This window comes from Diplotaxodon limnothrissa, linkage group LG7 (genome assembly GCF_057381915.1).
Source record: "Diplotaxodon limnothrissa isolate DT_005_m linkage group LG7, D_limnothrissa_male_GT1.1, whole genome shotgun sequence".
NCBI lineage: Eukaryota > Metazoa > Chordata > Actinopteri > Cichliformes > Cichlidae > Diplotaxodon > Diplotaxodon limnothrissa.
Genome location: NC_140602.1, coordinates 29,341,512 through 29,412,663, shown reverse-complemented (window position 1 = coordinate 29,412,663; position 71,152 = coordinate 29,341,512). Strand labels below are relative to the sequence as shown.

Genomic DNA, 71,152 nt, shown 5'->3' with positions numbered 1-71,152 from the left:
AATTTCAAAAGTTAAGCCCTTTCTCTGTTTCAGAGATTTTGAGAAAGCGATCCATGCCTTCATCTCATCTCACCTCGACTTCTGTAATAGTCTCTACTCTGGTGTCACCTCTTCATCAATTGGCTGACTGCAGCTAGTTCAAAACGCTGCAGCACGGCTCCTAACTGCTCCTTGCTCCTCATAGTTAGAGGATGAGTTGCTCCCCTGACCAAATGCGGTTGGGAAACTTGGGGTCTTCTTCATGAAGGCTGGGACGGAGTGGGGAATGGAGAGGAGGGCAGTTGTGGGATTGATTGTGTTGTTGTTGTAACTGATTATCTCTTGTTGTTTATCATTGATGCATCACGTATGTTAATGAGCTCTGAGTCTGGATCTAAAGAGCAGGACTGTAGGCACATGTGGATGAACTGAGCCTTCGAGAGAAGGGCTGAGGAGCTGCAGCGTCCTGGTGGAACTCCGAGATAGACTTGAGGGATTATATTTCTTATCTACACCCCTTCTTGTCAGGATTCCCAAGGAAGAAGATTGGGATGACAAGGCCTGGCAGAAGGATGTCTGTGATACTCTTGTTAGCCTGTTAACTGAAACCTGACTTTCTGAAAGAAAAAATATAGTCAGTGAATGATGAAGTCAGTGTAGTTACAATGATCTTTATATTTGTTGCATGTAGAGAAAAGGTCACTTGTAACTGAGTGTTTTTTGTTTGTTTGTTTGTTTGTTTTTTTCAGATTTGACTGATGATTCTGTTCGTGCAGTTTTCATGTCATGCTGAGCAATGCTTGGCTTTTTCTCCATTCATTCACACAGGAGCTTCAAAATAAAAGCCCAGAAGCTGCAGAGCAGTGAGACTTTCCTCTAGAAGGATTTATAGTTTGTAGACATGGAGTAGCAGTGTTTAAGGTTCAGCTCAGCATACAGGACACAACCAGACAATTGACTAAACAAACTGGACAAACCAATGATGTCCATTTCTGCCCCATGTACCTTTGTGGTTTAGAGTCTAAACAAGCAAGTAGAAAACTTAAGAAAACAATCACGCAAGACTCAGTGACACAAATCCCGCTCTTTGATGAGCCATCAAAGCAGAAATCCTCCGGTTGGTCTGAAAGGTTTGACTAAATTCATAGTGCCAACAAGACTGCACAGCATGGCAACGTTTTTAAATGAGTCTCTAAAGAAAGACCAACAAACAAATTCACCAAAAAAACAAAGTTCAAACCAACATTTAAACCAACGTCCAAACTGTGAGAGGCACTTGTGTCTCAGAGGTCAGTTTGATCGGCTGTCTGAGTAGAAAGCACTTCTTTGGGTTCTTTGGGTTAAGAGGGGTTTGAACACAACCCTTAGCCCCTGAGGAAGATGCTGCACTGTACCTCCCACATTCTGCCTGCCGATTAAACCTCGACCTGCCCGTCTCTTTCCTAACCTTGAGGCCAGCTCTGCCCTCTTGCTCTCAGGTTGTCACTGTTCGTTACACCGATATAGCTTGAAGTGCTCTTTTGTCTCGAGCAGCTTTCACATGTGTGAATGTGTCTGAAAACCAGGTCCTTCCTGAAAAAGAGAGCATTGCTCTCAGTAGCTGAGGCACTGGGGTGAGAAAGTTACTGCTGACCGTCATAGTCATCCCTTACCCAAACAGAACAAATGACGCTTCACAGACCCCCTTAGATCCATCATGAACATCCACCTCACTGAGGAAGAGACGGCCAGGCACACTGATAATTACCCAGAGGTCTCTCCCTCTGTGCTGAATGAAGAATTAGATTCCCTCTTTGTGCACGTTTGAAGGTGACTCAGCCATGCTGCCATGCAGGAAGCATGCTTTCAATTTGAAACCACCCGGGCTTATTTCATTGTTCCCTAAAAGTCAAAACACGAGTCGGCTTTGACAACGTGACAAAAGAAAATCCAAAGCAGAAGTGATCTTACAACACCAACGCAGAGTCCCCAGCAGACCTCAAATTTACCCTATTTTAAGGTTTCATCATCATTCATCAGTGAGCGTCACATCTATCAACATCTGTTCCCATCCATCAGCTGCATGACTGCAGAGCTGCACATGTAACCAAGCAACTGCAGGAGGGCTCTGTGCGTGACTGATCGTAAATGACAGAAGCCCAAACAAACATCAAAAAGCTGCCAGTCCACACAGAAGCTTGTCAGGCATCTTGAATGGAGCTGAGTTGAGCAGGGAGTGAAAACGCCACAGAGTGCAGTGTGGACCGGAATTGAGTTCTGGACCTGCTGCAGATGATCCGAAGGTCAAACTACAAATGTGAAAAGGACATCTGTCACTATGGGGACTTACCTGTACCCGTATGATCTCTACCTGCTGGAGGACAGTCTTAAAGCTCTGTGCTGTACTCTGTTCTGCACCTAAATGTAAAACTTACCTTTGAAATATCGATGTGCGATTGGGTCTAAGGGTGACGAATGATATTTGTACAGGTGAACAATGAGTCACCACTCCGGCTCTCCAAGCAGGTGCTCACAGGTAGCTGGATGACCTCAGGAGGTGTGTTTATCCCTGGAAGGATGTGCTGATATTTCTACGGCTGGGCGTAGACTCTGTAGTTCTGTTTCAGAGAAGAAGATGTCTTGCAAAGTTGCTCTCCTGTATTAATGGATCTGAGAGTTTTCACTGCCACCTCATGTCTGAGTTGCAGGGGAGAGTTGAATGCAGAGGTGCGTATGTACCCAAGCATCTGAAGGAGGGTTCGTCACACAGCAGATCTTAAACTACAAATACCTGCCGGTCCGCACAGAAACTGTCAGTAACTCAGAAGCAGAGATGCGATTAGACAGGAAGTCCAGAGACAGCAGTGCATTCTGGGAGCATCAGCAGTCATCAGATCAGACAATCTCAGGAATCTGAATCGGTCCAGAACCTGAAATTTCTTCTTCAGCTAGTCTGCTGATGATTTCCTCATGTGCTTGTGACATCAGCCACCCTCTCTGAGCTTCAGCTGCCAGACTTTCCTCCCAAAAACATTTTCATCCACGTCTGGATTCCTTTTCCCAGCAGTAACTGCTCAGAGCACAACCCCTCATTCTTTCTGTACTGTGGAGGAGGTGCGAAAACTTTTTGGTGTCATTGAACTAAACACACACACCCGCCCTCTCACATCATCTATAATTGACTGAGACAGGACTCTCTTCCAGACACTAAACCAAGGCACAATGTACATTTCAATTCCTTTAATTTTAAATATGTTTATATTGTCTATCCTGTAAAATAGTCAGATGTCTATTCATATTAATGTACAGAATTCACCTGCTTGCTGCTACTACTGCACATTCACCCAGTGTATATACTATATGTCTGTATATATATATATATATAATGTTCTTCCTCTACACACCCCCCCAATTTTTGCACATGTCGAGGAGCGTGTCAGGCTACATTTCACTGTGTGTTATACTTGTATAACTATGCATGTGACAAATAAAGAACCTTGAACCTAATATGTGAGTTTTTCTCCTTTCTTCACACATAATGTTGTTCAAGTGCACGATATCCAGCTGCTCTTTTTCAGTCTGTTTCATTGTTTCTTTTATAACAGTGTGTGTGTGTCTGTGTGTGTGTTTTACTAACTTGTTTGGAATAACTTTTTCCAGCTTTTGCATCCTTATAAACCTCCTGCTATAATCTTGTAAATTTATTATGAACCATGGCTCAAACCATCCAGAGTGACTGTTAAACTTGCGTGTATGACATCATTATAAAAGTCAGGCCTTTTTGAAACACTGCAGTGATAAAAAATGTATGAGCTTCCTTTGAAAGATAAATTCTCATTTCTTTGGCTACAACAAACCCCAAATGTGATCCAAGACAGGTTTCTGCTGACCTGGTTTAAGTCAGGTGAGTGTGAGTCACATTAAGTGTACAGAAATATGAGTAACTCTAAAGGCTACTCTCACTGTATCAGCGAGCAGCAGTCAGTTCGATGTCTCAGGTGGGCGTCCGTCTGCACTGCCAGGGTTAACGGGCTCTGTGTGCTTTAGTCACGATCTGAAACCCCTTCCATCATCCAAACTTCCCTCTGGATGCCAATGAGTGCAAAACCACAAATTCCATCATTTGTTTATTACTCCTGATCTTTCTAACATGGTCATCTGTCACACAAGGAGCTCTCCTTGTGTGACAGACTGCTGCATCCTCGATGCATAAAAGAGCGTTTCCACAGGTCCTTCCTGCCTGCAGCTGTCAGACTGTACAATCAAAACTGCTCCCAACAAACATAGATGTTTACATCAGCGCTGTAACTTGCACTATTTTATCAACCAATTCACACTATAACCAGGGTTTGCATCTTATCTGTATTTAATTTTATTTAACTTATTAACGGTACAGTACTCTGTTTTTGGCAACCATTGTCCTTGATGTCAATATGTAAAAATTGTGCATGTTTCTGTTCTGTCTTGTGTACTGTTTGTATATGTGTCTTTCTTGCTGCTGTTACACACGAATTTCCCCTTGTGGGACAATTAAAGGCTTCTTCTTCTTCTACTTCTTCTGAAACAATTTACAGGTCAGAGGGTTTTCCAGTTATCCCAAAGTAAAAAACAGTACCACTTTTTTTTATCACTCCTTTGTGTTATCAGCATGTACTCCCACTCTCTGAGTGGTTATTCAAGGGAAAGACTAGCATCTGCATTTACAAGAAGAAATAGCAAAATCAGCAGGCTGAGAGCCGAGGCAGCAAACAGGCACACGAGAAACCCACAAACAGACACACTAGGGTAACTGGCCTTATCCTGCTCATCAGTGTGAAGTAGAAGATGAGGTCAAAGGAGCGACAGACACACCGAACGGAGAGAGGACAGTGAAAGGATGTTTGAAAAAATTAAAGGTGAGGGAGGAAAGAAGAGGTTGATGGAGGGGGAGGAGAGGAAGGTGGAAATGGGAGTAGGTCCATATTAGTCATTCTGTCCATGTTAATTGGACTGCAATTATATGGCTTTTGGCCTTCTTAGTGCTTCTAAAGATAGAGCGGGGGGCCATCCATCACACTGTCTGTCTGGGCCTGCAGACGGCTGCTGTGATTGGCTGTGCAAAGAGAGTCTGAATAAACAGGCAGACATCAGCTCACTGGCACGTCCACAACTTCACAGAGACACAGAAACCTCCAACAACACCAACACCAAGGACTCAAAGGTTGAACCTGGACCTCGTGTAATTCTGACTGCATGACGGTTAAACAGAGGATGCTCCAGGGTCTGTTTGAGACCCCGGAGGGGGGGCCAGCGTGGCTGGGGAGGGTTAAACAGACCATAACAGAACACTGTTAACTTTATTTTATTCAGGCTTAAAATAACAGAAAAATACTGTTATTATTTTGATTTATTATGAGAGTTTATGTCACGGCCGAGGCCGCCTCAAAAGAGAAAGGACTCAAATGCTGGAAGCCGAACAGCACGTAAGTAGTTTTAGAGACAACGTTTATTTTGTCAATAAGTGTTCATAAACAGGAAACTGGAATGTGCGTTTAACAAGTGCAAAATGCCACAATTAAACCAAAGGGGTTTTAAGCAGCCTGGGCTAAGTAAGCAATCTGGTGTTGGTCAGTGGAAACAGGAGTTCCGGGGGTTGGGCTGGAGGGAGAGTCAAACTGGGTCCGGGGTTAGGGTCAGAGTCACTGTAAATAGAGTACAGACGTTCAGGTATGGTTCAGGAGGAATATGGGCAAACTGGTGGTCTGTAGTGGCGTGGAGGGGTGGGTGGTCTGGGTGAGTGGTCCGAAATTCCTGGCGTTGAAGCAGGGAGGCAGGCAGGTGAGTCGGGTGAACAGCCAGTGGGACTGTCAGGTGGTCCAGCGTCCGGATTGGAGCTCATCGGCGGAGATTTGTGTCTGGCAACTTGGTGCGTGGCTGTGAGAGAAACACACAATGAGACAAGGCAGTTTACAAAGCGTGTATGACCTCATAGTGGTGGCCTGCACTAACCAGGGTTAGCTGAGAATCTGGCGAAGAGAGGTTGAGTGCGCTGGCCTTATGAGTCCCCGGCTTAATTACCCACAGGTGTGAGCAATCAGCAGAACACTGAGGCCCCTCCCAGGGGTGGAGATGCCAACTCGGAGGGAGACAGGACACACCCGGACCATGACAGTTTATGTGAAACATGTTGCACATTTAATCTATAGTTCATGTCATAAAATGATATACCACCCATAAAAGGTCAAATACTGCAGTAAAAGCAGTACACAGGTATATAACTACACACATCTACTGTTCTACTGATGACATCAGCTGTACAGAAAACCATCAGATATTTAATAAATCTTTACTTTTAAAATGGTTTTCTAACTTAAGGAAGCTTTTTTTAAACAGCCAGAAGATGTTTTTGTAATTATTTCATACTGCTAATTACAGATCTCGTCGAGTATCAGATATGACTCCACATAAAATCACGTGTAATGATGTGACTGACTGAATACTGAATACTAGCTGTTGTGTGCCGGCAGCTTAAAAGGTGAAACATCTGTTCTTATAGATTTAGATCCAGTGTATTATATGTGGAAGCTGATGATCTTTAGTTTTCCTCCCACTGATTTTCCTATTTGATAAAAGTCATCACCTCCTCATCCAAAGAAAACTCCATGCACTCCCTCTGCTAACTCAGAGAGGCCACCCCGCACCACCACCCCAACACCACCGCATCACCACCACCCGCATTTCCATTTTTCTGAGTTTCTGCAGAACGGTTCCTGATTTAACTCCTACTGATATTTCTATATTAGAAAAAACTGAATAATGAAACAAAATATTTCTGAATGTCACTCTTATAAACTTTATTTTAAAACAGGTTTTTGTGAAATTATATTTAATGATATTCACTGAATTTTAATGATGCAAGCATTTAATTTTACAGGCATTTAACATTTATTGTTCAAAGTCATTAAATCTGTGAATATGTAAATAATAACTATTCATTTCTATTATTATCTTTCATTTAACCAGTTTTGGTCAATAATCCTACAAGTTACACAACCACTGTAAAATTACATCTTTGACATAATTTCAGATGTTATGTACTTACACAGGTATTAAAAAACTTCCATAGTTACACAACATATGTGTTAATTAACACACAGATCAGTGTGAATTTCACAATCCTTTTGCTATTTGTCACTTTCACTCAATGCATCAGATTTTAGAAATGCATTTTATTCCCTGTTACAGGTTTTTTATGTTCATTCACATTAGACGTGTTCATTTACATTTTCGATGTACGGTTATGCTAACAGTAATCAGTGTACCTAATATTTCTAACACCACTGCACATGTGATTGAAGCTGCGCCTCAGCTGACCCCGCTCTGTGGTTTTACTGCTTCATGGCCAAGTTGCTGTCATTCCCACTCACTTCCACTCTGTTTTAATTCCACTAACAGCTGACTGTAGAATATTTAGCAGAGGAAATTTCACGGCCGAACTTGTTGCACGGGTAACATCCTATCACAGTATCAATGCTGGAACTCACTGAGCTCCTGAGAGGGAGCCATGTTGGTAGAAGCAGTCTACCTGTGGCTGTGGAAGTGATTGGAACACCTGAGTTCAGCGAGTTGGATGAATGAGTGAATGCTTGTGGTAATGTATGGTGAGAAGTGTGAGGGTTGGCCGAGACCAAGTGGAGACGAGACCAAGACCGAGACCAAGTCAAGAGGAGACCAAGACCGAGACAAAAAAGTCTTTAAACTGCAGCCAGGTGCTGCTTCGTTTATGGGTGTCGGGCATATTTATGTGTTTTTGCGATGCACTCGCACAGCCCTCCTCACCGCTGTCTCACTCACTTACTGAGAGGACAGACACACGCTCCACTTGACTGTTGTGTCTCTCACCCTCTCTGTTTTCCACATAATGATATTATCCTATATCCTCGCATGTGATTGGCCACAATATGGAGGGATTGGAGCATGGTTGAGCCACTGTGTGAGAGCTGAGCAGCGAAAGGAAATTAAGTGAGGAGCCGGCTCTCGCTCAATGGGAGTCGACTCTTCTGATTCACTACAAAGCACTCTCTAAGCACGGCTCTTAGAGCTGATGCTTTTGAAATGACTGAAAGATTTATTAGGCTGTGTTTTGAGTTTTGTTCAAAAAAGAATGACTTCATATAGGAAAAAATATATATATGACATATGCAGGACACTTTAAACTATTTTTTTTAATTAAGCAGCAAGGCAGAACAAAGTTGGGCTGTATCAAGACACGAGGACTAAACTCCAATTCAACCAGACCCAGAACTGATCCGGAATTAAAACAGGACTACAGCAGTTCAAAATCAGGACTACTGAGGATTTAACCAAGACAGAACCAGAATCAGAACTAGATGATAGTAGCACTAAAAATCATCATATACCTGCACTACACTTATTGTTTAATTCTACCAAAGTCCACTATTTAGATTCAGAAAAGTTTACATAATTATTTAGCCTTGTTGTGCAAACAAGCCTGCAAAACTTAATAAATGTAGAATTTGAAAAGTAACAAATGGTATCTAAAAAGAATCAGAATCAGAATCAGAATACTTTATTGATCCCTGGGGGAAATTATTTTTTGTTACAGTGCTCCATTTTAAACCAACATTAAGACAAGACAGACAATACACTAACTAAGAATAGTACAATATATACATATATATACATACATACATAAGCCACTCATAAATAAATAGTTGGAAAAGAAACATGTGTAGTTGTAGCAGCAAACAGTGTGTTAAGTGGATGCGTTGTACAGGGAGATGGCCACAGGCAGGAATGATTTCCTGTGTCGTTCAGTGGTGCTTTTCGGTAATCTCAGTCTCTCACTGAACGTGCTCCTGTGACTGACCAGCATGTCATGGAGTGGGTGGGAGGTGTTATCCAACATTGTCTTTATCTTGGACAGCATCCGCCTCTCCGACACCACCTTGAGGGAGTCCAGCTCCATCCCCACAACATTGCTGGCCTTACGGATTAGTTTATTAAGTCTGTTGGCATCTGCGACCCTCAGCCTGCTCCCCCAGCATGCAACAGCATAGAGGAACACTAGGTACTGGATTCATGTTCTCATGAGTTTTGACTAACATGTGTGTCTCACCTGCTCTTGTTCCCTCTCTCTCCCTCTTTGTGCTGACAATCATCAAATATACAGTTGAAACCAGATATTTACTCTTCAGATAAAAACACTTTTTTTAATTGTAACATCAAATCAGACTAAATGTTTAATTTTGTTTTAGATTGATAAATATAAAAAACATATTTGTTAACTGTAAGAGTAAAGAGAGAAACTATCTGTATTTCTTAATTGCAAATGGCACCAAATTGTATTCAAAAGTGAGCCACACTTATGGAGCTCCACAATTCTTTTCCTGGTGTTTTGGTTGACATCTCTTGATGTTCCCATGTTACAGAAACAGGCTCTGTGTTTTGCCTTATATGCATCCACAGGTGTGCCACCAGTTTACTCACATGGACTCTACTAACGTATCAGAAGCTTCTTCAGCTCAGAATGGAATCGTCTGGAGTTTCTTATTAATTAACAATAAACTTAGTGTATATGTACTCCTAAATTTGATGAAAGTGATAAAAAATAAACAGCTCTGTCTCTCTTTATTCTGACATTTAACTAATTCAAAAGATATTTCAATATTTATTTATCTAAAACCAAACAAGTTTACTCTAAATTGATGTTTAACAGTAGAAAAATGTATTTTTCCATAAAGTCTATGTAAATATCTGGTTTAAACTGTGAATGCTGTGTATTGAAATTCCTCTTGTTTTGCATAGAAATATACTGAACAACATACAAAGCACAATATATAAAATACTACCAGAGTTTTTTCTTTGAGAGAAGCTCCTTATGTCCATTCCTGTATATCAGTGCATTACTGAAACCGATTTATTTAGCCGTGGAGGGTAACAACTGAAAATATGAAATAAACACACATGTAAGCTAAGACTCTAAAAAACAGCATTGTTGTTGTTCAGCTTTTCATTTCGCCATTTGTTGATTCACTCGAAGAACAAGTAATGTAATATGGGTCAAGTGATCAGTTTGACATCAATCTTTCGTGATACACCGTCATATTTACATTATTTGTACAGTACGAATGATTTGCTTTGGTACCTGCTCGAACTTCAGTTCTCCTCTGTCTGCCTGGCTGTGCTTCTCCTACAGTAAACTCACAGGCAGCAGCTTCTCCCCCCTCGTTCACATGTGTAAGTGCTGAGCTCAGTCACCTAGTGTCTGAGCTCGGATCATACCAAATTGAGGGGGAATTTACGACTGTGCGCTATGTGCTTCGAATAATATGTGTAGTTTTTGTTTTATACAGTTGTCAGTCAGGCATCTAACTATGAAACACTCCAAAAGACCCCGGGCTTCTGAAAAAACGACGCGGGCTTAAGCCCAGTAAGCCACCCCCCCACCCCGCTCCGCCGATGTTTGACTCCAAATCTCCCAACCACTATGTCGATCTGAGAAAGCAAGACCGAGACAGCGAGACCAAGACGTGACCAAAGTCCGTCGAGACCAAGATCACGTAAAAGTGGTCTCGAGACATCCAACTGTACTAACCAGCCACACATGCTCGCCATGGCAGCCCAGAAGGACCGACGGTCTGAGCCCAGCGTCTTCGTCTGTGCTGGTTAAACGCACAGCTAACAGAACAGCTGCTCTATAGACATGAACAAGGACCTGCTAACTCAGGTAAATTCATCTGTTTCATCTGTTCTCCTAACGGTCATCCATTCAGGGTCCAGGTGTCCCCCACCTCTCATCAGTGGACAGATCGCCAGAGGTGGGTTATCTATGGCTCGCCCCTGGTGCTGCACACAAACACATCCATCAAGCACATGTCCAATCACAGCAAAATGTCCACAGCAGGTCGCTCTGTCATGAGTGGATCATTTAAACAGACAAACTCATGCTTATGACTCTTTAAACTCTCACAGCTGATCACTGATCACTAACACCTGGATCCGCTTACTGTCTTTAATAATAGGGGACCTCCTGTCTCACACAGAGCCATCTGTACGACCTGAACACTGCAGCAGGATGCCCTCTCCACTGCTGCCACGTCACTAAGGTGGTCCAAGCAGGGCTTTGTGGGGTTTTCTTAAATATTACAGCGTGTGCAACACATCAATCAGCAACACCTTCCTACTCCACTCAAGCACTCAAAGCACTCCATACAGCATGTTTCAGGAAGTCATGACCAGAGATGGGCAGTAACGCGTTAAAACGTGTTACTGTAATCCGATTACTTTTTTCAAGTAACGAGTAAAGTAAGGGATTACTATTGCAAAAACGGTAATTAGATTACCGTTACTTTCCCGTAGGAACGCTGCGTTACTGCGTTACTAAAACCGTCATTTTTTTGCGAGAATGTCTCATGACAGTGACGTAAACGAGTGCGACGTTCGTGGCAACAGCTGTGTGCAGATCAACAATGGATCATATATCGAGTGCGGGAGAGAGTATGACCCTGCAGCGTTTAAAGCGTGGAAGTACTGACCTTACTTTGGGGCGATCGTGGCTCAAGAGTTAGGAGTTCGCCTTGTAATCGGAAGGTTGCCGGTTCGAGCCCCGGCTCGGACAGTCTCGGTCGTTGTGTCCTTGGGCAAGACACTTCACCTGTTGCCTACTGGTGGTGGTCAGAGGGCCCGGTGGCGCCAGTGTCCGGCAGCCTCGCCTCTGTCAGTGCGCCCCAGGGTGGCTGTGGTTACAATGTAGCTTGCCATCACCAGTGTGCGAATGTGTGTGTGAATGGGTGGATGACTGGATATGTAAAGCGCTTTGGGGTCCTTAGGGACTAGTAAAGCGCTATATAAATACAGGCCATTTACCATTTACTTTGAGTTTGATTCCATAAAAAGTGACAAAAACATTAGCGTCCATCGTGCGTGGGAAGGAAACTTATTTTTACAGCGAAAAGAAAAAACCCTAAACTTCCAAGCAAGCACCGAGTGCGCTACGACGTAATGGGAAATTCACAGAGAAACTCGCGGATTCTTCAACTGACCGCTGTGGCACACCTGCACCAGGGTAAACCTCCGCCTACCCCACTCCTGCTTTACAGGTGAAAATAGAGCAACAGGACCGCTAGTCTTTGATTTTATTTATGTTCTGCTGTGTTTTACTTGCATCTATTTGAAAGAGAGAGTGTAAACACAAAAAATATTTATGTGCTGGAATGTGCAGAAAATAGGTTTAAATGTTAAACAAATTTCTTCCAGTCAGAGAATGTTGCATATAATTAAATTTTTGCTTGATGCATAAAGTTAAAAGATTAAAACTAATAAAACAAGTTTTAAAAGGGGACCTTTCCATTTGATTACATTTTGTATGATGGATTATGCAGAAAAAGTAGAATTGGGCTGAAAGATCTATCACTTTATCACCTCTTCAGGTTGTAAATCGTGTTTTTAAAAAGTAACTAAGTAACTAAGTAATTAAGTAATTAATTGCTTTTGAAAATAAGTAATCAGTAAAGTAACGGGATTACTTTTTGGGGGAAGTAATCTGTAATTAGTTACTGATTACTTTTTTCAAGTAACTTGACCAACACTGGTCATGACTCCCTCACAGGAGGAAGTAACCTCACTGAAGCTCACCTGCTGATCCCGAAAAGCACAAAATCTTCATTGCGCTTTTACATTCTTGTGTTTTTAAATAGTCCCAAACTCTAACATACAGAATATTTCCTGGTTTTAAGAACTCGTGTGTGTGTGTGTGTGTGTGTGTGTGTGTGTGTGTGTGTGTGTGTGTGTGTGTGTGTGTGTGTCCAATGCATCCATCAGAGTATGAATGTGTGAATAGAAACAGCATAGAAAAAAGTGCTGGTGTGAATGAGGTGCTTTGAGTGTTCAGAGTAGAATAGTGTTAGAACCAGTCCATTTACTACTTACAGGCCCACACAGGCATGCACTGATTCATCCAAACATGTTGCGCTCTCTGGAAGCTGCTGTTTGCTGCAACTGACACAAACGCTCGCAGCGTGCAGACACACGCCGGCGTAGAGGTTCGTCTGAGTGCGCGCACAACTTCACTCTTACACCTGTTAGCCCTCTCAGAGTGAGCCGTGACCGGCTTTGACAGTGAGTGTTCTCCATTTATGTTTTATTCACAGTTTGGTCACCTGGAAAGCGACAGCCAGGAACAAACAAACACTTTAGGAGAGCTTTGCAGTAACCACAGGCTTCACGCCGCGCCGACTGACGTGTCATGCCGACCAAACATTCATCAGGGAAGTGCATCTATACACAACTGCTGCCACCATGCAGCATCAGTGACATGTGACAAAATGTGGCAACAATTAGGGCAACGGCTGTCTTATTAAAGGCAGAAACACAAAAGAGTTCAGGTCTTTAGTCTCAGGGGTTCGCCATCATTTATAAAGCGCCAAATCACAACAACAGTCAGTTTTATACTGTAAGATAAAGACCCTACAGTTATACAACAAAGAAAACCCCAACAATCACATGACCCCCTATGAGCAAGTGCTTTGGCAACTGTAGGAAGAAAAAACTGCCTTTTAAGAGGAAGAAACCATCTGCTGCAAACCATTTCACAAAAACAGAGGGAGCATGTTACAGCATTACATCATGTTACACACCTGGACTCACCTGAAACTTTCATCAGCCAGTCACATGATGACTGGTTGACTGGTGATGTCACAAAGCCCCTGTTTTATGTACAGCCCATGACCTAAACATGTCCTCCTCTCCCCACATGTTAATTGGCATTTCTTTATTTCCTTGGTTCCTTTACTTGTCTGCACTCTATTTGTTTCCTCTCCTCGTGTCCTTTTCTAGCTTCCTTATCTCTTCTTTTTTTCTCCCTCTGGTTTCCTTTTCTCGTTTGCTCTCTTTGTTTGCTCTGCTCCTTCCATGTAAAGGAGACATGCAGACAAATAAGTGACATGACAGAGGCTCTTTCCATCTTTTATATACAGTGTGTGTCTTCCTGAGGACATGATCATAAATGAATGGATAAATTAATTAATGAAATGTCAGAGCAGTTTTTACTGATGATTTTTCCTTCAACCTGAAATGCATGCTTTTAGTTTCTGTTTTCAATGAGCTGTGAAACTGCAGGCTGACCCCACAGTGCCCCCTGCTGGCACCGTGGGTGGGGTCTCTTCAGGCAGCATGAAGCCCGTGTGAGGTGATAGTGACTGGACGTGGTTATGGCAGCAGTGATGCAAGCGTGCGACTCCTCAGAGTGAGCTCTGATGGTTGGCGAGCGTTCGTGCAGCATGTGAGGCTCACAGACTGAGAAGTGGAGAAGTAACAGGGAGCTCGGCGCCTCCATCATCTCCACTCCCCTCTGGTGGTCCTCCTGTGAGCCTCCAGTAGAAAAGGGCTGTTTGTTGTGACAGCCTCTGAAATTCGTTTGTACTTCCTGTCACACTCTGCTGCCGCCTTCACCTCATCAATTTCTTGAAGCATCTGCACGTGACAGGAAGTCCAAGTGCACAAACAGCGGACCAGGTCCTTGGGGACGAGCTGTAAAAGAGACCTCGTTAGCAGAACAAACCTACAGGATGGAGGCGAGCGAGGAGCAGAGGGAGGCCGGCATCGCGTCCAGGACCCCTTGATGAATGACCCTCGCCTCATTTCTTCCTTTCCTATTCTTGCTTCCTATCCTCTCTAAACTTTCTCTCATCTCCTTCATTTACCTCTACTTTTCTTTCCTTTCCTTGTCTTCTTTCCTCTTCTAGTTTCTTTTTCTTTCCTTTACGTGTTTAACTCTTTACTCTTTTGTTCCTCTCCTCCTTTCCTATCTGTCACGGCTGCCGGCGTGAGCCGTGTGGTGTAGGAGGAAAAGGACCCAAAATGCAGGCAGTTGACTGGTGATGAGAATGAAGTTTTATTTGCAGAAGTGGAGCGACTGAACAGGTAGTGAGACAAGACGAATGACTGAAAAAACCTAGACTGGGAAAACTAAATAACAAACCTAAGCATGAAACGGGGAGCGGAGAATGCAGAGAGACGTCGTTACACCGAGAAACACAGACGATCCGACGATGAACAGAAGCCAACACACACTATAAATACACACTAGGTAATGAGGAGATGACATGCAGGGGTGGACACAGCTGACACTAATGGACATGATGAGAGGCAGACCTACAAAGTAAAACCGGAAACACCCAGACTGTTTTGCAACAAAAACACAGGGACCTGAACGGAGCACAGAGGGGAGACACAGGTAGGGATAATAAACACGACAACCAACCCAAAGAATTAATACAGAATCAGAATAAACACCAAACACAAGATGAACCCAAAAAGAAACACAAAACGCTGGGTCAACGACCCAGGATCACGACACTATCCTTGTATCTTTCTTCTCCTTATGTCCTAGCCTGGTTTCCTTTGCTTAAATCATTCCCACCTGTGGACATCTCTGTACACCTCCTCCATCTAAAGCACAGTACACAGTGCAACAGTTACACCATTTACACACCCACTGTGGAGAAAATAACAAAGTTTACTGAAATATATTTAATCTCTGAAATATTCTGTATATTTGTAATTGAGCTGTTTCTATATATTAGAATTGTTTCTTATATTTTGTAAACTTTGATATAATATTTTTTTTTTTCAGTTCAGTCTGTTACTGTTCTTATTGTCGAAGCGACTCCAACCACATAATTAATATAGTATTCTGATTCTGATGTTTTCCCCATCCTTGCGTCCTGTTCGCTCAGTTCCTCTCCTCCATTCCCCTCCTTGTTCCCTTGCCTCATCTCCTTTTGTTGATTTCTTTCTTCTCCTTGTCTGTGAAGGTTCTCAGTCAACCAGGTCATCGTAGTCAAAGGAGCTTGCAAAGAAAAGCGTCTGGACTTCTTTAAGTTACTTGAAAAAAAGTCCAGACGCTTTTCTTTGCAAGCTCCTTTGACTTTCTTCTCCTTGTTTCCCATCTTCAGATTCAGAGGAATGCTCAGTTATCAGCTGTGTACACGGCAGAAAGACTTTCACTTTCAATTTTGTTTAAAATCACATCGCTGCATACTGTCCACCTAACAATCAAAGAGGCCCCGCCTCTAAGGTCTCAAACTTTAGTCCAGTTTAAACAGGTGACTTATAAAAACATTGTCCCCCTAAAGGTGTTATAAAGGAGGACATCTACAAATTATCCATAAAGACCAAACAGTTTTTGTATCAGGCTGGAAACATTTTTATTTCTGATTTTAACATGGGAGTCTATGGGGACTGACTCATTGCTGCCTCTGCTGGACGTCAGAGGAACTGCCTCGTTGAAGGACACCCACCATCTCTGGCTGGGGATTTAGGTTTTTTTTTAAAGCCAGTTGATAATGGACATGTATAAATTGCTTCACAGCAGACCCTCTGGTATAATCTCAGTTTCTCTTTCTCTTCTTGTCCCCTCTTTCTTCCTCTGATAGTTTGCTTCCATTTCCTGTTTCCTGTCCTTGTTTTCTGTCCTTGCTCCCGGCCCTCAGCGGGTCTCCTTTATATTCCACACATCACCTGCTCACAGAGCTCTTTGACAGCTTCTGACAATCCTGCTCATAGAAATGCTGCACTTGGTCCCTTGTGGTTCACGCTAAGGCCAAGCATCACCCACATTCCCCTGCTGGATCTCTCTCTCACAGACACACAGGAAATGCAAAAATCCTACAGACCTGTGGGGAAAGACAGTGAGATCACTCCGTGAATAGAGAATAAGGAAATTTGAGCAGGATGGAGAATTTAGGCTTCATTTCGACCTTCCCACTGTTATTACAGACAGTGAAATATCTACAGACCCACAGCTCTACTTTTTCTGCCTCACTGATATTCTTTTAAACAGCTGAGCAGATGCACTGGCATATCTCAGGGTCCTTTCAAAAAACCCTTAATGTAAGCTTAGTAAATGCAGTGTTGCAGGTTAGTAAATGCAGTGAGTGTGTATGTTTTTCTGTTGCTGCATGCAGATAGGTGACAAATGACCAAACCATACAGAGTAACAGAGGAAGGAGAAAGTAAACTGGCACTGATGCACAAGCACCTGCGGTTCCTCTTACAACCACCAGGGGCTCCAGCATTGAGTCGGTCCCCGATAGAGTCACATGTTAAATGTCCAACTTTACAGCAGAAATAAACATAAAAAAATTTTTAAAAAACCTTTAGAGTTTTGTTCAGTTCCCTTAGTGCCTTCAGCATCTTCTATCCATTAGTTTTCATAAATGATGTTTTCACAGCATGCAGACGACATAAATTATTACTGTGTCTGTCACAGGACTTCAGAAATAATTCAGCTTCTGAGACCAGCAGTGGGAACAGTGGAGTGATACTGATGATAGCTGTCAGTTTGGATGTATGTGCAGCTGTAATCTATCAGTGAGGAAAAACAGAAACGCCTCACAGTGTGCCAGAACATCATCAGGACTGATTCAGGTGTCTCTGAAAGGATAGGCTGGCTGTGCTCTTTGCTTCATATTAAGGTTGAATCTGGAGGTTGGACCTGACACATATCAAAGGTCAGTGCTTCCTATATATGAAGACAACATGGCAGTACCAAACAAATGCAGTTTCATCCTCAGTTTTCCTCTGTGACCCAGAGCTGAATACTTATTAGAATAGACCCATGCTAGCCCAGCGAACATCTGGATGGGCTGGTGTTTTTTTGTCAACGTGTAGCCATCTCCAGAAATCAACACACTCGGCTAACAAGTGAAATCTTCCAGGTTTGATCCTGGGAGGAGACACACACGACTTAGGTTGGTTGCCCCTGTGACCACATTTTTGACACCAGGAACATGAAAAACACATTGTTGTACAGAACAAGTATTTTCATAGGAGTTACGGTCTTGGATTTAGTCAGCAGTTTTTAAACAGGTGCACTGAGGCAAATTGGCGCATTTGTCAAATCTGAGCAATTGGAGTCAGTTGATGACTTTTAGAATCATCTTTTGTGACAGGATGATTAGAACTGAAACTTTACATGTCTAGTGGATTCTCCCACATTTCAACTCATCTAGCCTAATTTCATGTCCCTATTTTTAATCTGTATAGTTTATCTCCCCACTATCACACAGTTAGTCTCAAAATAAAACTCAAAAAAAAAATCAAACAGTTAAAGATTAAAAACTATTTTACCTGCTCATTTGATGCCAGTTCCCCTCTTTCTCTTTATGCCACTTACTCACTGATACTGTAGCACACACACAAACACTCACACACACAGCAAATATTCAGATTTTTCATTTGAGATTCTTGAGTTTAGATATTTAAAATACTTAATTCCACTCTTCAAGTGATATAAAGAATATGAGCTTTCAATATCCATTCAGATTTTTTTGCTGATTCTAAATTTTCTTTTGTCATTAGTCAATTTTTTCTAATGTATATTTAAAGATGTTCAGCTACTATCCAACTTTGAAATTTCTTCTGCTGTGTGAACTTTAACTTTCAACAGTTCTTCACTTTGTCTTTCAGGTGAATGATTCGGCGTATTTAATATACACACCAGTGTACAAAATTAAACAATTATAAAAATTCAACTCAAACCATTCAGCTGTTAGCATTCACATTACATTTTCTTCAGGAAATGTATTCTCTAGTTTCATACAGGGAGTGCAGAATTATTAGGCAAGTTGTATTTTTGAGGAATAATGTTATTATTGAACAACAACCATGTTCTCAATGAACCCAAAAAACTCATTAATATCAAAGCTGAATGTTTTTGGAAGTAGTTTTTAGTTTGTTTTTAGTTTGAGCTATTTTAGGGGGATATCTGTGTGTGCAGGTGACTATTACTGTGCATAATTATTAGGCAACTTAACAAAAAAACAAATATATACCCATTTAAATTATTTATTTTTACCAGTGAAACCAATATAACATCTCCACATTCATAAATATACATTTCTGACATTCAAAAACAAAACAAAAACAAATCAGCGACCAATATAGCCACCTTTCTTTGCAAGGACACTCAAAAGCCTGCCATCCATGGATTCTGTCAGTGTTTTGATCTGTTCACCATCAACATTGCGTGCAGCAGCAACCACAGCCTCCCAGACACTGTTCAGAGAGGTGTACTGTTTTCCCTCCTTGTAAATCTCACATTTGATGATGGACCACAGGTTCTCAATGGGGTTCAGATCAGGTGAACAAGGTGGCCATGTCATTAGTTTTTCTTCTTTTATACCCTTTCTTGCCAGCCACGCTGTGGAGTACTTGGGCGCGTGTGATGGAGCATTGTCCTGCATGAAAATCATGTTTTTCTTGAAGGATGCAGACTTCTTCCTGTACCACTGCTTGAAGAAGGTGTCTTCCAGAAACTGGCAGTAGGACTGGGAGTTGAGCTTTACTCCATCCTCGACCTGAAAAGGCCCCACAAGCTCATCTTTGATGATACCAGCCCAAACCAGTACTCCACCTCCACCTTGCTGGCGTCTGAGTCGGACTGGAGCTCTCTGCCCTTTACCAATCCAGCCACGGGCCCATCCATCTGGCCCATCAAGACTCACTCTCATTTCATCAGTCCATAAAACCTTAGAAAAACCAGTCTTGAGATATTTCTTGGCCCAGTCTTGACGTTTCAGCTTGTGTGTCTTGTTCAGTGGTGGTCGTCTTTCAGCCTTTCTTACCTTGGCCATGTCTCTGAGTATTGCACACCTTGTGCTTTTGGGCACTCCAGTGATGTTGCAGCTCTGAAATATGGCCAAACTGGTGGCAAGTGGCATCTTGGCAGCTGCACGCTTGACTTTTCTCAGTTCATGGGCAGTTATTTGGCGCCTTGGTTTTTCCACACGCTTCTTGCGACCCTGTTGACTATTTTGAATGAAACGCTTGATTGTTCGATGATCACGCTTCAGAAGCTTTGCAATTTTGAGACCGTTGCATCCCTCTGCAAGATATCTCACTATTTTTGACTTTTCTGAGCCTGTCAAGTCCTTCTTTTGACCCATTTTGCCAAAGGAAAGGACGTTGCCTAATAATTATGCACACCTGATATAGGGTGTTGATGTCATTAGACCACACCCCTTCTCATTACAGAGATGCACATCACCTAATATGCTTAATTGGTAGTAGGCTTTCGAGCCTATACAGCTTGGAGTAGGACAACATGCATGAAGAGGATGATGTGGACAAAATACTCATTTGCCTAATAATTCTGCACTCCCTGTAGTGTAATCTTCACATGCTTTATCCAAAGCACATTATCTGTTGATTCCCTCGCTAATTATATTCACAGTATTCCCTCTGCGTCTTTAGGGATTCGCTAGCTTAGGTTAGCTTAGCTCATAGTTAACTCACTAGCAGCATGGCCTCTTCACCTGTCCCTCTTGCACTTTCCTGCTCATTGTGACAGGTGTTAAGTTAACCCTCTGCCTCCTTTAGCAGCAATGGTGCTTGTAATAAATTTAGCCTATTTGCAGCTCTGGAGGCTGGGATAACTGAATTGGAGAGTCTGCTTCACACCCTCGAAAAACCCGTAGCTAGCCATACCCCTGTACATCCCAGTACATTACCAACCCATTCATCTGTCTCCAAGTGTTTTTCACCACTTTCACCACATCCGCAGGGTATCAAACTCCATAGTCAATTGTCTTCCAGGAGCCAGAGCAGGCAAAATTGAGGGAAATTTAAAACTTTGGAAAATTGTAAAAATTGATCAACAAACAAATGTGCTCTGCCTTATTGAAACAAGGTTACAGCAGCAACACGATACTGATTCGTTTAAACTACTGTCAGAATCCTCAAAGCACAGGCAGAGGAGCGGGTGTGGCAGCAATCTTCCACTCCAGTTTATTAATCAACCAGAGACCAAGACAGACTTTTAATTCATTTGAAAGCCTGATGCTTAGCCTTGTCCACCCTAGCTGGAAATTTAAAAAAACAGTCTTATTTGTTGTCATCTATCAGTCAGCTGGGCCTTACACAGAGTTTCTGTCTGATTTCTCAGACCTTTTATATGATTTAGTGCTCAACTCTGATGAAATAATTATTATGGGTGATTTTAACATCCATGTAGATGCTAAAAATGACAGCCTCAACACGGCATTTAATCTGTTATTAGACTCAATTGGCTTCTCTCAAAATGTAAAGAACCCACCCACCACTTTAATCTAGATCTTGCTTTAACATATGACATAGAAACTGAACATGTAACAGCGTTTCCTGAAAACTCTCTCTTGTCTGATTATTTCCTAATAACATTTAAATTTACAATAATGGATTCCGCAGCAGTGGGGAGTAGATTTCATCACAGTAGATGTCTTCCTGAAAGTGCTGCTCGTTATTGTTTGTTACAGGCCCGTGTCCTCGGGTACCAAATGCAAACGAGAGTTCGTTAGCTGAACAAACTGACAGGAAAGAGGCGAGTGAGGAGCAGAGGGAGGCGGGTCGAGCAGTGTAATATCAAAGATCCCTCAATGAATCAGGACAAGCTCTCTCTTCTCCTGTCCTGATTTTATTCCTATCTTCTTTCTGCTTCACCTTATTTCCTTTTCTTTTCTCCTTTCCTATATTTGACTTCTTTCCCCTCCTCATTTGTTACCCTGATTTCTTTTGCTTATTCCTTTTCTATCCTGGCTTCCTTTGTACTACTTACCACCATTTCTTTTTTCTTTCCAGTACTTCTTTCTATTCTCATGTTTTTCCTCTGTTCCTCGCCTTGTTTCTTTTCCTTATTTCTTGAAGGCTACTTGTTTGCTTTCCTAGGCTCCAGTGCTCCATTCCTATCCTTGTTCACTCATCTCATGTACTCATTTCATTTTTTGTTCTTTCCTCTCTTTGTTTCCTGTCTTCTTATTCATATTCTCATTTATTAGCTGTATGTCAGCACAGATAGATTTATAGTCCCAAATCACCTGAATGCACTTTATACTGTAAGAAGCTGTCATGTAGCTGTTTGCAACCATGCTCTAACCCAGGGGTAGGCAACTCCAGGCCTCGAGTGCCGGTGTCCTGGAGGTTTTAGATGTGTCCAAACAAATCAGCTCTGTAGTTAAGGGATCTTTTTATCATTTACGGATTTTAGCCAAAGTCAAGTCTTACCTTTGCAGGAACGATCTAGAAAGAGTGGTCCATGCTTTTATTACTTCACGGCTGGACTACTGTAATTCCCTCTATGCTGGCCTAGATCGTTCCTGTCTACATCGCCTTCAACTGGTGCAGAACGCTGCCGCTTGCCTGTTGACCGGTTCAAAAAAAAGAGACCACATCACTCCGGTTCTCTGCTCTCGCCACTGGCTCCCAGTTGCTTTTAGGATTGATTTTAAAATCTTACTGCTGGCTTTTAAGGTTTTAAATGGCACTGCACCTTCTTACCTGTCAGAACTCCTTAGTACTTATCGCCCCAGGAGATCTTTGAGGTCAGCCGATCTGATGCTTTTAGATGTTCCCAGGTATAAATTAAAGACAAAGGGAGAGAGGGCGTTTGCTGTGGCTGCACCCAGACTGTGGAACAGTTTACCTCCTCACGTCAGATTCTCCAAAAGCCTAGAAACTTTTAAAACTGCTCTTAAAACTCACCTCTTTTCATTGGCTTTTAGAAAGGTTTAATTTATTTGTTTATTTATTTTTTATTTGATCAGCGAGGTGTTTTACGAAATTGTGTTCTATTGTATTTTTATCTGTATTTACTGTACAGCACTTTGGTCAGCCTTGGTTGTTTTTAAATGTGCTCTATAAATAAACTTGACTTGACTTGACTTGATCCATCACAGCTGATTTAAAGGGCTAAATGACTCCTCAGCATTTCTTGAAGTTCTCCAGCAGAGGCCTGGTAATGAACTAATCATTTGATTCAGGTGTGTTAACCCAGGGTGCGATCTAAAACCTGCAGGACACCGGCACTCGAGGCCTGGAGTTGCCTACCCCTACTCTAACCACATTAGAAAGAAACACGTATGTAATTCATCCATTAAATAATAAATACCTGATTGATATTTCTCGCACTGTAAGAGACAGTCTAACTGGACCTGGATTCTACATGAAAACATCAACATCTACACTTCGACCAGATATGAAAGAATCGTAACTGTGCAACAGACGTCAGTTTGTTCATGTAAAAGTTCCACTGGGGTCAGTGCTAGGACCAATTCTGCTTCTCTTTGGCAGTTCATTAGAAGACATAGCATACACTTTCACTGCTATGCAGATGACACACAAATTTCTCTATCTATGAGGCCAGATAGCACACACCAATCAGTTAAAGTGCAGGAATTTCTCAAAGGCATAAAGACCTGGATGGCCTCTAATTTTCTGCTTCTAAATTCAGATAAAACTGAGGTTATTGTACTCGGCCCTGGAAATCTTAGAAATATGGTATCTAACCAGATTCTTACTCTGGATGGCATTACCAGTAACAATGTAAGGAATCTTGGAGTCATTTCTGTCCTTCAATGAACATATTAAAAAAAATATAGGACTGCATTCTTCCATTTGACACTGAATCCTCCTTAAGCTAAGATGCAATAAGCTAAGGTCGCTCCTAAACTCTAAATTATTGACAGCTGTGGGAAAAGCCAAATTTCCTGATCGATTTTCACCCTCACCTCCTTTTTATCCTGTGAAAAGGACAAAACAACAGAAATAAAGAAGTGACTGTCAAGCTTTTAATCAAAATCATAACAAGCCACAGAAGATTAAAGTTTGGGAACAGCTGCTCCTGATATGAAGCTGCCAGTAAACACTAAAAGTACTTCTTATTCTAATTGAGCCATTCCAGTCGCATTAATCTCAGTTAAGATAGTCTGTAGCAGCACATCATGATGAGTTATTTAAACTCATCAAATATGCCGTAAACCATAAATGCTCTGCAGCATTTTCCTCTGAAATCAAGTGATGGAGCAGAAAAGTAGTCTGGAATGTTTTTTTTGTTCTGTTCTGTAATCTCAGACCGATATCTGATGTGAAGTGCTGTTTTTAAAATCCCGACACTTCACCGTGAGGGGGGATTCCTCTGAAGTGCCTGGCCTTGAGTGCAGGTTAATAACTTACACACACTCCCACTTCAGATCATCAGCCTAATGCATAGTGAAGAAAAACACGGCATTCTGGTTAAACGTATGGACTCTGACAGGAGGTGCGGTAGGATTTGTTCCCATGGAAACGCTCTGAAAGCTTCGTGACAACTACTGACGTCATCTGAGCTGTTTCTACTCTTTGAGGTGTCCCTTTTTTTATTCTTTAATCTTCATTGGGTTCAAATCCCATTTATCCAAGCTGAACAGCAACAGGGTTGCAGCAGAGTGGAAGCAGTGGAGCACTGCAGCAACCTGCAGGTCTGAAAACAGTTTGCATTATTAAGGGTGTGGCCTCTCAGACTGATAGGTGGATGATGACACAGATGGTTGCAGCTGCTAGTTTCACCTGAACTGGGCCTCTGGACCATGTTTGTCCTGTTGGAGCCTTTTGGAGCATTTTTAATGACTTCATGTGACCAATAACATGGCTGCTACGAGGTTACTGTACTAACAGACTGTTGAAAATGCTAATGCTGAAGCTTCAGACTGCGACATCAGTGAAACTCATGGTGGCAGGTCTGTGATTATCATACTTTTCATGTTTCAAGTCTGGCAGAAATTCTGCAGCGGTCGAGGTGAAAGAACTCGGCCGAGTTCTTCAGGCTCTTTATTCTCTGCAGTGAGCACCTTTCACATTTCACAGATGTGGCGAGCTTTTAACTTGTGAAACAATTACCAACTCTTATAAGATTGTTGGAATAATAAAAAATACCTGCTCTTTCCTGTTACATCCTTAAACTGACAGAGGAGTGAATCATGAGCAGAAGATCAGCCAGTAAACTCTGTTTACTACTCTCTGTGTGTGTGTGTGTGTGTGTGTGTGTGTGTGTGTGTGTGTGTGTGTGTGTGTGTGAGTGAGAGAGAGAGAGCATGCACAGGTATTTTCATTTCACATCGTTATTTCAATTATACGTGTGTGTGTGTGGTGGGGAATACACAGTGACAGCTCATGAATAATTCCCCCCCCCCCCCCCCCCCGTGCAGGAAGCGTGTGTTTATCTACCCTTTAGACTGCTTATTGACACAAACACACACACACACACAGAAATACATCAGAATAAACACGCTGAGGCGGCCGGGTGGGAGTGCTGCAGACATTTATCAGACGGGCTAACAAAGAGAAGTCAGAGTGATGCTCCTGAAGATTAACAGGGTGGTTTCACTGCAGTCAGTGTCAGTTTACTGCCTGATGCATTCACTGACATCCTGTTCACAATGAAGTTTGAATCCACTTTCCTCTTTGAGGCTGCGTTTCTGTTCAGAAAAAAAAATTCTTTGTTTGTGCATCTGCGACAAGCTCAGATTGAACAACAGAGGCCTCGCAGGTGACGGGGGTCAAGTACGCGTACATGATGATGTCACAGGTCCGGAGTTTTTACTTCCGTCCCCTCTTAATTTAACTGTGAGTAATATGTTATGAAGCTTAACTTTAATCACAGGCAAACCGATTTACTCAGGAACAAATAAAACACTGAAATAAACCAAACATTAACATTTAGAAGTGATCTAAGTTACTTATATATCATGTTTAACCTCAGTAGTGAAATCTTTATTAATAAAAATAGTGTACATGTACATACATGTACATACCTTAATAAAAACAACCAGGTGAGATGTTAGAACGCTTTTTATTTTTATTTTAGTGGACACTCAATACAATAGACAGCTGCTGGGGTTTGGGGTTTGTTTAACCTGAGTAGCGAAAAGACCGCGGGGGGGTTGAAAACGATGTGCCGAGAGTCCGCTGTTCTCGCCGGCTCTAATGATCCTCGACCTCGCTGTCTGCTATGGAGCTGGCGGGTCACAGACGTCTCCAAAAACGTCGGAGCGCGTTTGGAAATATATGATATCTTGATAAATCGAGCAAATATTTGAAGTTTACACAGCTACATTCTCGCTTGAAAATAACTTAAAAGTTTATTTTGTGACCCAGAAAGAGTAATATTTAAAAGTTTTTAGCCGCGCTCCTCCATCATTGCCGCGTTTGGGTTTTGGACGAAATGCATTCTGGGATATTTAGCTGTACCAAGTCCACACAAGTTACCACTGATGCATGCTCGATAAAACGGGCGGAGCGAGAACACATCCGGGACTTTTTCGCGTTCTCGGCTTGATGCGTACTTTGAATTGGAACAGTACTTGGTCTCCGACTGATGACGTATCACGAGTACACAAGAACGCAAGTACGCATATTGAGAAAGGCCCTGCCTCTCCAGTCCCACCGTCCCACTGTGACATCACCATGTGAATACTCTGTTCACCCCTCCCCCCTTACACATGCTGTGTGGCCCAAACAGGGTTTAGTTACATGAAAGTAGCAAAGTGTGCTTTAACAGCCAGCCTTACCCAGCACTCACATCTCCAAAACACTGATGTCCAGAAACCGGTGGGTGGGTGATTGAGCGGATCATGCTTTGGATATAAAGCCTATAAAACAGAGAAGAAACTGTCTTTCCTATTAGTGATTTTTATTTAGTGATTTTGTTGACATCAATAATCATCATGGATTCATTTTTAAATCAGTCATTGGTTTATTTCTGTTATTACTGTTGTTGTGTAAAGTGCCAGAGATTCCTGTTTGATCCCAGGAGGAGACAATGATCTCAAGTGGTGTAAATCGAATACACACCCCTGCCGTGGGGATCTCTAGTGAATAACAGAGCGGCCGAAAGCAGCTTTTTGTCTCGCGGCTGAAGAAGTGTCATGAAAAGTCATTTGTATCTGATCTGCAAACATCCTTTGTTGTGTTTTTTGTGTTAAAGTTTCCATAAACTGCTGCGGTCAGTAAAACACTCAGCCGAGGGCACCACGAAGCACAGAGATGCTCTGAGGAGACGCCCGACCCTCCAACACCGCCGCCACACACACACTGACACACACACGTACAGACACACACACGTACAGACACACATACACACACACACAGTGACAGGGTGGCAGGGTTACCAGTCACTGTGAGCAATCAGAGCAGTGTGCAGAGACAGAGATGCCACATACCTGCCACCATCCATCAACATCACAGCCTCACACTTGTCCATTTAAATTCATGTCAACAGCAGAAGAGAAGAGAAGAGAAGAGAAGAGAAGAGGAGAGTCAAACTGAAACCATGAAGCACTTTAATAAAAATGTGGTAATTTAAACAGGAACTCTTGTAGCAAAATCTGATATTGTAGTGGAAAAATAATAAACCCAGTTTTGTTAAAAGCACCAGGATTACAAGCAGGCCTCATTCTGTGCTGGAAATCACTGCAGGTGCTCAGAAATGCTTTTGAAAACCATCGCAGCTCATTACTGCATCCACACAGGAAGTTCAAACCCCACCATGCAAAGAACAAACAGACCCCCAGAAACGCTGGCCCCTTTCTCTGAGGTCATGTCAGATGAGGCTGAGTGGAGACCGTCCCACACTCTTCAGGCTAAATAGAGAAGAAACTATCCTGCCTGGTGTAAGCACACAGGTCAAAACGCTCTGTTAGTACAGTAACCTCACAGCAGCCATAGTGCTGGTCACATGACGTCATTTAAAAGATGCTCCAAAACGCTCCAGAGGTCCAGTTCAGGTGAAGCTAGCAGACAGCTAGCAGCAACAGCTGCCTGTGTCAGCATCCACCTGTCAGTCACAGAAGGCACGCCCCTAATGATGCAACCTCTAAGCATTAATGCAATTTAAACAGGTGAGTTATAAAAACATCCTCCCTCCATAGCACTGTTATGAAGGAGGAAACATTAGTTTGACAAAGAAGAATATAATTCATAAGTAAATAACAAGGAGAGGATTTCCCGTCTGTCTGCGGCACTGGGAGGTGTCAGCTTAGTCCCACGGGGAGCTGCATGTAAATAAGCCTGAGTCTTTGGGCTGACATTTTAACAGGCCGGCTTCCTCGTCCCTGAGGTCAGTCGAGTCTTCGCTTTGACAAAGAGACATGCAAATAACTGCAGGCAGAGACACAAAATATCATCTCTGTCAGCGCTGCATTTATCTCTCTGTGAAAATACAGAGCACACGTTAAACGGCAGGGAGTCAGTGCCCATAGACTACATTTTAAATCTTTACAGCAGAAATAAACATGTTTACAGCCTGATAAACAAACTGTTTGGTCTCTGTGGATAATTTAAACCTTCATAACACCTGTAGGAGGATATAACTTTTTTTATGACTTACTTGTTAAAAGTGCATTGAAGTATAAGTACTTTAACTGTGGTAAAATATCTGGATATTTGATATGGTTCAGAGTCAGATAAAAATACTAAAGACACTTTTGAGTTTCACACAGAGAAACAAAAGTGTTGTGGATCAGTGAGCCCCAGACCTGCTGTATGTATTAGTGGATGATCCGATATCATCGTGTTGGTGTTGTTCCCAGATCATCATGAAAATGTTGTTCCAGGTTCAACATTGCAAGTGACCAATCACATTGTTCTGACGTTATTCTTTTGCACGCCAAGCCATTTGTGCATTTATGAAATTCCAATGTTGCAAGGACAATATCAGTTCGTTTATTAAAGGGTTATGGTTAGGGTTAGGGTCAGGGTCCGTTGATCGGCGGACAGAAGCGATTTCTCGCAGCTTAAGTACAGTTTTTTGTTTTAAGGCGGTTTTTCCCGGAGTCGCAAAAGTATGACGTCACAACATTCTGATTGGTCACTTGTTGATCCTGGAACAACATCTAGTATGATGATCTGGGAACAACATCAACACGAGGATATCAGATCGTGCAGTTTCTCCAGCCTCTGCCCTCCCACCCCCCACCCCCCGCCTGGACTTCCTCCTCCTCTAGCCCTCAGTTTGATTATTCTGTTAAATCAAAGCATGTGAAGTAACAGAAGATAACAGCGAGTTCCTTTCATCAGAACAAAGCTGGTTTGTGCCTGGAGGATGGGAAACTGAAGATATGCAGCGGTCATGCAAAGGCACGTGTGAGTCTGCATAAAGAAAAAACCCTACCCTCTAACCCTCTGCTCAGGCTGTCCTCCTGGACATCTGCAGACCTGCAGGGCCACAAACACGCCTACAAACACACAAGCTGATTTTAAATTCCCAAACTTCTAAAGACATGATTATTTCTCACTGATTTGGTGGTAAACATATAAAACAAGGAGATGGAGCAGAGCAGCAGGAAACTTCAGGTGAAAAAAAAAAAGACAAAGATGTTTTTATAAAAGCCTTAAAGCCACTCACAGGAACTAACGCAGGAACAATGGTTGCCATCATGTTGATGTTAATGACTGTTTGTCCTGTGAGAGCTGAGAGAGCGCACAGGTGTGGGAGGAAAACACAAACCACTCTTTGTCTGGCTGCAGGAGGATGGAGAAAGATGGAGACCGAGGACAAGAAGGATGATTGACTTAGATTTAAATATACTAAAGGGGCAGGGCCAAGAGATGGCCACTATAGACTGTATATGAAAGATATGTATATGTAGGTAGCTTCCAGGTGCCTGAAATGTTTTCTAATGACCATCAGGGGGCGCCTCCTCTGAAGTCTGACGTTGTTGAGGTCTGTTAACCATCATATCCAGCTTCCTAACCCCAACACACAGCAGTTAAAGTGCTAACTGATTGGTGATGTCACAGTGCCGTCTTTTATATACAGTCTGTGTATATTACTTTCTCTCCATGCTGAACGTGGAAAATACAGTCACTGCTCTCTCTCGCCTGCATATTTCCCCATTCGGACAAATGTCAGCATGTGTGCTGTAATGTGCTGTGATTGGTCAGTTAGGACGCCTGTTTCTTCACCACAGGAAGTGCAGTGTGGTCAAAAGCAGCAGCAGCTTGTGGTGGTTTAAGGTGATGCTCTCAGAGGGATGCAGGCAGTGATACTGGAGGATCACGTACAGGCCAACAGCACCTCCCTGTGGACCCCTGAAGAACTGCAGGGACTGAGTGGAGCACCAGCAGTTGATTCGTGTCTGTCACTGTTTTTAACGTGGGTGTTTGCTGCCGTGACGTCATCGACCTCTCCTGTAGCTGGTCGGCGTCCACGGGGACTCGGTGTGGATTTTTTTAGGCTTTAACTGGAATCTTCTGCTCTGACTCTTTTACAATTTTGCAGCACTTTTGTTCCTGCACTTCAAGCTGTGTTTGTCGTGCGCGTGCTCACAGAGCTCTGCATGAAGCTCCAGCTGTTCCCCACACAGTCCTCCACGGCAGCTTCAAGCAGTGCAAAGCATAAAGTTCCTGTTCAGGCTGTGCTGAGACTGAGGTTTAAGTTCAACAAACCATCTGGGCGCTTTGATAAAATCCTAAATTATAATGAAATAAGCAACACAGCAGGTGATTCTCATTCATTAAGAGAGATAAATTAACTTTTATGGATTCATAACTTTCCCAGACACTTCCAATAACAGGTTCAAGCATCTGTTGGACTCCTTTAATTAAAGGAGTTCACCTGTCGCTCCCTAGGTAACTTATTGTGACTTATTGTGAGCTCACTGATGGATATTTATTAGTGAATAAGTGATGTAATGAGTCTCAGGAGCTTCAGTTCATCAGTAAGATGTAAAAACAGTTTGATGGATGTTGATGGAGCTCTGTTTTGGTGGAGGTCTGGGCTCTGAGCTGCTGCTATGCCCTTTGTGTTTTCATGCACTTTACAGATTTCTGTGAATCTGCAGCATTAATAATGTGCAGCTGTGTGGACCCATGAGTGACGCATCCACAGGAAAGGTGACTCAGGTGTCTCAGCAGACTGAACTATAATTCACTTAGTGTACTGGGTTATAAAGCACACCTGTAGCCCATCCTGCTCTCACTCTGGCTGCAGCTGACGCAGGTATGTGGGAAACAGACTCACCTGGGGAGCAGCTGGTAGCAGCACTGGGCTGTCCTCGTGTAAACTTCCTCCCAGCTACCTGTGCTCACCCGGTGGTTGAGCTGAGCTGCGTTTGTGTGGATACACACACATATGTAGTGAGAGGAGTTTTCTGGAAGAAGATTCATGAGTTTAAGGATGTTTTTAAGAGGGTGTAGATGTTTCCATGTCACACCATCCCGTGCTCCAGCCGTCCATCCACCACGACCTCCTTGCTGCTCAGACTCCTTCATGTTAACCCACAGCTGTGTTCATACACGGCATTAAACACACGACCGCTCAGGAATGATGACACAGCAGCTTTTATTTCAGACTGCACTTCAGGCACCAACAGGAAACATTCAGCGGCGATGCATGCAGTTTGTACATCCACCAATGAGCACGCAGTGCCTACAAAGAACACACACATTCATCGTCACATCAAGCTTTTGGCATGAGAAAAAAAAAAAAAAAAGAGTACACTGAATCTAAAGGAACCACAAGAACCGCACAGAACGCACAGAACCTCACACCTGATTTAAAGACACAATAAAAATGGAATTTACACTTTTCTTTGGATGTGTTTGAATTATTATTTTGACCTTGATCAGAAGACATCAGCATTTCTAATGCGGCATGAAATGAGCACGACAGAACATCTGGATTCAACATCTGTCTCTGCTGAAGTTCTGCAGGTCCTCATAAAATAACCTCTGACGTTAAACTGACCACAGAGTGCAAATCATCATCATCATGAACACGCTGATGTGCAGGCTCCTCCTCCTCGTCTCCTTCCTCTCTGAGTGGAAGCAGGACATGAAGGTCATGAGTGTGAGAACGTCACAGCATCACATCACTACACTGTACGAACACAGCGAGGGCAGGAAGCAGTGTGTGTGTGTCTGTGTGTGTGTCTAGTTAGTGTTTGGCCTCTCGGGGGTAGAACTCGGCCAGTGTGCTCTGGGGGATCCTCTTAAGCATCTCTTTGGGGAAGATCCTCATGAGCTGCCAGCCAATGTCCAGAGTCTCAAACACGCTGCGATTCTCATAGGCACCTAAACACAAACACAGGGACAGGTGAACACCAGTGTCTGACATCACAGCAGTTTGATGTGGGTATCGGGTGGACAAAGAGTCACATGACCCGTGAAATGCTCCTCCTAATGTGAGGGCACTCAGAGCCTGAAGCAGATAACCCGGGTTAACAGAGAAAGCTGATAACCATCATCATCGTACCTGTCATCTCTGACTGGGAGTTAGGATTTATTAAAGTTTATTTAAGTATCAAAAGTCTGTTAAAGCTGCCAAATCTGCCTTTTTGTCTAGCATTATTATGACTAATAGCCACAACCCCCGAGCACTTTTTAATACTTTTAATTCTGTGATAAACCCTCGCACTACCACTTATAGGGATGCCTCCCCTGCTCTTTGTGATAAATTCTTAAAGTATTTCTCTGATAAAATCTCAGCTCTAAGGGCTTCTCATCCATCTCATCCATCATCAGTTTTAGACCCAGTTCCAGCTTCTGAATGCTTGACTGTCTTTCAACAGTTTGAGCCAGTGTCTTATTCTGCTTTAAAAGATATAATTGATCATCTCAAAATCTCTGGTTCCCCGCATGATATTCTTCCTTCTCGTTTCTTTAAGGAAGCTTTACATGTTATTGGTCCTTGTATCTTATCTCTGCTGAATGCATCATTGTCATCAGGTTGTGTACCATCTGTCTTTAAGCATGCTGTTGTGCAACCTATTATGAAAAAGCAAAATCTTGACCCTAATGGTCTCACTAACTACAGCAACACTCCTCGGCTTCTGCCCCTATTTATTGTGGTGTGCCTCAAGGGTCCGTGCTTGGTCCTGCTCTTTTCTCTTTGTACATGTTGCCCTTGGGATTAATTTTTAGTAAATACAACATCTCCTTTCACTGTTATGCTGATGATATCCAGATTTATTCACCTTTGAAATCCGATGTGTCTGCTTCTTTGCAACCTCTGTTCAACTGTTTGCATGAAGTTAAAATTTGTTTATCACATAATTTTCTTACATTGAACGAAGACCAAAATCACTAGACCAGTTAGCTGATGCCCTAGGCCCTCTCGCTAGCCATCTTTCGTCCACTGTAAGAAACCTCGGAGTGTTCCTGGATGGCTCTTTTAAACTCGAGAAACAGGTCTCCACTGTGGTAAAAAACAGCTTTTACCAGTTGCGTCAGATTTCCAAAGCAAAGCCGTTCTTTCCTTTAAAGGACCTTGAAAAGCTTATCCACGCATTTATCACATCCAGATTGGACTACTGTAACTCCCTCTACTCAGGCCTCCAACACTCTTCTCTTTGCCGGCTCCAGTTAATTCAAAATGCAGCTGCGCATCTTTTAACAGGTACGAGAATTCATGAACACATAACTCCAATTTTAGCCAAATTACATTGGCTCCCTGTTAAATATCTCATAGATTTTAAAATTCTTTTGTTCACTTTTAATATTTTGAATAATTTTGCGCCCAGTTATCTTTCTGATTTACTCCATTCATACAATCCCAACAGAGCACTTAGATCATCCAACCACAGGCTCCTAGCACAACCTAGGTCTCGAATGAAGTCGAGAGGCGACCGGGCCTTGGCAACCGTGGCACCCAGACTTTGGAATAACCTCCCTGTTCATATTCGTACTGCCGAGTCTATCCAGTCTTTTAAATCACATCTTAAAACGTATCGTTTTACTTTGGCTTTTGATTCTAACTAGTTGGCTGTTTTAGCTTGTTGTGTTGTTACCTATTGTTTGTTGTCCTGTTTTATTGTTTGTTTTAACTGTCTCATGTTTTTATTGACTGTGAAGCACTATGGTCAACACTGTTGTTTTAATATGTGCTATATAAATACATTTTGATTTGATTTGATTTGATTTTGATTAAAGCAATTAATAAATCCTAACCAGCTTTCCAAAGAAAGCTGGATCTGTTCAACGTAGTTACATAAAGGTGAACAAACAAGCAAACAAAGAGTCCAATGGCACCTTGAGAGATGAAGTTTTTCTCAAACTTGGTGAGGAACTCCAGGTACAGCAGATCATCGGCCGTCAGAGCCTCCTCTCCCACCACTGCCTTCATGGCCTGGACATCCTTCCCTATAGCATAACAGGCATACTGCACACACACAGACACACACACACTTAGATTAAGCAGGAAGACAGGAGCGTGCAGCCTGGAGCAGGTGTATACGTACGAGCTGGTTGGAGACGTCAGAGTGGTCTCTGCGGGTCATTCCCTCCCCGATGGCGGACTTCATGAGACGGGAGAGAGACGGAAGCACATTGATGGGAGGATAGATCTGAGTGGAGGAAGACGGGGAGGACAGGTCAGGGTCACCTGATGGCTCTGACGTATGCCAGGTTGACTGACAGAGCCTGGCATTCCTCTACCTGAGGCCGGCTACAGAGCTCAGAGCTCCACAGGTGACGTCTGAAGGCGGAGCTTTGTTACCTGTCTGTTGTGAAGCTGTCTGTCCACGTAGATCTGTCCCTCAGTGATGTACCCGGTCAGGTCAGGGATGGGATGGGTGATGTCTGCGAGAGATGAGAACTTGCTGTGAAATCCACAAAATTCCAATCCTTTGTATGTGAGATGAGCACGTGTGTGTCTGAGTATGTGTGTGTACCGTCGTTGGGCATGGTGAGGATGGGGATCTGGGTGATGGAGCCGCTGCGTCCCTCAACCCTGCCGGCTCTCTCATAGATGGTTGCCAGGTCGGTGTACATGTATCCGGGGAAACCTCGGCGTCCTGGCACTTCCTCTCTGGCTGCGGACACCTGGCGGCGGGGAGCAATCACATGATCATTTCCAGTTTCCTGCAGCGATTTGGGGTTACGGTAAGTGAGAGTGAAAGAGCAGCTGACCTCTCTGAGCGCCTCTGCGTACGAGCTCATATCGGTGAGGATGACAAGCACGTGCTTCTCACACTGATAGGCCAAGTACTCGGCCGCCGTCAGTGCCAAGCGGGGGGTGATGATCCGCTCGATTCTGCAACACAATGGCCCGATAATCTGTGAATGTCGGCCGACCCCCGGTGCAGGTTAGCCTCAGCCATCACTAACTCTTAGAAGAACACAGCTCGACCTGCAGAGCACACCTGTGTGTTCCTGCAACGTTACAAAACTGCTGTTTGAGCGCCTGAAGGTGAACCCCCAAACACTTGACCCGCTCCCACGGCCCATACAGCAAATCTGACATCATCTATGAAACACCTGGAAATCTGCCTTCAGCTCTGTCTGTTTGTCTGTGTGTGTATGCAAATGTGTGTGTGTGTGTGTGTGTGTGTGTGTGTGTGTGTGTGTGTGTGTGTGTGTGTGTATGTGTGTGTGTGTGTGTGTGAGCTTTGTTCTTAATGTTTTGTCCTACGTCGGGTCATTGGCCAGGTTGAGGAACAAGCAGACATTGTCCATGGAGCCGTTCTCCTCGAAGTCCGACTTGAAGAACCTGGCTGTCTCCATGTTCACCTGAGGGCGGAGAGTAGATCACTGAGCTCTGTGAGTGGGAGTTTGCAGGTGCTGAGTGTGTGGGGCAGCTTTAAGACATCAATAAACTTGCTCTCATATTCAGAGGCTTCTGATGAGGAAGCATCTGAAGAACTCACCCCCATGGCGGCAAAAACAATGGCAAAGTTGTCCTCGCTGTAGTCCATCACGTCCTTTGACTTCTTCACCAAACCGGCCTGCCGGCAGATCTGAGCTGCAATCTGAGACAGAAGAAGAGGGATCTGATTTCCTTTTCAGTCATTACATCACAATAATGAAGAGGAGGTGATGTGTTTACCGACCCTGCCCCCTCTCGGAGTAGGGTGCGAGTACCTCGTTGTGCGGCAGCCCGGCAGCAGAGAAAATGGGGATTTTCTGCCCTCTGGCGATGCTGTTCATGCCATCGATGGCAGAGATGCCAGTCTGGATCATCTCCTCAGGGTAAATGCGGCACTGAGGGTTTATGGGCTGTCCTGAGGAGAACGTGGTTACAAACACATGTATGAAGGAACTGAACACGTGATCCACTGCAGCAGATAATAACAACTCCAAGAAGTCAGAGACAAGTACACGGAGATTCACAGGTGCAGTTTATGAGGACTCGAGGAAGTCAACATGAAAGCTGAAAACTGAATGTATTTTTCTATTTCAAAACTACAATTATAATGGATTGGATTTATATAGCGCTTTTCAAGGCACCCAAAGCGCTTTACAATACCACTATTCATTCACTCTCACGTTCATACACTGGTGGAGGCATGCTACAGTTGTAGCCACAGCTGCCCTGGGGCAGACTGACAGAAGCGAGGCTGCCATATCGCGCCATCGGCCCCTCTGGCCAACACCAGTAGGCAAGTAGGGTAAAGTGTCTTGCCCAGGGACACAACGACCAGGACAGAGAGCCCAGGGATCGAACCGGCGACCTTCCGGTTACAGATGCGATTCCCAACCCCCTGAGCCACGGTTTAGCGAAATAAAGTTCCTAAAAATAAACTCATCATGACCCACAGCACAAGAGACTCTGCCCACAACTCTACGTCCTAAAACACATCCTTTAAATTTATTCTAATCACATTTTACTTAAAAACTCATAGAAAGCTGTTTTTATCGTTTCCCTCCTTCTGAAATCTGACTTTTCTCCGATTAAACCTCCAAACTTTTGATTCTGTGGGTCGTTCTTTGACCTGAACCGCATGTGAGTCCACGCGATCAAGCCCAGCTCGAACCCTGAGTGACGTCAGTGTGTAACCACATGTTCCACACTGAGGTGAGGTATTAATGAGAAGGTGGGCGCTACTGTGACTGCGAGTCAAACATACAGACAGAGCCTGATTTTGACCACGTGTGTCTCTATAAAACATTAAAACTGAGATCAGGTTAAATCTGCTGTGTTTTCTCTCATTTCTGACATTTTTCCTCCGAACAAGTCGAAGAAACTTTACTGCCTGTTTCAGATGTTTGCATCAGACTGCTGCACCAATCAGATCATGGCAAGTCTCCTCGAAGCAGAGACATACCCATGATGTCCAGGAAGTCTTCGGCCAGGACAGCGGGTCCTCGGTCGATGGGTTTACCCGACCCGTTAAACACACGACCTGCAAACACAAAAACACGCCTCAGCACACATCTGAGGACCTCATCACACATTCAACAGCGGACGGGGATTCATGAGGACCTTTGTGAACCTCATTCTGTCACGTGACGTACCCAGCATGTCCTCTGAGACCGGCGTCCGTAATATGTCACCTGTGAACTCGCAGCTGGTCTTCTTGGCATCGATGCCTGCAGTCCCCTCAAACACCTGCAGAAGGCAGAGCGGAGGAGGAAACAGTTCATCGGGGTCCTTCTGGAAGTGCCCACATTGTGTCAGACTGATGTGAATACCTGCACCACAGCTTTGGAGCCGGTGACTTCCAGCACCTGGCCGCTCCTCCTGGTTCCATCCGGCAGCGTGAGGTGGACGATCTCGGCGTACCTTGGGAACTGTCGGTGTGAAGGGAGACCACGAGAGTTACCAACCTCCACTATACACGTGTCAGAAAACATAGCACAGTTCACCATTTATTTGAGGGAAACTACATAAACGGATTTAAACGTGGTGTGAGGACGCTCCGACTGCAGGATCTGCTGGTTTTATTGAGAGACGCTTAGTAAAGAGGACGCTGAGACAAACAGCTGAGGAGGTTTTCCTCTTACCTTAACCTGGTCCAGGATCACCAGCGGCCCGTTGACTCCAGACACTGTTTTGTAGGCTGAGGAGACAAAAACAGCACAAGTCAGTACAGCGTGGGTGGAGCACAGGTGGAGCACAGGTGGAGCGCTGCACAGCTGCAGATCTCCACATGACAGCACCGTTTCTCCAACATGTGAAATCTTCTTTTATAAGCTCAAAGTCTCCACCTGCTGGAAGTCACATGAACCACAGTCTGACGGGAGATACGAGCCTTAGAGACTCTGCAGTGTGCAGAACCTAAATATGAATAAAAAAGTTTCTGTTCAACACGAGCCTCTGAAGAGCGTTTCCCTCTCACTTTAAATCACATCACACTGAAAGAACGGGTGTAATGAGCTCGCACATGTTCACCTGTGCAGGTGAGCCTCATCGCTAACACTTTAATCCTGCTCTAAACACTCCGTTTATCGCGTCTGTGCTCCTCTCAGGTCTATGTGATGTGACAGAGAGGAGGCCCAGGATCAGACACAGGAGCATTATTCTGAACTGTGACTGTGAACTGCTGTGAAAGAGTGCAGAAACAGATATATAGGTGAGCTGTCAGGAACATTTTTAATGCTCAGCATGTAATTTACAAGCCGACAAAAGTAAGAGATTACAACGCCAGCACCTGAGAGTTTTTTTCAGCCTCCATCATCGCCTGGTTTATTCCATTAACCCTCATCCTCCTCCTCCTGCTGCGGACCTCAGTCTGCCTGATAATGATGATGATGATAATGATGGTGGTGGTGGTGGGACTCACTGAGGCGCGGCTGGGAGATGTAATCCCGTTTGACGGCCATCACATGTTCCCGGGAGGCAGCGGTGGCGGAGGTAGGAGCGGCGGCCGGGGCTCTGCTCCCGCTGACGGCCGAGGACAGCTCGCTCATCGCCCCGTTCACCATCCCTCTGAGCGCCTTCATCGCCATGTTTCCCCGCAGCGGCGTCCGAGTTGTGACAGCAGCGGCGCATGCGCACGAAACTTCAGCTGCATCAGAAAGGACGCCGAGGAATGTGTCTATGGAACCTCAGTGATGCTAAAACAACATTATTATTATTATTATTATTATTATTATTATTATTATTATTATTATATAACAATGTGAATGAATAAAAGAAAAGCTGATGTTTGAAAATATTACATTTAACTGAGCTTTTTGTCAATAAATTATTTTTGTAATAATATTGCACTTTTTATCTAAACTTCTCATTAGAATAAAAACAATAATGTTATAATTAGAATACATATAAATGTATGAATTTATAAGACACGATGATAAGAGGTATATTTGGAGGAGTAAAGGTGAGGCTTCCAAACCGAAGAGCACTGAAGCATGGTGTTGGTAGCATCATGCTCTGGGCTGTTTCGCAGTCAGTGGCTTGAATAATGAAGGAGGAGGACTGCCTTCAAATTCATCAACTTCACCTCAAATCAACAGCTAGATGTTTGAAACTTGGACACTAAGGGTGTCCAAATTCATAGGCTGCATCCTCCTGAGACTACATTTGTAGGCCGATTATGTTACAGCGACGTGACGAAGGCTGTCCAAATTCATAGACTCCTCCAAATGCGGCCAACAAATGCGTCCTCCTTTTCCCCAGATTTGAAGGATGGGTCGGGTGTATCCTTGCTGGCCCACCATATCCCAGAATTCACAGCACAGCCCAGCCAATTCCAGTTTCCAACAATGGTGGCAGTTACTTAGTTTTAATTTTGCTCTTATTACTTTTTCTGGGTTACAAAATAAACTTTTAAGGCGAGAATGTAGGTGTGTAAATTTCAAATATCTGCTTGGTTTATCAAGCCATCACATATTTGCAAAAGTCCTCCGACTTTTTCTGAGACATCTGTTACCCACCTGCTCAATAGCTAGCCGGGGTGAGAACAGTGAACTATTGTTTTCAGCCACCATCCCCGCGGTCTTTCGCTACTCAGGTTAAACATGATACATAAGTCACTTAGATAATTTGAAAATGTTTTTGTTTGGCTTTTTTCTGTTTTATTTGTTCGTGAGTAAATCAGTTTGGCTGAGATTATAGTTATAGTTTTCACACAGCTGAATAAATGTCAAACAGAAAACTGATTAAACAGAAGTGTGACATGATCGAGAATTTACGCCAGTGTCCTGTTATATTTTACATAGCAAGGAGCAGGCAGCTGAGTTTTTATTAAACTCTACCAAGACACAAAAACTGAAGGCTAGACTATGAATTTGGGGCGATCGTGGCTCAAGAGTTGGGCGTTCGTCTTGTAATTGGAAGGTTGCCGGTTCGAGCTCCGACAGTCTCGGTCGTTGTGTCCCCTTGGCCAAGACACTTCACCCGTTGCCTACTGGTGGTGGTCGGAGGGCCCGGTGGCGCCAGTGTCCGGCAGCCTCGCCTCTGTCAGTGGGGCCGAGGGCGTCTGTGGCTACACTGTAGCTTGCCATCACCAGTATGTGAATGGGTGGATGACTGTGTATAGTGTAAAGCGCTTTGGGGTCCTTAGGACCAAGTAAAGCGCTATACAAATACAGAGCATTTACCATTTGGACACCCCCACTGTGTTCCAGCAGAACAATGATCCCAAACGCACATCCGAACTGGTTTTGGATAAAGCAGGATAACATTAAGCTTCTGGAAAGTTCTTCTCAAAGCTCCGACCTCAACCCTGTGGAAAGTTTGTGGACTCTGGTTAAAAGCTAGCTCTGTGCCATGAAACTAAACAATTATCTTTGTCCTGTCTTCCTCCCCTCACTCCCAACCAGTCGGAGCTGAGCCTAATTCCCTTCCTGTTGAAAAGGGTGTTCTTTCCCACTGTCACCAAAGCGCTTGCTCATATAAAGTGCCTTCAGGTGACTGCTGCTGTGATTTCATGCTAAATATATCGATAAAACTGAATTGTGAACTTTATTTTGAAAATCCCAAATAAAGTCAAACTTGTTCTTTAAAGTCAGTAAAGATGTTGGACAATCATTCCAACCTGGAAACATAGCCACTCAAAGAAATCATTAAAAGCCCAAAATGACCCTGATGTTGATGAGTGGATGGAAACTTTGCCCTCAGAACAGCTTCAGACTGTCTCACCCTGCTTTAAAAGTTAGCCTAAACTACGTTTTGTCCAGTTTTACAGTCTTCACTCAGAATTTTAACATGATCACACAGACAGACATTTCTCCATCAGACAGATGGATTATTACGCAACAAATTATTAAATGAGTTTATTCAAAGTGGGACACAATAAATGTTTCGCACACGCTGACAGCTTTCTTCTTCACAGACAGATGCAAAGATTTCTTCTACCTGTTCAGGTGCTACAGCCACAGATGTCATGGAACTGACTGTTTATGCACATGTTTGGCCACCAGGGGGAGCTGGAGCATCAGTGATGTAACCTGATGTCTTGCCCTGTTGCTGTGGGAATCAAACCATCAACTTCAACATTTCCTGCGCTGTGTCTGCGTCTCTGAGCTCAGAACCCAGCGTATCCTCTGAACGCCTGAAACATGTCTGATGTCACTTCCTGAAAAACTGCTCTGTGGTGAACAGACCAGACGCGCAGCTGCCGTGGACTATTTTAGGTGGCGGGTGTATATGGGTCTCCTGGGGCAGGCGGTCAGAGTATGTAAGAGTGTTTCCTGTGTGTGACAGCACAGTGGTGCTGACATCGTGGGGCAGAGTCTGACTGCAAGGTGAATAATCCCAGCTAACTTCAGCCTGCTGTGTCTGAGTCTGGCTCGCACAGCCCGCTCACAGCGTGTGCTTAGGGATGAAAAACGACGCGCTTAAACGTTTTTCAGTCTGACTGAAGGAAACATGAAATTGACTCGAGTCCAAATTTGAACCTTTTTAATGTTCAAATTTTGTAAAACATTAAATTTAATCGAATTAGATGAGTACTAAATGTTCAGTTTAATGTGAGCACATTTTTCTTAATGATTGATTATTTGGACAAATTCAGTTCAATTTCAATTCAATTCAATTTTATTTATTTAGCACCAAATCACAACAACAGACGCCTCAAGGCACTTTATATTGTAAGGTAGGCCCTACAATAATACATACAGACAAAAACACAACAATCATATGACCCCCTTAGAGCAAGTACTCTGGTGACGGTGGATAGAAAAAACTCCCTTTTAACAGGAAGAAACCTCCGGCAGAACCAGGCTCAGGGAGGGGCGGCCATCTGCTGCGACCCGTTGGGGTGAAAGAAGGAAGACAGGATAAAACACATGCTGTGTAAGAGAGACAGAGGTTAATAACAGATATGATTCAATGCAGAGAGGTCTGTTAATACATAGTGAGTGAGAAAGGTGACTGAAAAAGAAATACCCAGTGCATCATGGGAATCCCCCAGCAGCCTACAACTATTGCAGCATAACTAAGGGAGGATTCAGGGTCACCTTATCCAGCCCTGACTATATGATTTAACAAAAAGTAATCTTAAAAGTAGAGATAGTGTCTGTCTCCTGAATCCAAACTGGAAGCTGGTTCCACAGAAGAGGGGCCTGAAAGCTGAAGGCTCTGCCTCCCATTCTACTTTTAAATACTCTAGGAACAACAAGTAGGCCTGCAGAGCGAGAGCGAAGTGCTCTAATAGGGTGATATGGTACTACAAGGTCATTAAGATAAGATGGGGCCTGATTATTTAAGACCTTGTATGTGAGGAGCAGGATTTTGAATTCAATTCTGGATTTAACAGGAAGCCAATGAAGGGAAGCCAAAACAGGAGAAATATGCTCTCTCTTTCTAGTCCCTGTCAGGACTCTTGCTGCAGCATTTTGGATTAGCTGAAGGCTTTTCAGCGAGTTTTTGGACATCCTGATAATAATGAATTACAGTCGTCCAGCCTGGAAGTAATAAATGCATGAACTAGTTTTTCAGCGTCACTCTGAGACAGGATATTTCTAACCTTAGAGATGTTGCGCAAATGGAAGAACGCAGTCTTACATATTTGTCTAATATGTGCGTTGAAGGACATATCCTGGTCAAAAATGACTCCAAGGTTCCTCACAGTGTTACTGGAGGCCAAGGTAATGCCATCCAGAGTAAGAATCTGGTTAGATACCATATTTCTAAGATTTTCAGGGCCGAGTACAATAACCTCAGTTTTATCTCAATTTAGAAGCAGAAAATTAGAGGTCATCCAGGTCTTTAAAACTTTCCTGCAGTTTAACTAATTGGTGTGTGTTATCTGGCTTCATGGATAGATAAAGTTGGGTGTCATAAGCATAGCAGTGAAATGTGTGCTAGACCTTCTGATAATACTGCCTAAGGGAAGCATGTATAATGTAAACAGAATTGGTCCTAGCACCTACAGCGTGCTCTAATCATTCTAATAGAATATTATGGTCAACAGTATCGAACGCTGCACTGAGGTCTAGCGGGACAAGCACAGAGATGAGTCCACTGTCAGAGGCCATAAGAAGATCAGTTTTAACCTTTAACCTTAACCTAAAGCTGTTTCTGTGCTGTGATGAGCTCTGAAACCTGACTGACACTCTTCAAATGAGAAAGTCTGCGGGTCTCCGTGTAATCGGTTTACTGTTCCAATACTTTTAGCCCTCACTGTACTTCCATCTGTGACTTCACCAACATGTAAGAATAACCCGGAAGTGTGAGTACGCCATCTGTAATAGTGTGGTGAGCACATGAGCAGAGATTTCCTCCTCTTTGTGTGTCCTTGAATTGCATCTGCAGATGATCTGTTAGCTGTTTGACAGCTACTCTTTCAAGAATTTTTGATATGAAAGGAAGGTGAGAGAATGGCCTGTAATTAGCTACAGATGGCTTTTTAAGTAACTACAGCCAGCTTGAAGGCCTGTAGTACGTAGCCGATTATTAGAGAGAGGTTGATCATATTTAAGATTGAAGCATTAATTAATGGCAGCACTTCTTTGAGTCAAGTAATTACTGAAGTTAACTCAGAGAGATCAATTGGAGAAAAAGACTAGAGCCTCATAAATAAACATTTCATTTTACATATTTCAGTTTAGTTTCTCTCAGATTTACTGCTTCATGTTTTTCAGTGTCCTCATGTGTGAAAAATGAGTATTCTTAGAATAAACCACTGGTTCAGTTTCTTTGTGGTCATCTCCTTCGTGGTCACTAAATCCCGCAGAGCCATAAACTGTCCCTGATGCTCACGGAGGATTTATGCTTCAGCATGAAAACTGTAATCTGATCTTTTACCTCCTGGGAATGCCATGACACGTCAGGCCAAAGGAGCTGCAGCTGCTGTGATTGGTCTGTTCAGCATGGTGAATTCCTGTTTTTGAATGTATCAATGAAAATAACATCATCATGTGAGTATGCGGAACAATAATCACAGCATGAACAGAAGGACTCCCAGACTCTTGAAGTCACTGAAACCATGCTGAGAACACGTTTGTCCTCCTGTTTCATTAAAGCGGATCCAGATGTGATTATCATGTGTTAAATGTTTCAGTGCTGTGACAGCGCCTGGAGTGATTCATGTGTAGATGGAGCTCTGCAGGAAGTGCAGCAGGAGAATCTGTCCTGTCAGACTCTGCAGCGATACTGCAGGGTCAGAGGTCAAATGATGGACAACTTTATGCTCATTAGCTGGATTGACCGGCAGCTGGACAGGCTCTCATCAGAGGAGTTAGAAGGACAAGAACACGTCAGATGATGCATGACCTCACAGAGGCGTCATGTGACATCTCTGAAGCACAAGGTCAATAACACGCTCAGCTGCATGCAGCACTGTGTTCCTCCTCGTCTTCATTACAAAGCTGCTGAGTCCACACAAATAGGTTGTTGTGGTTTGTTCCTCTTCCTGTGCTCTGATTGGACACTAAGAGCGTTAAAACTATCTCAGGTCACAAATCTGTGAACTATGTTCAGAAATAAACACCGGCTCGCAGCTTTCACTTTCAGCAAGCATCTCTCACACTCACAGATACCTGCTAATTAGTGACATCCAATCAAAACTCTCAGGTTTCACTCAGCAAATCTGAAGCTTTGCCTTATTGGACGGTGTGTTAATCCAGTAACCTCACAGCAGCCATTTTTATTGGTCATATGATGTAATTAAAAATGCTCCAAAAGGCTCAGAGAGCACAAACACGGTCCACAGGTCCAGTTCAGGTGAAGCTAGCAGACAGCTAGCAGCTGCAGCCACCTAGGTAATCATCCACCTGTCAGTCACAGAGGCCACGCCCCTAATAATGGAAACAGGTGAGTTATAGCAACCTCCTTCCCCCATAAAGGTGTTATGAAGGTTTAAATTAACCACAGGGACCAATCAGTTTGTGTATCAGGCTGTAAACATGTTTATTTCTGCTGTAAAGTTGTAGCATGGGGCTAACTCGCTGCTGCCTCTGCTGGATGTCACAGGAACTGCAGGTTCTTCACTGTCCCAAAGACAGCTGAGAACATTAGCTTTATGTTACAAATATCAGACCTGTCTCTTCATATCTGCTGCTGAGGAACATCCTGAGACTCAATCCAAACTTGCCCCCTTTAATCCTTTATATCAGATTTAAACCTAGCTTTAAGCCTGATATAATATTAAACCCTGCTTTAAACCTGATGTGATATTAAAACCAGCTTTAAGCCTGGCTCATTCATTGTTTAGCACAGCACTCAGATTAGAGCTGCTGCACTTGTCAAAGTTTGAGAAGAGGAGCTGAACTTTGAGATAAGCACTCTTTTTAACTCCTTCACGAGGTCCTAAAGTATGGACTCCCGTGTTGGACGAGGGTCTCGTCTTTACTTCGAGCTCCTCAAAACTCTTCCCTGGTTGCTTTTTATCAGCTTTTTATCAGCTTTGCTTAGGATCAAGAGTTCTTCCAGATGATGGGTCGTGATACCTGAAGAGCAGAGGTGTGAGGAAGGCTGCTGAGTGTATGTCTGACTCCAGAGAGGAGCAGAAGAGGCAGGTGGGGATAGGACAGGATGCAGTGATGGGGGTGGCAGCTCATTGCCCCAGGGGCAGGTTGGTCTTCAGTCCATCAATCATTCATTCATTCCTCAGAGGAGCGCCTGCTGGGCCGTCACATTGCCGGGATCAGTGTGTTCATGTTAGATCACATGATGGCCTCAGCGCTCACTTCCTCTGTGCCCAGTTTAAACTTTGTGGATCATTTAGGATAGCATGTTAGTGCGGTGGGTTGGCCTGTGAAAACGGAGCTGTTATCACCTGTTGAAGCTGCGGTGAGGCATTACTAAACTGTTCATGAGCCCCAGCTGGGAACCAGTGAGCCGTCCTGGGTTTCTGTGGGAGTCCCAGGACCTGAAGCCCTGTCTCATGGGAAATGTCCTCTAAGAGAGCCAAATGAAACCTTGCTGTACTCACAGCTGATTGATTCTTTTCTTTTTTTTATATCATATTTGTATATATTTTTTCCTTTATACAAAATAGAAAAAAAACAACTACCACAACAACAACAAAAAGAGAAAAAAAAACACAATAAGCAGTCTGAGACATGTAAACAGAAAACTAATACAGTATAGATAATTCGGTCTACCACGCATTACACATTTGTCCTGACAGACTCAACCCGCCATTGGAGTGGGGCTGCCCCTCTCACTATGGTTTTCTTCAGATCATCAGGTAAGTAATCCAATAGCAGGCGCCATATATCCAAAAAAATATCATCATTGCCACTTAATTTTGCACTCAGTCTTTCCATTGGTAAAACTCAAAAGATTTCTTTATACCACTGAGTTATTGTTGGTGGTTTTTCATTAATCCAATTGAAAACAATACATTTTCTTGCCAAAACAATCCATCCATCCATCTTCATCCGCTTTATCCGAGGCCAGGTCGTGGGGGCAGCAGCCTAAGCAAAGAGGCCCAGACCTCCCTCTCCCCAGCCACCTCCCAGCCAAAAACAATAATTTACATAATAGTTTATATTTGTTTTTATCTGGAAATTTGTTCAGAATTGGCAGCCCCAATAAATACTGAGCTGGATCTTTTTGTATTCTGCTTCTAAATATACCTTTTAATTCTTTTGTTACACAGAGACAGAATTTTTAAATTTTTGAGCAAGTCCAAAGACAGTGCAAGTAGGACCCTGCCACAGATTTACATTTAGTACATTGTGCTGACCTGCTCGGATCAATTTTATCCAGAAAAATAGGCGTTCTATACTGTCTATGTAAAATTTTATATTGTGTTTCTTTAAATCTGTTACTAAGAAATAAAGAATGCACAGATTGTATGCACTCACTCCAGGCAAGATCATCACAATGACACTGGAGGTCACCCTCCCAACTCCTAATAAGTTTTCCAATATTATGTTTGTTATAACCTTGTAGTGTATTGTGAAACTGTCTTATAGTTCTATTATCTGCATTTAAGTTAAAAAGAAATTTTCCATGGGTCCTAGTTGCATTGTATTGTGCAAAGTATCAAAATTTGAAGTAATTAGGTGACGAGCCTGCAAAAATGCAAAAAAAAAAATTAATTTGATGTATTCCATATTTTTTTTGGACCTGCTCAAAAGACATACAAACATTCCCATTAAACAGATCACCCACCATCAATGTTCCCTCTAAGCTGCGCACTGCTGGCACGGTCTCTGCACACAGAAAATCTGTGTTGCGCACAAAAAAATCTAACCTGAATTGAAATTAAAATTAATACTTTTTAATACAAAACAATTCTGTTTTGCAGTGTTAGTCAGTGAGTGACTGGCTGCTCCCGTATGGGATTAGAACGATGCCACCTTATCCCATAGTTCAGCCAATCACGCGATTAACATTCGTATATACGCAGCTAATCAACGTCGTTGACAGGCTATGACAGCGTCCTTATGTGCCGACGCCGGTGTTTTAGCTAGCAAAGCGGCTGATGTGGAGTGAAGCCACATTAATGACAACGTGTACAACCATTGGAGATGTGAGCAGGACAGACGGAACAATTGACGGAAAAAGTGTGGACTTTATACCAGTTTTTAAATTGTGTTGATAGGCCACATAAAACCAGAGTTATGATAAAAAATATCTGCAATGTTTGGTTTTCTTCCTGAATACTGTCGTTGTTTATATTTACTGCGGGGAGAAACGGTAAAAACTGCGTTTTATAAGAAAAAAAAGCTCGAAAGCCTGTGAGCAAAAACAAACTCCACCCCCTCTCCCTTTCCTATTCGTCCAAAAAAGTACCATGTCGACCAATCAAAAAATGATATGGCAACGTGGCATCTAGTTGTTAAGAAACGGGGGGAAGCTTTGAGATGTGAGAGATTTGAGACGTTTAGCGCAAATCTTGTGTAGTTAGTGTGTAGTGTAGTTTTGTTGTGTGTGTCAGAACAATGAGGCGACTGCTGAATGTTACAGGTGTTACAGGAGTGATACATCTCCTGTTGCCAGGCCTGCAGGTATCAGGCTGTTGTTCTCCTTTATCTCATAGTGGACAGAAATGATTTTTTGGAGTGGCACAAATAATTTGTGTGGCATCAAATTTGATGCAGAACAGCTGATTGTTCTGTAAATAGTTTGAAATGTTTATTTAAAAACGCCTTGGCTGCATTTAAAAAAATAGCTGCAAAAAAACTTTGTTGTTTGCCAAACTGAGTCACTTTTTTTTTTAAGTAACTATATAATTAATTGCCCAGCTTTGGTGATTATATACTATATTTTGCAGACAGAGAGCTACAGGACTCTCTCCCAGACCACAGACTCATAATACCAGTCAGAGCTTTTTTTTAAAAAGAAAGTTATGTTTTCAAAATTGGAGTTCAAGTTATTTTTACTTCCAATAGTGTTAACCAGAGGCGGAGCCAGACATTTGAAACACCCGGGGCTTAGCCCAAAAGGGTAGTATGCATGTGGGATTTTGGTTTTTTTTGGGAGGGGGGGGGGGGGGGGGGGGGGTAAAAATGACTGAAAGATTAATAGGCTCTGTTTTGAGTTTTGTTCAAAAAAGAATGACTTCATATAGGGAAAAATATATATCACATGTGCAGGACACCTTAAACTAGTTTTTAAGCAGCAAGGCAGAACAAAATCAGGGCTGTATCAAGACATGAGGACTAAACCCCAATTCAACCAGACCCAGAACTGATCCAGAATTAAAACAGGACTACAACAGTTCAAAATCAGGACTACTTAGGATTTAACCAAGACAGAACCAGAATCAGAACTAGATGATAGTAGCACTAAAAATCATCATAGACCTGCACTACACTTATTTTTTAATTCTACCAATGTACAATATTTAGATTGAGAAAAGTTTATATAATTATTTAGCCTTGTGGCTGTAGCTCAGGTGGCAGAGCAGGTCAGCCACTAATCAGAAGGTTGGTGGTTCGATCCCAGGCTGCCTCCTCGCTGCATGCCAAATATCCTTGGGCAAGATACTAACCCCGTGTTTGCCTACTGGTGGTGGTCAGAGGGCCCGGTGGCGCCAGTGTCCGGCAGCCTCGCCTCTGTCAGTGCGCCCCAGGGCAGCTGTGGCTACAATGTAGCTTGCCATCGCCAGTGTGTGAATGTGTGTGTGAATGGGTGAATGACTGAATGTAGTGTAAAGCGCTTTGGGGTCCTTAGGGACTAGAAAAGCGCTATACAAATGCAGGCCATTTACCATTTGTTGTGCAAACAAGCCCGCATAACTTAATAAATATAGAATTTGAAAAATAACAAACCTAAAAAGAAACACTAGGTACGAGATACATGAGGACCTATGATACGGTGATACTTTTGGTAAACAACCATTTGACTAACATGTGTGTCTCACCTGCTCTTGTTCCACCTCTGTTCTGTCCTCATTCTCCATCTCCCTCTCTCTCCCTCTCTGCTCCTCTCTCTCCCTCTCTGCTCCTCTCTCTCCCTCTCTGTTCCTCTCTCTCTCTTTGTGCTGACAATCATCAAATATACAGATATTTACAAACTCTTCAGAAAACACAAACACTTTTTAAATTGTAACATCAAATCAGACTAAATGTTTATTTTTTTAGATTGATAAATATAAAAAACATATTTGTTAACTTTGAGAGTAAAGAGAGAAACTATCTGTATTTCTTAATTTTAAATGGCACCAAATTGTATTCAAAATTGAGCCACACTTATGGAGCTCCACAGTTCTTTTCCTGGTGTTTTGGTTGACATCTCTTGATGTTCCCATGTCACAGAAACAGGCTCTGTGTTTTGCCTTATATGCATCCACAGCTGTGCCACCAATTTACTCACATGGACTCTACGAACCTATCAGAAGCTTCTTCAGCTCAGAATGGAATCGTCTGGAGTTTTCTTATTAATTAACAAACTTAGTGTACATGTACTCCTAAATTTGATCAAAGTGATAAAAAATAGACAGCTCTGTCTCTCTTTATTCTGACATTTAACTAATTCAAAAGATATTTCAATATTTATCTAAAACAAAAGTTTACTCTAAATTGATGTTGTACAGTAAAAATGTTTTATGTTTTCTCCCTAAAGTGTATGTAAATATCTGGTTACAAATGTGAATATCCTGCTTTGTACTGAAATCCCTCTTGTTTTGCATAGAAATATACTGAACAACATACAAAGCATAATATATAAAATAACATTTACCTGAGTTTTTTCTTTGAAAGAAGCCTCTAATGTCCATTCTTATATTTCAGTGCATTACTGAAACCGATTTAGTCGGGGAGGGTAAGAACTGAAAATATGAAATAAACACACGTAAGCTAAGACTCTCTAAAAAAAAATAGCATTTGTTCGGCTTTTCATTTCGCCATTTGTTGATTCACTTGAAGAGCAAGTAACGTAATATTGGTCAAGTGATCAGTTTGATATCAATCTTTCGTGATGCACCGTCATATTTACATTATTTGTACGGTACGAATGATTTGCTTTGGTACCTGCTCAAACTTTAGCTCTCCTTAGTATGGCTGGCTCCGTTTCTCCAACAGTGCACTCACAGGCAGCAGCTGCCCCGCCCCCTCGCTCAGTCGCTTAGTGCCTGAGCTCGGATCATACCAATATCAGGGGGGATTCACGCACAGTCGTAAATTCCCACAGTGTGCACTATGTGCTTCGAATATTGTGTGTACTTTTTGTTTTATACAGTTGTCAGCCAGGCATCTAACTATGAAAAAATTACACTCCAAAAGACCCCGGGCTTCTGACAAAACAACCCGGGCTTAAGCCCAGTAAGCCTCCCCCACGCTCCGCCCCTGGTGTTAACATCCTACACAGGTCAATGAATAGATTTTTTTCCTACATTTTCATTGTAAGTGGGCTAAGGCAGTTAATTAAAAGTAGTCTAACATAAGTGTAAAGGCTGTAATTTGATTATTTTAATAAACCATGTAACTTGGATGGATTAGATGCCGGCGTGACCACAGTGCACACGTCTGCTGTTGCTCACAGTGGTCCAGGAGACCGCTCAGGGAGTTTGTGTGTTCGCTCAGACACATGAAAAATTAGAGGGAACATTGCCCACCACATGTATTCCTGCACCAAACCATCTCTGAAATACTGCACTTTTCATTCCCGGTGTAAAGTGCCGATTATTTATAAAAGGTGTTAAATAACTCAGTATAGGATTACTTTCAATGTATTTGTTCATATCACGCCATGTTTTTAAGTAAGTATCAATCATTACTTTGTTATGTTTTTTAATATATTTACTCACTAGTTCGCTTAGGAGATTAAATGGCGAACATGTCCAGGCTTCTAGGGGGTTCTCTGTCTCTTTTAGATATGCGTGGATCCATTCATGTATAACTCTACTATGACATGACCAGTTATACAGCAAAATGTTAGGAAAGGCAAGACCCCCTTTATCTTTGGGCAGCTGTAACGTTTTCCCCTCCAAATAAACCTTGACAGATCTTTTTCAATTTCTTTTACAATTTTTTTGGTAAGAGTTATCGGGAGCATTTGTAAAGGATATAAAAGCCGTGGCAACACATTCATTTTAATTTAATTTATTCTCCCCATCCAGGAGACCAGGAGATCCATCCATCTAGAAAAATCTTGTTTGACACTGTTTCAATACACTTTTTATATTAGGTGAAATGTGTATCCCCAAGTACTTAAATCAAGAACCCGACCAGGTAAATGGGATGTTGCATGTCACAGGCAAATTTCCCAGTGGCATAGCAATAGTTTTGGTCATATTAACCTTATACCCGGACAAATATCCAAAAGTTTCTGTAATAGATAATACAGAGGGTATAGAATCCTGGGGATTGGTGACAAACAGCAGAACATCGTCTGCGTATAGTAACATTTTAAATTCAAATCCTTGAATTAGGTATCCAGATATACTTTGATTATTTCTAATGGCCTCAGCCAGTGGTTCAATTACTAAAGCGAAAATTAATGGGGAAATCGGGTCCCCCTGTCTTGTTGATCTCTGTAAACAGAATTCTGATGATTTAATACCATTAACTACAAGACATGCTCTTGGGGTGAGATATAACAATCTGATCATGTCTATAAACCCCTTGCCCAAGCCATATTTCTCCATTAAAGCAAACATATAAGTCCACTCAACGCGGTCAAAAGCTTTTTCCGCATCAAGTGATACAACAAGTCCTTGTGTTTTGGTTACATTGGAGTGTTCTATAATATTCAGTAATTTTCTCATGTTTGTAATTGATTCTCTATTCTTGATAAAGCCCGTCTGATCTGCCTTAATAAGCTTAGGTATATAATTCTCTAGTCTGCTGGACAATATTTTAGACAAAAGTTTGCTGTCAACATTTATTAAACTAGCTGACTGATTCTGATTCTTGGACCTCACTGGAGAAGCTTTACATGATTTAGAGTCGAGAATAATCGTTCTTTATGATCCTCTGTCTAAAACAAGCTCCTGAGTAGGAGTCAGCTTTCTTTTCATGCTGACAGGCTTTTTTTTTTAAATGCTCTTTTTTTCTAGAGTGAATATTGGCCTTGAAAACAATGAACACCTGACAGCAAACCTTCAAACATTAACGGCCTGGAGGCCAACACAGTCACCTGACGATATGGCTGCTGTCCTGTTAACTGCACTATCAGAGCCTCCAAGCTGGCTTAGCTCCAGCTTTGGTGTGCTGTTAAATTTGAGGACTGTGATCGGATGTGATTGATCAGCAGGTCTGTGGGTGCAGATTCTCATGTGAACACCTCCACAAACAAGAATGAGCTTGTTTCTGGGCAGAACGCTAACACCAAGGCTCAAAGATACTTCCAAAACCAGTGAGTGGAGTCAGGAGAGAAGTCACTGAGAGTTGAGCTCACTGCGTCATTTAAAAGTTATGTGCTTCAACCCTGAACTCTGACCTTCAGCATGGCTGCAGTCACTGGGGAGCCTGATCTGGGGTCCAGCAGAACGGAGGAAAGAAAGAGCTCCAGCTGCAGACTCAACTGGCAGCTGTTTCCTCCTCTGCGCCCCACTGTCGATGACATCATTTCTCAGACACTTCATACACGCGCGCGCACACACACAAATGCTGCTCAGCGTGGTGTCTGAGGCTTCCATGCAGCCACTTAGAGAAACCCTCAGAGAGGAAGTTTCTGACTTTCACAGTAAATTAGTCCAGGGGGTGATGAAACGGCTGGAGTTCGGCTGTTACGATTCCTCTGTTTCTGGGCTGTGACGAGCTCAGAGCAGCACAAACACTCACAGATGAGCTGATAAACTCACCTGAGCTCTGCCAGACGTCCTCAATCTGCTGCAGTTTAATCTGCAGACGGCTGACAGAGGGAACGGGAGCCCACTTACCCCCTGAGTCCGAGGGAGGAGGAGTAGATGTTTAGACTTAAACTTTGGAAAAATGTCAAAGCCCACAGCTGTGAATTTAAAGAGCTGTGTAATAAATAGGATGAAGCTAAATCTCCACGTGTTGATGTTCCCTAGCTGTTTTTAATCTGCTCCCTGCGAGGCAGACACTCAGGGTTCAGGTGTTTTTTTCAACTCTTGGCTCAGTATGATGTCACACAAACAGGATATCCCTATATAAAGTGAGGTTTCCCCTCACCTGCTACACCTGCTTTATGCCAGCGGCCTCACAAACACCAGAAGTGACATCACAGCTGAAGATAGAGCTCTGCGGTTGTGTCTGTCTTGGCCACCATCTCGGCAGTATGTGAGGAGCTCAGAGGTTACAGAGGTTCTGCCCTGCTGGAAACCTTCTGCAGAAAACTTCCATAGAAACTTTCTCTCTCGTTTTCTTCTCCTGGATCAATGCTGCTTCACTTATTGTGACATGCTCACGGCCATGAAGCCCCACCTGCAGTCCAACCCTCTGTTTGTGAGGGGGAGCCAGTCAAAAGATAGGGGGAGGAGCTAAAACAGCTAGTGTAAGACAGGCTGCACTGAGGCCCAGGATCACATAAAAAAGAATTATTTTGAGCTGTGATCATGCAAAGCTGCCCTGAGGAGCCTGAGAGCAAACATGCATTCTGCTGTCAGTGATGAACGCTGTGGCTGCTTGAGGTTTAGGAAAACATATTTGCAACACCAAATTCAATGGCTTTGACCTTTTTCAGTTTCACTTCTGTATTTTCACCCACATGCACACTCAGACTTCCCAAATTTAACATTTGTCCTCAGAGCACCATCAGGATGAGCTCATCTCTGTGTGAGAAACCTTTAGCTTTATTTGTGGGTTTGTATCATGACACTCCACGCTGTTCTTTTTCTGGCTTTCAGTAAAAGTCAAAATGTGCTGCTTCCACATTTGACCTCAAATGTCTGGAAAGTTTTATTCTTTTATTTAAAGTGACTGTCAGATTAAAGTGCACAGCTCCAGACTCTCTCACAGAGCACCTGTGAATCATGCACACCTCAAATCTCTCATTCTGGCTCTTGGTGTAGCTCTGGTTTAAAACAAGCTGTTTAGACTCCACCCTCTTAAACTCAACTTTCTTTTGATTGGCCGCCACTCACAAACGGAAACCATGAGCTGCATGTGCGCAGAGCCTCTCCCTCTCCTAACAGCTGTGCCTTCCAGCTGTGGGCTGCTCTCTGAAGCTGCTGGTTTGTCTTGTGGTTGAGTTAAACTTCAGCTCTGTTTGTCAGAGTAATCTGTAATCTGGAGTTTTTGGGCTCTCTGCTGAAAGCTGCAGCTGGTAAAACAATGAGTTTGAGTGAGAAACCTCAGCAGATGTTTTCAGCCTGTTAGGATCCATCATCTGTGGATCTGATCGAGAGCTTTAGTTTGAAATAGCAGCAGACACTTCCTTCACTGCATGTCCTCACTAAGCTCCAACACTTTCAGAGTCTTCTTTCTCTGAGGAAGAAGTCAGAGAGCATGAGCACATCTGAAGGGGGGAGGATACACCGGGGTGTCTGCTTTCATCAGCAGGAAGCGGGGTTACGGACCTGAAGCCCTGTAAGGGTTCAGGTCTGATTCCTGGCCCTGTTTGGCTGTAGCAGCTGAAACTCGAGCAGCTGTGCATCAGCAGGAGGATCACAGCGAGGCTCCCCAGGGCTCTCCAGGCCCGCATACCGCCGCTCAGTCGTAACCACAGAGGCTGCCTCCCACTGCAGCCCGCGTCGTGAACCCGGTGACCCCGAGGACCCCGAGGACCGGGACCAGACACATATGTCTAACTCTACACGGTCGTGGGTGTGTGCTGAGCTTCCAGAGCGTCTCGGTGAGGAGGAAATCCCTCTTTTGTTTCCAAGGAAGTGGAGTGTGTGCTGTGTGTGAAGGAGGGTGAAGTGTGGCCGAGAGACGCTCAATAACGAGCTGCGCTCTGAGAAAGCAGCCACTTCCTCTGGCACAAGCAGGCTCACTCAGTGAGGACGAGAGGCTTAATCTGAGTTATGTTAGATGATGAACACATGTTCACTACTGTGTTAGCATATCCTCACAAGCACAGCTTTAACACACACACACACACAAGGACTCTTAAATATTTATCGATTATTTATTGAACATTCGATGAATCGGTGTGATTCTGTCAACAGGCTCAGGACCAGCTGTGTGTGTGTGTGTGTGTGTGTGTGTGTGTGTGTGTGTGTGTGTGTGTGTGTGTGTGTGTGTGTGTGTGTGTGGCTGCCTGCGTGTGTGTGTGTGTGTGTGTGTGTGTGTGTGTGTGTGTGTGTGTGTGTGAGTGAGTGAGTGTCTGCTTGTGTGTGTTCTAAGTGATAAAATTATTATTATAATAATCCAGTGATTAAGAAAAGGATGAAATCAAAAACAACAGGAGCTGCTCAGCTTTGCATGATTCACAGTTCAAAATAATTCTTCTTTGCATTATTCTGCACCTTCAAACAAGAAGCAAAAATTCTGAGTGAAATGCAAAGTCATAGATTATTAATTTATGCATGCATGCTTCATATAAACTGAATGTATACAAGCCAACATTAAATGTATGGTTTCACTACTACAGGTAATTTTACATGCTGAGCATCTCTGTGATAAGCTGAGTGTTTGGATCACTGCAGCCTCACTGGGACTCCTGAACACACACTGAACTCAGTATTCAACACTCTGCTCGTGGTTAACATCACACAGTATTAACGTGTCCAGTCAAAGTCGGGAATTTTGAGCGATTCGCCTGTAGTCAGAAGGATGCAGACGGAGGGATATGTGTGGTTCAGAGTCCTGTTTGGGAGTTTAAACTATTTAAAGAAGAGAAGAATCCCAGCATGCGTTGTTAAGTCTCCTCAGTGTGTGTGTGTGTGTGTGTGTGTGTGTGTGTGTGTGTGTGTGTGTGTGTCCAGACTCAGGGATGTGTGGATGTGTTTATGATGGAAACAGGCTCTTTGTCTTTAATGAGAGCTGATTTAACAGAGGCAGCCTGTCATTAACGTGAAGGTAGTCTCTGTGAGGCCTCTGTATCACTCACATACTCAGTGTGTCTCTGCTTGGTCCTCAGACTTCCTCTGCAGAGAGCTGCTGTAATCTCAACATGCATGACCGTAATCTGCATGGTGCGAGGAGGGGGGACAAAGAGAGCCTAGAAAATGAGGAAAAAACAAACAAAAAGACAGAGGGGGAGGGGAAGGGGTGGGGGCAGTGGGGCCACCATGCTGCTCTCCACAGGGAGCACAGCAGAACTGTGAGTGGGCAGTAATGAGTGTGTTCAGTTTTTTGGGATGGGATAGTACATGCCTCCTGCTCTGCTTCATCAGCACAGACAGACAGGCTGGAAACAATAATCAGCTCCTCAGCCCGGCTCTGCTGATGATAGCTTATTTTCTTTTTCCCATCAAACCCGAAGCTCCAAACCGGCCCTAAACGCATCCCAACGTTTCACAAACACACGCGCAGCGCTCGGGCCAAAACGGTTCTGCCTTCTAGAACCACAACCCATCACTGTGCTCATGTGCAGCAGAAACTGATACCGGACAGACGGTATCGGTGTGCCAGCTGTTTTTACCTCGTTTCCTCCAATCCAGATCCACACGATCCCACTGAAACAGAGACCTGTGAGCTGCAGCTCCTCTTCCGTCCAGCAGAGACAGCAGTGAGTCCGTCCCAATAGACTCCTAATTTTAAAGCATTTATACAACTTGCGCCATTCACCAATTTATTATTCCTACACTCACCTGTTTAAATTGGATTAAGGCTTAAAGTTTGCATTACTACAGCCGTGGCCCCTTTGGCAGGTTGATGGTGACACAGGTGGCTCTAGCTGCTAGCTGTCTGCTAACTGGACCTCTGGACCATGTTTGTGGCTCTCGGAGCCTTTTGGAGCATTTTTAATGGCATCATGAGGCCAATAAAATGGCTGCTGTGAAGTTACTGTACTAACAGACCATCCAAGAGCTCCCGCTGGGCTCATAACACTTTTATATATGTGGGGGCGACATTTGGACAGGTACAGCTCTAATTAACAGACTTTCACTCATCCAACCCGGATTTCAGACTCTCTGGAAAGTCTGCTCCCAATATTGTTTATACAGATACCTGCTGAGATGAAGACAGCAGACAGCTAGCAGCCACAGCCGCCTGTGTCTGTAGTATTAAATGTTTGTAGTTTTTGTCCGCAAATAATCACTACCTTTTGATTAGCCTTGTCTCATGCTTTCGTGCTTTGTGGTAGATCTTTGTTCTGTCTTCACTGAGATATTTGAATGCTAATCAATAAAAATCAAATCAAAATCAAAATCAAACTACTACCTGAGCGGGACATAAAGTGGATATGGAGACTTCAACATAAAAGTTTTGCCTTGTGAAAGATGTTAACTGCAACCCTGACTTTTACTTTGAAGGTGAACTTTCTCTATTTCCAGTTTACATCCCATTTTTTACAGTTTTGCTACTACTTAGGTAGTAGTTAGTGAATATTGGCAGACAAACAAGAAAAATATATTTTTGAGACTCAAAATGTGGTCTTAGTATTGGGGTTATGATATGAAAACAAGTGTGTGTGTATATATGTATGTTTGCTGTAAACGCGTTTATTTCTGCTGTAAATGTCGGACACGTTAACACGGGAGTGTATGGGGGCTGACCCGCCGCTGGCGCCCCTGCTGGCCGCTGGAGGAGCTGCAGAGTGCGGAATTTGAGGCCCGGGGTCTGTGCTCGGCATCTGCGGTGGAAGTGTGTCCCGTTTCAGTCCGTGAGGGCACAAAGTGTCGAACTGCTCCTTTAAACTCTGAAAGTCTCCTTTTCTCCGTGTGAACTCCTCCTCCTCTGCGCGCAGATAGGATCAACCTGTTGTGCCTGATCCAGGATCAGCTCAGCCCGCGGCCCCGTGCACCCGGCTCCGGTGAACTGATCCGGGGCCAGTGCAGGTCCCCTGCTCCTCCAGCCTCCACCCCCGCAGTCTTTTCCTTCCACTCCACTTGAGTGCAGCCCGTCTCCGTTCCCACGCCTCCAGTGATCGTCTTGAATCAGCAAACTGCGCGATATGCGGAAACGAGCAGAGTAAAACCGCAGCGGTGTGCGGAATTATGCACGTTTCAGAGCGGACTAACGATGCAGGGATCACCGTGGGCAGGCCTTCCACTTTCTCCGCTGGAGCAGTAACTGCACACAGGGGGGACATGAACTTTTCGGGCTTGCTTATTAAGATGTCGACGGTCCGTCCGTGAAGGATTTAAAATTCTAGTTTCATGTTTGGTGGGACGGGGTGTTTTAAAATCATTGAAGCATCTGTGGCTGAGACTTTGCTTTTGTAAGGAGGTTTTTCTTGGAGGAGCTCGGCTGAAGGAGGACCGCGCTCCTCAGGAATTCGACGCCTGAAGCTGAAGTGTCCGTGAACGCCGCACGGAGCTAGCTAGCATGTAAGCTAGCTGTTGGGGGAGTTTTCTGTTTATTTAACGGTTTAAACGGATAGAAAAAGCCGTTAAGTTGGCGTTAACGCTGACTTTGAGGAGGTCCCGCACAGTTGACCTTAGCTAACTACTTTCCTGGGAGAGGGCTTCGGTGTTCCGGGACTTTTGTGTACTAACTGCGAGTTAGCCCTTAAGTCGCTTCTAGTGTTAGCCGTCGTTAGCGTCCAGCCATGCCGCAGCTGAGCCGGGAGGACGGCGACGACCTGGGAGCCAGCGACGAGCTCATCGCCTTCAAAGACGAAGGTGAGCAGGAGGAGAAGCGCAACGTGTCCGCCGAGCGAGATCTGGACGACGTCAAGTCCTCCCTGGTCAACGAGTCAGAGACCAACAGCAGCTCGGACTCAGAGGTGAGTCAAAGCGGGGCCACAGCGGGGCAGCCGGGACCCCAGCGGGCTATCGGCGCTGTGTTTACCCTCCCCGTGTGCTCCTCTGTGCAGGCAGACCGGCGCCCCGAGCCCCGTCCAGGTGTGGTGAGCAGGGGCAGGCAGAGCCAGCTGAGCGAGGAAGGTAAGAGCCACAGTGCTGCTTTATGAAGTTTATGAGCCCGCTGGGAGGGAGATGGTCTCCAGCAGCAGAACACCTGGACACGGAGCTCTGTGTACCTGAGACCAGGTGAAACCTCCAAGAGACACACCTGTAAGAGTCCAGGTGTTTCTGGGTACTTTATTGACATAATCCTCTATTGTCATTTAGATTTGTTTTATTTCTAGCCCTATTTTACACCCATGTTTCTGTATTTGTAAACATGTCTGACCTTTCTTATTAATATTTTAAGCACATTTTTTCTGCATTTAAAGGATAATGCCACATTTATGTTTACATTATTTATATAAATATTTCTGGGTGTCTCAGAGAGCTATTAGCAGTTATATTTACAAACACTTATTATGTTTATTTGCTATATATTTTAGTTCATTGCAAATATTTTGACTGTTTTAATTGTTTTAGAAAATTTTATTGGGTTAATGTAATTTCTTGGACAACTTGACTTGTCTTCATGTATTTGCTCCTGACTTTGTTGGAATCTTATTTTAATTATATTGAGTGTGTTTCATGTCTTTTAGACATTTAAGTACATTTGGAATGTAACATTTTATATTAAATTTAATGTAATATATACAAAATAATAAATATTAATTAAAATTATTGTTTTATATTTAAATATTAATATTATTTCTCATGCATATTTCTGTCATATAATGTTTGTTTATTTTTTTTAAATATTAATCATTTTGGGGGGGTTTAAATTTTTGCTACAAATATTCAGTATTTTATATCTCTCTCATTGGCTCTTTTAGAACACTTTATTTATTTTAATTAGATATTTTAGTAATGATAAATTACTTAAAAGAAATTTTTCATTAGCTTGATTTAAATTTTGTTTTTGGCATTGATTTATTTTAGCCGACATTTTTGTGCTTACACGTGTAAGCTTCCTGCTTCCAGCAGTGCGGTGAAGTCAGAGGGTGTTTGGCATCGTAAATTCCTGATCTTAATCAGAATGAGGGTTTCACTGGAGATGCAGCTGATTAATAATCTGATTCAGGTCTTGGGCTGTAAAAGCTGAACTGAATGTGAGCCTGAACTTGAACTGGTCTCAGGTCAGCGTGCACTGTTGATCCTTTTTATCTATTTCTCAGCTCTGAGGAAGCAGCAGCGTGATGGAGGCGTCCTCCAGCCCTCGCCCTACGTCGGGTACCCGTTCTTCATGTTCCCTGACCTCGGGAACCTCTGCAGCCCGTACCTCGCCAATGGAGCCCTGACGGCAGGTGCCCGAACGGTAAGACGCAGACACAGAGATGCTGAAAGTGTTTTTTCATTTGGCTTTCATTTTTCATTTTCATTCAGATTTTAATTACTTTTTTTTTTTTTTAGATTTTTGTCAATGCTATCTGAAAAACATAAAATGTTATCTATAGAATTTTAAATTTTATTATTGAATTTTTTAAATAGATTTTCTGTTTTTCAAATATTTTATCAATTTGAGCATTTTTATTTATTTGTTTATTTATTTATTTACTTTTTTAGGTGATTTATTTTTAGATGTGTACTTACAGTTGGTACAGCTCAGTCACGCTCATGCACATGAAGCCATTCACGTGACACACTTTAACACGACAGAAGGCCGCAGCAGAGACGAAAATCACGCTGACTCACCTGAAGGCTGCGTGCACGAGCGTGTGTGTGCGCGCGCGCGTGTGTGGTTGGGCAGGTCGAGCTCAGTGACGAGCTGCAGATTAGCTGCTGTAGCTTGGGGTTGGCGAGCTGGGATTAGAGGTTAATGCAGTGTGACGGTGAGGGGCTCTGATCTGAATGCTGCTCTTGGGTAGAGGCGGGGCTTAAAGCAAACCATGGTTACAGAGCAAAGTGGATGATGACGAGAAGGTGGTTTTACGGTTGTTCAGCCTGATCTGGAAGTTTGTGATGCGGTTTAAAAAGAGTCGATATGACAGACTGGAGGAAAGATGGATGCTGTTTTAGGGACCACTGTGTTGGGAGGGCAGAGTTGTCCAGTTGTTATCCTGGCACCAGAGGTGGAGGATGATTGGTGCCACTCCCTGAGGTTGTCACAAATAAATCATTTTCCCCCTGAGGCCACATTTCATGTCAGTTTTACAGCCGAGTATTCCCAGGAACCCAGGTCTGGGGTTTCTTTCCTTCTCCTGTGTGTTTAAAGTCTGAAAGCTCTCAGGTGGGTTTGTTATTGTTATCATTACCCGAGAGCTGGTTAGCTAAGTCGCAGTTCGGCCTCCGGCTACTGAAACGTCTTTTGACAGAAACACTGAGAAAAGAGCATCAGGATAAAACTGACTCCGCAGTGGATTTCAGGTTCAGAAAAATTTCATTTTTGTAATTTCTCTTCAAATTATTTTACATGTGTGATAACCAAAAGTGGGTTATGTTCATTGTTGAGATTACACAAGACAGCAAAGGAAGCCTTTATGCAGCTGTTGAAAGACCAGAGCCGGGTCCAGGTGTCGGGTACGAGCCACACCTGCAGTCTGGTGATGCTGCTCAGGTGTGAAAGAGCACAGGTATCTCTGCTCTGCTCACAGTTCAGACCTCCTGCACCCCTCTCAGGCTACGTCCACACTAGCACAGATAGATTTGAAAACAGCGTTTTTGTCTGAAAACGCTCCGCGTCTACACTTGCGTTTTCAGTCGTTTTCACAGAGTTGTGCGTCCACATTGAAACGGCCCAAAACGCTTATGTTCCAGTCCTGCGCATTCGCAAAAGTGAGTGAGAATTAAAGAATTTGAAGAAAAGCTACCTGGAGCATGTACAAACTGATATTAATCTTTTTTTAGGGCTGTCAAAATTGAGAGCAATCAAAGCAACTGCTGTATAATGCCCTCCGCTATCTTTGTTTAGTTGGTCACATGACTAAAATGCGTCATCGTTTTAGAAAGTCTGCATTTTCCAGTGTCCACACTGCGACTGGACAGCTCCGTTTTGAAATGTATGCGTTTTCGAGAGCGTTTTCAAAACGCTGCATTTTTCCTTGAGGAAAACGCCGTCTCAGTGTGGACAGGAGGCCGAAACGGAGAGAAAACGATGCGTTTTCAAACAAAAACGCATTAGTGTGGACGTAGCCTCAGTGTTTTGGAGGAGCAGGAGGAGGAGGTGTGCCTGGCAGTCTGAGGGCGGGTCAGAGGCTGTCATTAATCGGGCACTGCAAACATGCGCATGTGCGCGCACACACACACACACACACACACACACTGCATACATAGACACTGCAAATACACTAGCTTCAAGGATCTGAAAGAAGGTGTGTGTGTGTGTGTGTGTGTGTGTGTGTGTGTGTGGGGTAATTTGAGCGTGTCAGTCCTGTTTTTTGGTAACACGTGCATGTTGATACATGCGAATATCTCCATTTAAAGCTGCCCACACACTCAGGCCCTTTGCAGGTTAGTGCATAGACTGTATACAAAAGATTGATGGGGCACTGTGACATCATCATTGGTGTTTAAACTGGTGATTTATAAACACCACCTGGCAGACACAGGACACGCTGGAGAGATTATATCTCTCAGCTGGCCTGGGAACGCCTTGGTGTTCTCCCGGACAAGCTGGAGGAGGTGGCTGGGGAGAGGGAGGTCTGGGCTTTCTCTGCTTGTGCTGTTGTGCTGCTGCCCACGCAACTGGTCCCGGATAAGCAGAAGAGGATGGATGGATTTATAAACACGTGACAGGAGAGCAGGTTTGGAAGCATGTTCATGTCTGCTGTACTGTCTTGATGATGTTCAGTCAGCCAGTCCCAAAAAAGTGAATGTGTTCATCTACACATGAATTTTCAGTCACTCATCCAAGTGACCAATCATTTCTCCCAAAGTTGGACATTTCAGTGTGGGCCTCGCCTGCTGGCCGTCAGAGGAACTGCAGCTTTCCGACTTTAATCTTTTAGCCTGAGGTTACAGCTGGTTCTCCACCTGCTCTGTGGGGTGGTGTCTGAATGTCTGCATAGAAGCCTCTGCAGAACAGAAAACAACACGATGATTATATTTTTATTATATCTATATTTTTGTGTGAGCTTTGGATTTAATCCCAACTTGAACCAGTTTAACCAGTCTGATGTGCTGTTTTCAGTGTCTCTGTTTTGAGTTGAATCTCAGACCTGTGGGGACACGCTGGTGAAGTGTTGGTGATTCTTATTTTACACACAGAGCTTCTCGTCTGTTTGCAGTGCTGTAATCAGCATCTGACTGATTGGCTGAGATGGCTTGCAGTCAGTCACACCTGAGCTGTAGTGAATGGAAGCAGGAGGACCGAGGGGGCTGGGCTTTAAAAGGTTGTTGATAAAGCCGGCCGTGTGTGTGTGTGTGTGTGTGTGTGTGTGTGTGTGTGTGTTTAGTTAAAGTTGGTCCCTCTCAGCAGGCCAGACAGTCCCACAGCTCCTTTGTTTTCCTTCATATTGTCTGCAGAGTCTTAAAATACCAGGAGGACAACCTGTTTAAACACCCTCACACACAGAGGGACACACACACTAACGCACACTAACACACAGTCACACACACACAGTTCTGCTTTCTTCACTGTGTTCCTGTACACAGAACAGAAACAGTTTATTCCCAAACGTGGAGGAAACAGGAAGTTCTTGCTGCTCGCTGCAGATCTGGGTCAGACTGATGGTTCATGACACACACTCTGACATCATCAAACTGAAGGAGTCTCCTTCATCTGATCCCGAGACAGAACACGGACCATCAGGACCAGAACAGGAAGACAAGGCAGCAGCTTGATAGGTGTCTTCACCTCCCAGACTCAGATCAGCAGTCAGGGTGGACTGCTCCTCCCAACCTCGCCCTCCAGGAAACGAAGGCCATTACATCCATAAGAAAAGACCACAGCACCATGGTTCTGCTTCAGCCAATCATCGCTCCAGAATAACCTCCAACAGCTGGACAGCGAAAACCACCTCGACCACAATCACTGCCTCCTCCATCCCACAGCACGGTGTAGGTGGACCCCCAGAGACCTACAGAAAGGAGCTCCATTCAGGCTGGAATTGCAGGTTGAGGTGGAGCATCTTCAGGACCCTAAAAGCAGCTGGATGACTAAGCAACTGACGCAGCTGAGCTGTGGACGTAAGTCAGGCCAAACATGTCTGCTGTGCGCCGTGAGCCAACGCTTCTGAATCCACCCAGGGCATCCTGCCACCATCAGCACGCCTCTTTTTCACTCAGGGTTACGCAGCACTACTTCCCTGAGAGGGGGAGGGGTCTGCTTTGTTTATTTTGGAGTGCCTTGGTAACCCTGAGGTTGGACTCTGGAAGGAAGCTGCCGTCATTCTTCTACCCGGAGATCGCAGCAAGTCATGGAGATGTTCAGACTCTACTGCTCTGGCTAGTCTGCAACAGAAAGTCCTACTCAGTAACTTCCTGTTATGTTATGACACTGCCTACCACTAGGTGTTGCACCGCTCTGTGTAAACAAGCGAGGCGGAAAGTGAGACGATGCAAAGGAAGTCATCTCACTGCAGTGTGTGTGTGTGTGTGTGTGTGTGTGTGTGTGTGTTTACATGCTTGTTACAGAGCGTGGGAGCAGATAAGAGCTGTGTTCTTATTGGTGGTTCATGGTGTTTTGTGGACTTTGAGCACGTACTGCTCACCTGCTCAGGTGCTTGGTGGTGATGTCACTGCAGTCCAGAAGGCACATCAGTCACAGTGGTCCTGTGGTTAAGGGTCAGGGATCACAGCTGATTGGAGGACTGAGCACCTGGGGTCTGTTTACATTTGATAAAGTGAGGGGGATGGGGGTGTGAGTTTGTGGAAGGGGTGGGGTCAGAACAACTTTGGTTTAGATCTAATCTGTCCCTCTTCTTCCTCCTGTGTAAGCCAGGTCATTGGTCCATTCATCAGTGGGTGTGGCCCTGTGTTGGTGTTTCTGGTGTGCAGGAATGTAAACATGCGTCACAAAGTGCGTTGTCTCATCTTGGTGTCAGTGTTTCCTGCAACACTGACACACAGAGCTTCAGATCAACACACCTGGACAGGTCACACCATCACCTCCATCACTGCACATTATCAGCATTCACCTGAACATCCAGGTGGGTCAGAGTGTTTCAGTGCAGCTGTTAAAGTAAAGATGCACCGTGTGTGTTCAGAGCCCGGACACACACACACTTTGGTGCCGCTGCAGCAGTGAGTTTGTTCATCCTGATGTGAGGAAACGAGGTGTCCAGATGGTGTAATATGACTTCCTGTGAGCTGTTCTCCTGCAGACATGAACCTGATCTGTGAACGTGTTCTTGGACACACGTGTTGAAGCTTCACTTGGATGAAAACAGAAGTGGGAGTGTCGGGTTCTCCCTGTGTGGCGTTGCTCAGACGAGGCTTAGGTGAAACGTGTCTGAGCAGCTTTCGTTCCAGCATTGATGGAGTTTGGTCAGTTATGACAGAGCTGCTGGAACACGCGGTGCTCAGCCAGCTTAGCTAAAGTCTGCAAAAGTCTGACCTTTCAGTTCCTCCACCAATAAGTTTGCTTCGTTTTCATAAGATGGGCGACCTCGGTGATGAGTTTACATTTCACGGTGAGTTTGAGGCCGGAGGCTGCTCCTGTGGGCGTTCTGTGGATTAGTCCGACCTGCTGGGAGGAAACTCAGACGTGGCCTTCAGCAAAGACTTTATTAGGCTGAGGAAGATGATTTCCTTCGGGCTTTAATCCCTTCATCCAGATTTGTGTCAGTGCTGGGATTACTGGTAAATATTGCAGAGAAATCATGACCAACGTGTGTGTGTGTGTGTGTGTGTGTGTGTGTGTGTGTGTGTGTGTCTCCACAGTACCTGCCCTTTCAGTGGCCGCTGCTCGACGTCCCAGGAAGAGCATCCGTCAGAGACACAGCGACTCCCTCACACCTGGTAAGAGCTTAGAGATGAAACTAACATCAGCTCCGTCCTGATTGGTTCTCAGGCAGGTGGAGGATGATGTTTCTCCAGTTTATCATGTTGTCATGGAGATAGTCACTGATTCAACATGTGAGGTTAAAACAAGCCGGACTGTGCTCCTTCTCATCCTCACCATCACCACGCTGTAAATCAGGGCGATGTGCACAGCCTCTTATGGAGAGTGCACTTATTTATTTACTGCCCCGATCAGCTGCTCGGCCTTTGTAGTTGTAGTGCGCCCTCTGGTGGACAAACACAGCCATTTCATCCATCTCTTCTTCACTTCTTTGAGTTTCATTCTTCTGATGTTGCAGTTTTAATGATATCCTGGTGGATCTGCATACAGAAGAGCCGTCAGAAAGCTTTAATCCGATCATTCTGTTCTTCCAGCTCTGCGCTAATCCCGCTAACTGCTTCCCTATTACTGAGTCACCCTCACATAGCAGTATTACAGTAATGTCACAGGTAGAGTCAGACCAAGGCCTGGGTCGGGGAGTCGCCCTGAAGCATCAGTAACACGAAGAGCTGTTTATAAGAAAATAATCTGTCCTTCCTCTGATACAATAATCCAGAACCCTGAGATTATAATCTCATATTCATCTTTGCCTCTTAGCTGCTGTCTCTGTCCATTTGCAGTCCAGCAGTGTGCCGATAGTGCAGCATCCCCACGTGTCCCACCTCCACCCACTGCTGTCCTATAGCCCCGAGGCCTTCTCCCCACCGAGGACCTCACCTGGCTTCTCTCCTGAAGCAGGTAAGCGGCATCCCTGCCTCCATCTTTAATCCTGTGGGCATGATGGTGAAGCTGAAGCATGAAGCTGAGTTGTCTCTGCAGCAGGGGTGTCCCGGTCTCCTCACGCCTCCTGCTACCCGGTCTCCCCCGGAGCCATGCCTCAGATCCCACACCCTCTGGGATGGCTGTGAGTACCACACACACACACACACAAACACACACATACACACACACACGGTTCAGGGTTTCCATGGTAATCTCACAATTCCATCACAGCCCTCAGAGGAAACAATGATGCTGTTTCTGAGGGCAGAGAAAAAAACTCAGTCACATGGAAGCACAGAAGAAATGTACTGAAGTACCACTGCTGACATGGATCACTGATGCTCTGCAGTGACCCTTTCAGCCAATCAGAGCTGAGCTCTTCTGGCACAGTTATGAATGAGGAAGCGACAGAGCGAGTGCGAGGAGCTGAACTTTCTGTTTGTTGATCCAGTTCAACCTGAAGGCTCCCACCGACCAGGAAGTCATAAAAACACGGCATCACGACGATTCATGTGAAACCTGCCGTACCTGTACAATCAGCTGCTGAATAACACAGGCTCGTGTTTACCTAAAACTGGTAAAAGCTGGAGAATCAGAGCAATGCTTCCAGGAAAAGCCCCGGCCTTAAACACTGAGGGGACACGCCCACCTCCTCGGCCGTCCTCATCGGCAGATCCAGTCGTGGGGCTGGCGAGAGGTTTCTGCACACGTTACACGGCTGTCAGCTAACAAGAAGTCCTCACATCTGCTCGTGTTTCTGTCTGCAGGCAGGGCCAGCATATGTACCCCATGGCCGGGGGCTTCTCGCCGGCAGCACTCGCCATGAACGCCTCCATGTCGAGGTAAGTGACCGAGACTAAACACGCCGTTTTGATGCTCATGTGTATTTTGAATCAGCTCCACCTGCTCACTGCGGCTGAAGTGAAGCGTGATCCTCGCACCTTATCGCCTCATGTCAGAGTTCCTCGTATTACTCCTCAGGCTTCAGGACACCTTGAGGGATCACGATGTTGTGTTAGCAAAGTAAAAGCTTTACATTTCGAGTCAGTTTGGATTATTGTGGGTTTATTTTGTTAAAATGACAAATAAACAAAATAAAACAAAACCTAAAGAAAAAAAATCCAGATTCATATTTTAAAAACAGGTGAGCCAGGCCAGTTTTCTCACATTGTTGAAAGTGTTATAGCTCAAGCTGATTTAATTAACATATATTATCCTGGACTCTTCAGGGCAAAGTAGGTGTTAAAATAAACATGTCCATATTTAATGCAGTTTCTTCTTTGTTGTCGTCTCATTTTCTATTCTGCGTGCTTTATTTCACTGTTGGAATTCAACAATATACCAACTGTATACCATTCATAAACCATTCTGTCTGTGTGACGCTTTTATTAGTACATGCTCAGATATGGGACGTAGCAGCACTCCTTGAATTGTTGCTTTGTTAATGATCCAGTAGTATTTAACCTTTCCCTGTTCTGTTCAGTCTGGTGTCGAGCAGCTTCTCTCCTCGCTTGGTGCCCACCCCTCAGTTGTCCGTCCCCCACCCCGCCATCGTCCGCACCAGAGTCAAGCAGGAGCCTGAAAGTGATAGCTGCGACGAAGGCGGGGCCAGCAGCGTTCAGCCAAGGTAAAAATAAATGGCCTCACAGTTTAATTCCAGCAGCTGCTCCTCCCACCCATTTTGTCACCAAGGTTACACTCACCCGTCTCACGCCTGTGTCCCCACAGGAAGGCGACGCCTGAAACAAAGCGCGAGGGCGACGAGGACAAAAAGCTGCACATCAAGAAGCCGCTGAACGCCTTTATGCTGTACATGAGGGAGGAGCGGCCCAAAGTGGTCGCCATGTGCAAAGTGAAGGAGAGCTCGTCCATCAACCAGATCCTCGGACAGAGGGTACTGCACCAGGGGGCGGAGCTTAATTTTTAGTCTAATGTCTTTACGCATTTTAACGTTCCAGACACATTTTATTCACATATTCATGTTCAAATATTCATGTTTTCATATTTACATTTATTTCACATTTAAAATGTAAAATGATTGACAGCTGTGATGTTTTCAGAATAAATCAAGTTTTTATTCTTGATTCATAAATCAAGACAATTATGAATAAAATAAATTTTAATAATTAAGTTGTCATTTGGACAGAAAGTTGGAGGTCAGAGGTCACTCTTAGTGACATTATGGAGAAAGTGATGTCAGGTGTAGCGTCATAAAGCCGTCGGGATGAATTGAAGAAACTGAAGTTCAGAAAGGATCAAATCAGTTTCATGTTTGAGATTTAAACTTTATCAAAATTACATAAAGGAAAGTTGTAAGATTCTCTGAATCATCAAACATTCAAAGTTATGATGAAATCATTTCATCACAGCTAAAATAATGGTAAAGTCATGTGATGAGGTAGATTGTCCCTTCTTGATCCTACTTCCTGTTAAAAGAGGGTTCTTCCTCCTCACTGTGGCCGAGTCCTGCAGGGCTGTAAATAAATATAAGTATATATAAATAAGTTTAGATTGAATCTGATTGGTGGGTTGTTTGTTTGTTTGTTTTCCGTGTTCGTGGATTCGTCATTTTTCACGTGTGTGCTGTGTTTTTTCCGTCCTCAGTGGCACTCACTGACGAAGGACGAGCAGGCCAAATACTACGAGCTGGCACGCCAAGAGAGGCTCCTGCACTCCAAGCTTTACCCCGGCTGGTCGGCCAGAGACAACTATGTGAGTATGAAAGTCGCGTGATCATGTGTCACATGTTCGTGTCAGCTGACGTGCTCACGGCTCGTTTCCTGCAGGGGAAGAAGAAGAAGAGGAAGAGGGCGAGGATGGAGATGAAGCTCGAAGGTGAGGCAATGTTTGCTGTTTTCTTTGTGACGATGTAGAAAATGTCACAATGATGTCACTTTTGTGCGTCTGCTCCTCAGTTGCCGCGGCGGCACCGTCAGACAACTTCCCCCCGCAGCTGAAGAGGCCTCGTGTCTCCGTGGGAGCCGAGGACCCACCGCCGCCTCCACCGCACACACAGACTGCACACGCGCGCCATCACCTGACGCAGCCGCACACCGTCTCTCACCTGACACACACCCACCTGTCACAGGCGAGCCCCGCCTCCTCCTTGGACTCTCCCGCGACTCCCACCACGTCGCTGGCCTCGCCCGCTGCCCCGGCGCCGACGCACACGGAGCACACACACTCGTCGTCCTTCAGTGGGCACACGTCACCGTACCCCGAGCAGCTGCAGCCGCTCTCCCTTACCACCAAGCCCCAGCGGCCACCACTGTCCCTGAACCGCGCCACCATCACCACGGGCCCCTCCACGCCCTCCTCCAACACCGCCTCGTCCCCTCCACAACGGCCCCCTCCTCTACGCTCTCAGCCTTTCCTGGCCCCGCCTCCTACCTCTTCGAGCTCTCACGGTGCCTTAACTCAGCAGCTCCGAAGAACCAATCAGCCGTGACGAACGGCGTGAGAAAAATATAAATTCTGACCTCGTTTTTACCGCCACTGTTTTTTATGCTCTTTTCTATCCGTGTCATGTTTGTACGAGAATAAAAGGACGTGTAATTGGTCAATATTTGACTGCACCTCGGACTCCAAGGAACTATTTTTACACTTTTTCAGGAAGTAACGTGAGGGGGCGGGGCTTAGTTTGTTTAACATGCTTTTTTTACCTGGTAGTTTTGAGTGTAAACAGATTTCCTGTTTCCTCCTCTTTGTCAATAAACCTTCACTCAGCTCTCACCTGAAGTTTCAGAGCTCTCTGTGTGCAGCGTCCGACAGGCTCTGACTCTGGGGTCAAAGATCATCATCGAAACATCACGCCCCATTGTTTTTATCTCGTTTACTGTTTGCAGCAGATTATCCGAGTCCCTATGGAATCAGAGTCAGGAATATTTTGAAAGAATCAAGCCTAGATAATGTCCGACATTGACGTCATGAATTATAAAGAAAACGAGCTTCATCTCTGAGACTAAACAAGAAAAATAAAGGTGCACACATACACGGTACTTTACTACACGCAGGCTTTTTCTTTGTTGCTTCCAGAGTTTCAGTGTTTTATGTGTAGACGAAGGAAAAAGAAAACTTGGCCTCTGTGCCGTGTTTTTGGATCAAGCTGAATTATTTGTTGGATATGGTTATGTCACCACCTACTGCTCTGTCCAGCTCCACAGACCTTGAGGTTATTTTTTTGTTTTGGTTTTATGAGGACAAAAACATTTTCCAAAACTAATTTGGGAAAAATAATAAACTCGTGTACATGTGGTCATAGCCTTGATTCCACTGACGTTAATGTCTTGGAAAGATTTAGGAAAAAGGTTTTGAGAAACACTCAGCAAAAGAAAAT

At 43.9% G+C, this 71,152-nt stretch overlaps 3 protein-coding genes and 1 pseudogene across 3 annotated transcripts; 3 read left to right on the top strand and 1 right to left on the bottom strand.

Moving 5' to 3' along the window:
• Positions 1-10,663: 10,663 nt before the first annotated feature.
• LOC146628487 (uncharacterized) lies at positions 10,664-21,296 on the top strand (annotated as a pseudogene).
• A 10,388-nt stretch (positions 21,297-31,684) lies between these two features.
• On the bottom strand, positions 31,685-38,430 carry atp6v1b2 (ATPase H+ transporting V1 subunit B2). The gene is made up of 14 exons (XM_085357868.1): positions 38,250-38,430; positions 37,471-37,526; positions 37,159-37,257; positions 36,982-37,075; positions 36,792-36,869; positions 35,608-35,747; positions 35,394-35,495; positions 35,159-35,256; positions 34,657-34,780; positions 34,419-34,569; positions 34,244-34,326; positions 33,987-34,091; positions 33,778-33,907; positions 31,685-31,821 (listed from the first exon to the last, which is right to left on the bottom strand). Exons 1-14 carry the CDS (start codon positions 38,413-38,415, stop codon positions 31,685-31,687), a joined length of 1,563 nt encoding a protein of 520 aa, XP_085213994.1. The 5' UTR covers positions 38,416-38,430.
• On the top strand, positions 31,906-33,507 carry LOC146628486 (uncharacterized). The gene is made up of 3 exons (XM_085358901.1): positions 31,906-31,931; positions 32,039-32,610; positions 32,990-33,507. The coding sequence occupies exons 1-3, from the start codon at positions 31,906-31,908 to the stop codon at positions 33,505-33,507; spliced, it is 1,116 nt and encodes a 371-aa protein (XP_085215027.1).
• Positions 38,431-58,165: 19,735 nt separating the features above from the next.
• On the top strand, positions 58,166-70,470 carry LOC146628484 (transcription factor 7-like 1-A). The gene is made up of 12 exons (XM_085357867.1): positions 58,166-58,996; positions 59,087-59,156; positions 60,290-60,429; positions 65,934-66,011; positions 66,675-66,792; positions 66,874-66,958; positions 67,584-67,658; positions 68,300-68,443; positions 68,545-68,710; positions 69,421-69,528; positions 69,603-69,651; positions 69,732-70,470. The coding sequence occupies exons 1-12, from the start codon at positions 58,820-58,822 to the stop codon at positions 70,262-70,264; spliced, it is 1,743 nt and encodes a 580-aa protein (XP_085213993.1). The 5' UTR covers positions 58,166-58,819; the 3' UTR covers positions 70,265-70,470.
• Positions 70,471-71,152: the final 682 nt, after the last annotated feature.

What these genes read in the sequence shown, in the direction of transcription:
- LOC146628486 (XM_085358901.1), top strand. Translation starts at nt 31,906, where the DNA reads ATGACCCGTGAAATGCTCCTCCTAAT. An exon ending in CGTGAAATGCTCCTCCTAAT is followed by an intron (nt 31,932 to 32,038) that starts GTGAGGGCACTC and finishes GATTTATTAAAG; the next exon opens with TTTATTTAAGTATCAAAAGT. An exon ending in TATTGTGGTGTGCCTCAAGG is followed by an intron (nt 32,611 to 32,989) that starts GTCCGTGCTTGG and finishes AGATTTCCAAAG; the next exon opens with CAAAGCCGTTCTTTCCTTTA.
- atp6v1b2 (XM_085357868.1), bottom strand. Translation starts at nt 38,415, where the DNA reads ATGGCGATGAAGGCGCTCAGAGGGATGGTGAACGGGGCGATGAGCGAG. An exon ending in AGACTTCCTGGACATCATGG is followed by an intron (nt 35,748 to 36,791) that starts GTATGTCTCTGC and finishes CGTTCTCCTCAG; the next exon opens with GACAGCCCATAAACCCTCAG. An exon ending in GACAGCTTCACAACAGACAG is followed by an intron (nt 34,092 to 34,243) that starts GTAACAAAGCTC and finishes TCCTCCACTCAG; the next exon opens with ATCTATCCTCCCATCAATGT.
- LOC146628484 (XM_085357867.1), top strand. Translation starts at nt 58,820, where the DNA reads ATGCCGCAGCTGAGCCGGGAGGACGGCGACGACCTGGGAGCCAGCGAC. An exon ending in TGACGGCAGGTGCCCGAACG is followed by an intron (nt 60,430 to 65,933) that starts GTAAGACGCAGA and finishes GTGTCTCCACAG; the next exon opens with TACCTGCCCTTTCAGTGGCC. An exon ending in ATGAACGCCTCCATGTCGAG is followed by an intron (nt 67,659 to 68,299) that starts GTAAGTGACCGA and finishes TGTTCTGTTCAG; the next exon opens with TCTGGTGTCGAGCAGCTTCT.